Source organism: Panicum virgatum, chromosome 5K, assembly GCF_016808335.1.
Source record: "Panicum virgatum strain AP13 chromosome 5K, P.virgatum_v5, whole genome shotgun sequence".
Classification (NCBI taxonomy): Eukaryota; Viridiplantae; Streptophyta; class Magnoliopsida; order Poales; family Poaceae; genus Panicum; species Panicum virgatum.
Window position 1 is genome coordinate 8,909,732 of NC_053140.1, and position 54,786 is coordinate 8,964,517.

The following is a 54,786-nucleotide window of genomic DNA, read 5'->3' on the forward strand; positions in this document are numbered from 1 at the left end:
TGGTCCTTCTTCTGATTTGTGAAAGTGGCATAGGAGACTTGGACATTTGAGCTTCGATTTGTTGTCGAGACTTAGCTCACTTGGCCTAATCCGAGAATTGCCCAAATTGAAGTTTGAAAATGACCTTGTTTGCCATCCGTGTCGCCACGGGAAGATGATTGCTACTTCACATCCACCTGTTAATCAGGTGATGACCGCTCACCCTGGAGAGTTGCTACACATGGACACAGTTGGTCCTTCTAGGGTGATGTCTGTTGGTGGGAAGTGGTATGTTCTTGTGATCGTGGACGATTTTTCTCGCTATTCTTGGGTCTTTTTCATGAGAACCAAGGATGAGGCTTTCGAGTTTGTTCGAGACTTGATCTTGAGGTTGAAAAATGAGTTACCCCAGGCTATGCGAGCGATTCGCAATGATAATGGCACCGAATTCAAAAACGCTCGTTTTGACACCTTTTGCAATGATCAAGGGATTAAACACCAGTATTCTTCTCCCTACACTCCACAGCAGAATGGAGTTGTAGAGCGGAAGAATCGGACGCTGGTTGAGATGGCGAGGACGATGCTCGATGAGCATAGGACTCCTCGCAAATACTGGGCTGAAGCGGTTAACACCGCTTGTTACGTGTCCAACCGCATTTTCTTGCGTGCTTTCATGCACAGGACTTCTTATGAGTTGCGGTTTGGACGCCAGCCCCGTGTTGATCATCTCAGAGTTTTAGGTTGCCGGTGCTTTGTGCTGAAAGATGGAAATCTTGATAAATCTGAGTCTCGCTCGTCTGACGGTATTTTTCTCGGTTATGCTTCTCACTCCAGAGCTTACCGTGTGCTGATTATTGATACTAACATCGTCAGAGAGACTTGTGAAGTCACTTTCGATGAGACTGCACCATGCAATTCTTCTGTCTTTGAAGTTGCAGGAGATGATGAGCTCGGCAGCTCCATCTTTGAAGATGAGGAGGAAGAAGCTGCGGAGGGCGAGGCTGAGGCTACCACGCGTGCTGTGGACCCAGTTGCCTCCGCCACGAGCTCGGACGATGATGACGGCCCCGATCCGACTACGTCTACTTCACGGGGGCTGATCGAGGAGGTGACTTAGGCTTCACCAGCTGCATCTGAGGAGGCACCAGCTTTGGTTGAGGAGGAGGCGACTTCGACACGGGAAGCACTGCGACACATTCAGCGTCGCCATCCACCTCAACAGATGCTAGGTGATCTCAACGAGCGAGTCACCAGGTCCAAGGTAACAAGTATCGCTGGCTTTGCGCATTCAGCATTTGTTGCCTCTTTTGAGCCCAAAGATATTGGACACGCCCTTTCTGATTCTAATTGGGTCAATGCCATGCATGAGGAACTCGAAAATTTTGAAAGAAACCAAGTTTGGGTTTTAGTCGAGCCTCCACCTGCTTGTAATCCCATCGGAACGAAGTGGGTTTTCAAAAACAAGCAGGGTGAGGAGGGTTTGGTTGTTCGAAACAAGGCTCGTCTTGTTGCCCAGGGGTTTTGCCAAAAAGATGGTATTGATTTTGAGGAGACTTTTGCCCATGTTGCTCGTTTAGAAGCTATTTGAATCTTTCTTACATTTGCTGCTTCCAAGGGTTTTAAAGTTTTCCAAATGGATGTGAAATCTGCCTTCTTGAATGGTTTTATCGAAGAAGAGGTTTATGTGAAACAACCCCCTGGTTTCGAAAATCCCAAGTTTCCAAACCGTGTTTATAAACTTCAAAAAGCTCTTTACGGTTTAAAACAGCCACCTAGAGCTTGGTATGATAGATTGAAAACCTTTTTGCTGGCTCAGGGCTTTAAAATGGGATGTGTGGATAAAACTTTGTTCCTCATGCGGTCTGGCAATGACTTTCTATTAGTTCAGATATACGTGAATGATATTATCTTTGGTGGCTCTTCTCACGCTCTTGTCTCCAAGTTTTCTGAGCAGATGTCCAGGGAGTTCGAGATGAGCATGATGGGTGAGTTGCAGTTCTTCCTTGGGCTGCAGATCAAGCAAACTCCTCAGGGTACCTTTGTCCATCAAGCCAAGTACACTAGAGACTTGCTGCGGAAGTTCGACATGAGTGACTTATCTCCTCAGCCGACTCCGATCAGCACATCTACGGCGCTTGATGAGGACTTGGACGGCGAGGCGGTGGACCAGAAGTAGTACATGAGCATGATCGGCTCTCTCCTGTACCTGACGGCGACGTGACCGTACATCCAGTTCGGCCTCTGCCTCTGCGCACGGTATCAGGCTTCGCCGCGCACCTCCCATAGGCAGGTTGTGAAATGCATCTTCAGGTATCTGAAATTCACCCCTGAATTTGGTCTTTGGTACTCTGCGGATTCTTCTCTGGTTTTGGTGAGCTTTTCTGATGCCGATTTCGGTGGGTGTCGGTTGGATCTCAAGTCGACATCCGGCACTTGTCAATTTCTCGGTACATCTTTGGTGTCTTGGTCCTCTCGCAAGCAGGCTAGCGTAGCGCTTTCTTCCACAGAAGCTGAGTACGTTGCCGCTGCTAGCTGCTGCTCCCAGATCCTTTGGATGAAACAAACCTTGCAGGATTATGGATTGAGTTTTGGTAGGGTTCCCATCTTTGTAGACAACATGTCAGCCATTAGCATTGCAAAGAACCCTGTCCTACACTCCAGAACTAAACACATAGATATCAGGTTCCATTTCCTGCGAGATAACCATGATAGATGCCACATAGACTTGGTCCATGTCCCTTCAGAGAGGCAAACCGCAGATATTCTCACCAAACCGCTTGAGCAGGACACCTTTGCTCGCTTGCGAGGGGAGCTTGGGGTTTGTTACCCCTTTTGATCGCTGACTTTTCTTTGGTTAGCTTTGTAGGTTTTATTTGCTTCTCTTTGTTTTCTAGGTTTGGTAGTTGCATTGTGCATATGCATTGTACATGTTTCCATTTTGCATTGTCTCACTTGCACTAGCATTCTTGTATACATTGCTATGATCTTCTAGTGCCTGCTAGTGTGAGTTGATAAACTTGATCATGTATAGCTTGCTCCATTGTGTATATGACATCATCTGAGTTAAGCTATTTTGATTTGAAAATCTGAAAACATGATCACCCTGTCTTGGCTACTAGCATGTTAGGGCGTGTTGATATGCTTTGCTATCTTATTCATGCTAGTGTAGCTTTTCGTTCAGCAATTCATACTTGAAATGATTTAAAGTTGATAAAATTGCCTGAACTGTTCTTGAAATGGATTGAAAAGATACAGGTGGAATTGCTTGTCGCACTGATCGAGCTTTCGGGACGGCTCACTTTGCACTTGTGAGAACCCGGGCAAGGCTGTGCATGACTGAAACGAGTGCCTTAAGCTTCTGATTGTCTTTGACATAGGCTTGATCTCGTTGCTAAGTGAAGCATGACAAGCTTTCAGCCCCTGGCATTCAGAATTGCTTGATAAAAATTTGGTTGAAAAATAAATGTGTACAACATGCTTTGGCTGGTTTGGCTCACCTGTATGAGTATGAGTAGCACTGCTTTCCATTCCCTACTTGTTAGTGCTAGATCATGGGTGATGCTTTTATTTCTCCTGAACTGAACTTGCCTAGCTCTATACTGATTTGATATACACTGTTGAGCTAGATGCATGTCTTGTTTATGGATGCACACGTGCTTGTGACTAGATGTCGCTCATATCTTTGTATCCCTGAATGCTTTCACTTACACCTCCTGCATTGCATTCATTGCATAGCATCTGTTCAGGGGGAGTCTCAGCTTCAGGGGGAGCTTTATGTCTTTTTAGGCTTAATGTGTGCATGTGACAACAAGGGGGAGATTTTTGGGAGAAGTGATCGAACAAGGGGGAGACTTGTTTGATTTTTGAAAAACTTGTTGTGCACAGGGCTTTGTGAGTGCATCTATTTGGGAGAATTGCACTTGTGAGAGAGAGGGAAACACTTTGCTTGGGGAGTTTCTGCTTTTGCCTCCTGGTTTCCTCGTTTTCCCTCTGCTTCTTGCATGACTGCGTCGAGCGTTACCTCTGTATTTGAGGAGTCATGTTTTGGTTTTTGATCGATTGCGTCGAGCCGTTACTCTTGTCTTAGGGGATCGATCTTTGCTTGAGTAAGTGAATGTTTCTGCTTTTCTGAGCTTTGTGACACTTGCTTGAGTTCTTCACTTTCTTGCTTCTATTTTTATCACTTCTTTGCTTTCAGGTGGTGTGTTGACAATGCACTCATCTAGGGGGAGATTGAGGAACGAGAGTACTCTATCCTGCCTGTGATGAGTGAATTGTCAACCGTGCGGTGTGATCGTGCGCTTGGTCTTTGGATTGCAGGTACACGGGCGTCGAGTGTCGACGGAGAGTTGCCGTGGAGGAGCTCGGGCCGGGCGGCAGCTGTGGCGTCCATTCCTGGATCGAGGGCGCAAGCGGCGACTGAAGGCGGGTTTCTTGGTTTTCGCCACAAAACCAAGGAGGCATACGGCGGTTGAAGACGCCAAGTCGTGGAGGCACGGGCGTCGGTCTCGGGACTGGCGGAGGCGACGGCGTCTAGGGCCTCTCTGCGGGCGAGGAGGTGACGGGCGTCGGGCGGTGTCTAGGGCCGTCAGAAGGCCGAGGTGGGAACGGCGTCTAGGGCCACGGCGTGGAGGCGGGAATCTTCCCGCGCATGAGGTTTTGGCGGTTTTCTCAAAACCGGCCACCTACCCGGGTTTCGCGGACCCTCCAAAACCGCGGACCAGATCTTCATCAAGATGGCGGCATCATGGAGAAGATTTCGTTTCGAAGAAAGAACCTCAGTCGTCAGATGGGATCGTGTACAGGGGGATACTGCAGACCAACCGGTCTGACCGGTCTCCGCGGGTATAAATACCCCTTCACTTGTATTAGGTCGTGTGGCTTTTGTAACTCGTCCGTGAATTGCTCTTTCTCCCAGGCCGCCACCCCTGTGTCTCTCCCCCCCGTTCTTCCCTTTAGAGTAGAATTAGTCCATAGATTTGTGAGACTTTGTGTTGGATTTGATTGGGAAAGGAGGCCCTATCCTCCTCGTGCCCTCTGGGTTTTTTTGAATCAATCCAATCCCCTCGTTTTTGTGCCCTTGTGTGATGGATTTTGATTTCGTTTTTGGTGCACAAGATTGCGAGGATTCTACGAGCTCTTTGTTGTGATTCCCGTGCTTCTAGTTCTATCCCAAACCCTCTGGAATCACGAGCTCTTTCGAATTTGGATTTCTTGAGGTCTTGAGAAAACCCCACCCCTTTTGATCTCATCCCGAAATTCTCTTGCTATGAAGATCTTTAGGGTGAGATCCCTTGTGGATATGTTCACGGGGTAGGTACGAAGCTTTCCTCCAAGTTTCATCAAATTTGGACGTGATTTGCTCGAGATTCGTGGTTTGAAGACTTATTCACGAGTTTTTCTGGGTGCCGACCGGACAGCGAGACCGGTCAGACCGGTCTAGCCGTGTTCAGGCCCCGACCGGTCAGACCGGTCTGTTGCACCGGTCAGACCGGTCAGACCGGTCTGTTGCACCGGTCAGACCGGTCCAGGCAGACAGAGATCTGCTATTTTTCCAACTCGCTTCTGATTTGCTTCGTGGTTTCGCTCGCTCGTTCGAGGCCTTTTGTGTTGGTTTAGCTTTTCCATAGCTACTCCAAACTTTGGTAAGAACGCTTGAGGGTTTGGGCGATTTTCGGGATACAGGCCGACGATTTGAATTTCGGAAGAAATTTTGATTGGCTCACATTCACCCCCCCTCTGGTCGTCGGCTTCGGTCCCTCACTCTGTGTTCACATTGGAAGATAGATGGACCTCTTCCTGCCAAATTTATACCAGTTTCCTTTCATTTTTTTTATCGCTGATTTAGTTAATCATTTTTGATTTTTTTTCTATGTCCAAATCAAGATGATTGCGTAGATTTGGACTTAGTCGTGGACAGCCATGCATGCATGGTGTGGCGCAAAAGGGTTAATTGGATTGCCATGTAAACGTAGCTGCCACCGTGTAATGCCGCCCTGAAAACAGGCTTCAAGGGCAGATGCTAGTAATCTGGTATTGGAAAATCAGTGGGTCATGGAAACCAAACCAAGTTCTTGAGCAAAGTAGACAAAGCAGGGACCTTTTCACTGAAAATATCTCGGCTTCATCTCTAGTATTGTACTACTGTAAGTTTTCTCTTAGATTTTTTTTACCACACCTCCTTTACTTTCGTGCCATGCTAGATATATTTTTTACCACACTTCCTTTACTTTCGTGCCATGCGAGATATATGATTCTTCTCTTTCTCGTACTGTAGCACGTTCAACCGTTACATATTGTACAAACCCATGAACTCAACTAAAAAACACATACTATGCATGATTTAGTATTTTCGGCAAGCACGCACACCTTATTCTTTCCATAGCTAGGCATTTTGCACACCGTCTTTCCCTTTTTGGGTCAATTGCATAGGCAAATTAAAAGCATGTGAACAAGCACACACGAAATATTCGGTTTACCAACCAGTCGGTTTCTCGAGGAGAGCAAATTTCCAACTGAAAAGGCTAGCTGATTGTCATAATCTCTGCCGTAAAGGCGCGGCGATTTTTTTATATACAAAAACTCAAAAAGCTACTTTTGATCTCAGCCATCCCACAAACTATTTGGTTAGTAGTTGATACATGCCATATTTAATTTAAAAGCTATGCGCTTGAATCACCCAGGGTACAAATTATGATTTTTTTTGAATAATACAAATTATGATTTAGAAGGTAACTAAAATCATATGAATGATTTTGAAACAAAATATCTTTGAATATAAGTAAGCACATGAGGGAAACTCTTGTATTTATAAGCGATGCGCTAGAAAATCGTAGCAGCATTTTTTTGTGTACAGCATTAGGGTTTGTTCGTATGCTAAAATAAGATTCATAACACATGTCACTCTATTCTACTGGCAACCAGTAACAGTGCTTTTCTCTCACATCAAATCAGCACCAGCTAACCAATAATACTTTTCTCTCACAACAAATCAGCACCAGCCACCAGCTACAGCCAGCCGAACAGAGCGGCAAATGGGTTCATGTGAATGTTATAGGATTTTACGGCGTTGTGCTTTCAGTGGCAGGTGACGTTTCTGTCGACAGCGAAGTGCATGTGGTGATGTTCCTGGCTCAGACTTCGAAGATGCTCATAGAGGTAAGATTTGCGTATGTGTGTTCCTAGAGATGTGTGCGTGCATTGTGAGTGTCTGAGTTGTACCGTGTAATCTAAAAAAAATCCAAATGTGATTGGTCATGTAACCACCCTTTATTTTTATTTAGGCAATATATACGACAATAGATGCATAAACAACAATGTTTGTTGGTATTTCTATAAAATATATGTTATATATATATATATATATATATATATATATATATTGTACATACATATCTGTAGAGGGAACTATTGGCTTGTAATCTGTTCTTTCATTGGTGACGGAACCAATTTACACTTGATGGTTTAAGCCTTGTTTGGCTTACCACAATTTTTTTTCTAGCTTAATGAGCTATCGATCGCCTGTAAAAGTTCTTTGCCCAAGTAGTAGTGGAGGAAACATATCATTTGATCAGTTTCAGCGGCCGAATCATGGCGTTGTCCTCATGGTCCAAAATCTGCAGACAAAAACCAAACAATCAAGCACCTCACAATCAACAGCTAACAAATAATCAAACTACGGCACGCACGTGGCAGTGGTAGACGTATCCTGGCTCGGCCGTGGCGTCGAACGGGTACGTCCTGCCGGTCTCGACCATCAGGAACTTGACCACCACCGTCGTCATGAACCCCGGCGCGATCTTCACCACGTTCTTCCACGTCCGCTCGTGCTCCGGCACCGCCGCCTCCTCCCCCACGGCGTGCCGCCCCACGTCGCACCTGGTCGCATCGTTGAGCCTCTCCATGCACCGCCTGAACTCCTCCAGCCCGACGAGCCCCCGCGCGCGCACGGCCTGGAGCGTCGCCAGGTGGAGGTGCAGCGGGTGGTTGTCCTGCGTCAGGTTGATCACCTCCCACACCTCCGTCGTGCCGGCCCGCGGCGTCTCCGTCGCCGGGTCCTCCAGCCGCTTCCCGTTGATGTACAGGTGCGTCGGGCTCCCCGTCGCCGCGTCCTCGTACTCGTACAGCACGATGTACCGCCTCTGCGCCGCCGCCTCTTCCTCGGCGACCTCGACGTACTCCGGCAGCCGCGCCGGCACCCTGGAGCGGTCGTCCAGCACCGCCGCGGGCTCGACAGCGAACTTCATCACCTTGCCGGTGAGGCGGCTCGGCGCGTCGCCGTCGGGGTACGGGTACGGCGCCGTGTTGACGAGCTCCGCCTCCGGGGTCGCGGACTCGGAGAAGTCGACGACGACGTCGAAGGCCTCGGCCACGGCGACGAGGAGGTGCGTCACGGAGGCCGGCCGCGGCAGGTAGCTGGCGTCGGAGCCGACGACGTGGAACGGGAGGCCATTGGACAGCGAGAGGTTGAAGTAGCGCGCGTTGCTGGCGTTGATGATGCGGAAGCGGTAGCGGCGGCGCGCGACGGCGAGGAGCGGCCACGCCTTGCCGTTGACGGCGACGGCCTCGCCGAAGTACTCGGGCTGCCACTGCGGGTGGGCGCGGGGGTCGACGCCGGTGCAGTTCATGTAGATGGAGCCGTCGGCGAGGAAGCTGCGGTCGGCGAGCACGAGCACGCGGTCGAAGGCGTCGCCGCAGGGGAGCCCGAGCGGCGCCTCCGCGGCGGGGTTGCGGATGACGTAGGCGCCGAGGAGGCCGGCGAGGAGGTTGGCGCGGGTGAGGCCGAGCGCGTGGTCGTGGTACCAGAGCACGCCGGGGGACTGCGCGTTTGGGTACGCGTACGTGGGCGTCGACCAAGTGGGGCCCCTCTCGCGGAACCCCGCGGTGAACCAGGCGTTGGCGTGGCCGTCGGACCGCGGCGGGTGGACGCCGCCGTGGAGGTGGACGACGGTGGGCACGCCGCCGGCGCGGGGGATGGCGGTGGGGACCGTGGGGTCCCACGGCAGGATGTGGCGGTCGGGGAGGTGGTTCTCCCACGTCACCTGCAGCGGGACCCCCTGCAGGGCCTCGATGGTGGGGCCCGGGAAGGTGGCGGTCGCCGCCGACGTGCCGAACGCGAACACGGTGGTCGCCGGCAGGTCCCGGTGGAATTTCTGCGATCATGCGTATACACACGAAGATCGAGTGTGGAGCATCACGCCGGAGATCGGAGAGACGAAGCATGTTTGATCGAGGAAATGAAGCGCACGTACCCATTTCTTCTCGTACATCCCGATGGTGAGGTGCGTCGGTTCGGGGCGGCCGTACTTGAGCGAGTAGCCGAGGACCTTGGGCATCTGAGGGAGCTCGTCGACGTACATTTCCAGCGAGGCGGCCACCTTCTCGAGGGTATCCTTCGACACCGGCGGCCCAGTCCTGAACCCCGCGGCAACGCCGGCGGCGGCGACGAGGAGGAGAAGAGCGGCGGCGACCGCCTCTGCTCTGACGGGGACCATTTCGGCCGGCCTGGCTAGCTGTTGCTTGCTGCCTCGATCTGCATGCAGGGAGCCGAGACAGGAGCACACTAATATAGCATCAGGATGCCGTCCAAATGGAAGACGCACAACTGCATAGGGATTGAAGGATGATTAGTGCGCCGATCGGTGGTCGGGGAAATGGAAAACCTTTTGAGATGAGCACTAGCGCCTAGCGGCGATCTCGTACATGTTGGCGAGCATGCACGCGTGCGCAACCAAATTTGCAGATCAGGATCGTGGCCTCCTACTCCAAATGTCTGATGATGTGGAGCTGCCACTACGCTAGCTGACTAAGTAGTTAGTGGTAGTTGGGTGTTGCTTGCATGCAACAAATTGATGTTCGCACGCACTCACAAGCAAGCAGTACACAGCTAGTGTTATGGGCAGAAGAACTTGTTAATTGAGCCGTGCATGGATGAAGACATCTAATGGAGCAAGCATTATTTCTAGTATTGGTTGAAATGGCTTACTCTGGAAAGCAGATAAACAAGGGCGAACAAACAAGTACGCACACGCACACCACATTACCACAAGGTTTGGCGTCGATACACCTAAAACAACCTCAACAATCTAAATTTTGGTGACAGGCTGACATCACACTCCCTAGTAAAGTTGGGGGAAACTAGGTGAAAGCACAGGAGACATCTGCACATCGCATCAAATCTTTTGACCATCGATGAATACGCCGATGGCAGCTGGCTTACACATTTTTTTTTAGAAAAGCTTGATACTCCTTCTACCTACTCGGGGAGAAATAAAGCTGGACCGACCTAATAAATCTTCATGGCTAAGATACAAATTTTTCCGATGCATGCAAATGGGTGTCCAATGATATTTTCTAAGTCAGCTAATAAATTACGGTGGTATTATCAGTCTAGATACTTTTCCTCCTAAATTATTATTATTGCGGGATGCCATTTTAGATTATCAAGTTTTTGTCTCACCCAATGACCCACAATCTCTATATATGATTTCCACAACAGAAGCGGGCACCCGATAAAGCCACGTCACCCGCTAACTCTCTAGCCGTCGGATCAAGCTATCCAGCGACATGAACCATCTGATCGGGATCCTCGCGGGTCTCGCGCCCGTTAAGCCGAATCGGGCGCTCGCGAATGATCTGGAGCCCGGGCCACCTCTGCCTAGCGCGCCTCTCTCCATCCGTTGGCCGCTAGCCTCCGTCGTGCCCACCGGGCTCCGGCGCTCGAGTCGGCCGCACCATCTCTGCTCCGTTCCACCGCTCCCGTCGTCTGCGTCGCCCTTGCGCCACCACTGCTTGAGCCGGTCGTGCTGTCCCGGCTCCCCTCCGCCAGTCGGCCATGGAAGTAGTTGACGTTCTCGCGCACCAGGCAGATCCGACGCATCGTCTTCCTGAGCCACCTCGGCCCGTTCGCATCCTCCTCCCTCGCAATGCTCTGGTGATGGTGAAGCTCGGAGCAGCAAGGCGGCCGCCCCTTCGTGATGCTGTTCCAGGTTGGATTGTGGGAATGCAGGGTGCCGACGCGAATTCTTCAAGACGAAGGCCGTGCAACAGCTTCCCAGCAACCTCCGCCGCGTGCTCACCTACTCGTTCAGCCTCTCTCAGAGTAAAGTGCCTTCCTCTCACATCCTCCCTAATTTTGTCTCCGATTGAATCAAATGACTAAGATTCTGGGATTCCAATTCCTGTTTTGGAGGAATTCGTGCCATTCAGTTCAGTTGTGCATACGTACTTCTCCACCCCCGATGATTTCTAGGCGCACACCTGATTTCCCAAGTTGTACGTTCCTATTCCTTGTACGCTGCTCGCCTTGCGACAATGCTGCTTACCTAATGCTCGACAAAATGGTTGGGAGTGAGCTTCCGTTGAGTTTGCAATGCTATTTAAGGAGTTTGCAATGCTATTTAAGATTGAGTGATATTGATTTTAGTATCGGCAATGCATTTGAGATTCATGTTCTGCACCAATTCATAGTTTTGATCTTACCTTTTTAGAATTTCTCTGAATATGTTGTTTAATTAGATACTGAACATCTTTTCTGCAAATTTAAGTCCAGCACCGTTGAGGTCATCTAGACACCAATTAACAAATTATGTTTTCAATGAGAAGAATGCTAGAAATATGACATTTGACTATCGGTTTATAGTTTTAGAAGAATGGCAAAAAATGTAGAAACTGAAAGGACTTTTCCCCCACGTTGGCACTAAACCTTATAAAGAACTCATTGATATGTCCATGGAATACCTTTTGAAGAATAGATAAATAAACAACTCAACATCTTAATATAAAATTATAAACACAGGACAAATTGGGCTTGACAACAAGATATAGGATTATCAACTCAGTATCTCAACCATAGATCATTTTCCACTTCAATTTCTAATTTCTTCCTTTGTCTTGGATCTGGAGGGGGCGAGGGCTGCTGAGAAGCTCTGTCAGACTTATGCACATCTCTTTTAGGTTTAATTCCTCCACCTCTCCTGTTCCCGTTATCCTATTTTTTCACAATATTAGTACAATATCAGACTTCTGAATACTGAGTTTAGAAGGAATGCATCTACTACTACATAAGAATATAATAAAATTATCTACAAGACATTTTGCTTCAGTCCTTTTATTACCATTTTACATTCCTTCACAAACTTGAATAACCTCTATGTCCTTAAGTTATTGCAGTTAAGTATCAAAGAGAACCTATGCGAACTGCACCACTTCCTACATTTATAGATCTTTACAAGGTTAGTTCCTAAGCAAAAGTTGCAATTCATTATTCCTTATTCTTTAAGTAGAAGGTTGGCTCTTAATCAGAAGTTGGCTTCCTTCTTTATTTTAAGGATACAAATTTATTTGTTTATTTCATCACAGAAGTTCCTCTGCTAGCTAAAGTTGAATTTGGCAGCATGTTTACTTTATTGACCCTAGAGATGTTCAATTTATTATCTATCTAACTTCAACAAAGAGAAGTCCATCATCCCTTTATCTGTGAACCATAACTATCACTTGAACAATATGACTTGCATTTTTAGGGAGCACTGAATATATGTCCTATACAGCCATGGAGCATATGGGGGTTGTATTACAGTTTGTCATTCATCATCAGGTGTCACATTGTCCTATTTGTATCCCCTTTGCACTATCCCCCTTTCCAGGTTGTGCATGGGGAGTTCACATCATTTACAGGAGTACCAAATTCTGGCAAGAGCGAGTGGATTGTTGTGCTGTTGTGCAATATAAGAACACAATGTTGGTGGGAATTTGTCCTGTGCCCAATGGAAAATATTAAAAAGTCATGGTCTTCTCCAAAATTGTTTATCAAGAACCGCATATTGCCAAGTACTAATATAATTTACATTTCTCCTTAACTATGACTTGGTGATTAATCCAAAACATGCTAAACCCAATGCACGGCTCAAATAAGAGGGTCTTCTTCACTATGGCTAGGATTTGGATAAAATGTTTTACAACATCATTTCATTAAAAAGGCTATTAATAGTTTTGTTTATAAGGCATGTTCTAAAGCTTCTCAACGATTATGCCAGCCAAATTGCTACACTGAAACAACTGCATAACTCCATTGGACCAACCCAAGCTGGCGCGGCAACGACGCGCCCGAGCTTTTCTAGTAATTAATAAGACATGCATATCTCTACTCATATTACAACACAATATCGTTGACTATTTTGCAAGCCTACTAGGAGTTTTTTTTTTTGCGAAATGCAAGCCTGCTAGGAGATTTGAGGAAATTTACTGGAGAAGAACGTCCTCGAACTCACGCCGTACCTATTTACACCACGTGGACCTGGAATTCTCACAATGCATATCGTTGATCCTCGAATTGAACTAGAAAAATGCACTACTGGAGACGGAGAAGCTGAAGGCCATGGGACGGCGATCGGACGGCCCACATCGCATTGGCTGATCAGGCACCAATCGGAGAATAGGTCCTCCCTTTATAATAGCTGGTAACAAGCTTGAGCTCGCACTAGTTAGCCCGATTGATCAATCAATGGTGTCGTACTTAACAACCAAACTATATATATTATAATTCCATCTTGATTGGAACACAGCACCCTGATGTGCTCTGGAAAGCAAACAGATTAGCAAGAACCAACAACGACAATCTAATCAGGGGCACTACTACCTACGCGCACACACCGATCATCATATCAATCAAACGCCGGCCAATCTTTTCAGTTCGATAATTAACGCACCATGGCATCACATAGATGACCATGTACGATGTATAATGCACCGATCATTATTCGCCAGAAAAAGGTACAATGCATGCGCAGACGTGGCTACTACAAAATATGGAAGATCATGCATGATGCACTCATCATCTATGTGAGGAAATGAAATTAAAACTGCAAATACAATTGTAAGTACTCCCTTCCAAATTGCAGGTCCTTTTTGGCAAATATAGATACATAGATTTTTCTATATCTGTTTTTTAAAAAAAAATAGATTTTACTATGCACTTAAATATACAATTACGTCTAGGTACATAGCAAAATCTATATATTTAGATTTGCCAAAATGATCTATATATAATTTAGAACGGGGTAGATGAGTGGGTATAGGAACAAACCGGTGGTTAGATGTTTGATAGATCGATGATAGGGGTATGCTTGTCCGATCCGCAGAGGTAGCTAGAAGCTAGAAGCAGCCTGAGTAATAAGTTGGTTTGGCTGATCGGCCTGCAGCAATCATCTTATAAATAGCAGGGGCAACCATGCATGAGGATGCCAGGCACCAGCAAGCAAGTGTGCCGGATTGCGTGGCAGGTCCGGCAACCTCAGCTGCTGGTGTGTACTTGCATGTCACGTAGACTCATTGCCTAGCAGTAGCAGCCTGCTAGCAGCTTTGCTTGAGACTGAGACAGGGGAAAAAGAAATGAAGAAACGATGATGATTCCTAGCAATCAGGATTCACGTGCCATTAGCTAGGTGAACGGGTCATCTCTCGGTCGCTCCTTCCTCAAGCAAAAAAGAGATACTATATATATTGTTTGATTTAATCAGAAGATGTCTTTTATGGTTACTTCCTCCGTTCCAAATTATAGCTTGTTTGATTTTTTTTAATTTTAAATTTGACCACTCGTCCTATTAAAATATATATGCAAAATATCACTTCCTTTGTTGTGGCTTGCTTTATCAATATAAATTTTTCAAAAATAACTTAAGTTTAACTATGCTTGTATAAATTTTTTTGAGTAAGTCGAGTGATCAAACTTAGAAGTAAAAAAAAAATCAAACGACTTATAATTTAGAACGGGACTGGTGACGAGTGAGCTATGTAATTAGCTAACTAATGGAAGCAGCAATTAGCAGCTGCGTGCTTCGTTGAGCGCCATGCCATGTGCGTGCTCGAGCGCGCGGCGACGGCATCGATCAGGGGCCCGGTCGGTCAAATCAATGGGTTGATGGAGGGGCCGGCTCTGCGTGGCGTGGGTACCGTAACCCTTGTCGTGAAAGCGTGTGGCACGATGTTGCTTTGCTTGTGTGAGAAATCTTCGTACGTGCCGCCGGCTGGGATGAATTCTCTCTGTATTATTATTCGATTCATTCACCGAACTCATCCACTTGAATTCTGCACTTCAGTCCAATAATCCTCTCCTCTTCAGCTGGGATTGACAATAACACGATTTTCCATTTAGGGTCAGCGTCCCCAAAAAGAAACAGAAAAGCATTACGTGCTGAATTAACACGAAGCTGATCTAGCCTCCCCCACGATCAAAAAAAAAAAAATCTAGCCTCCCCCAGGCAGCATTTCTTGTGAACCAAGATCACACGATAGTCCAACACATATCGACTGAGCACGATTGATTCAATTCTTCGCCAAGTCACAAGGCGAACATCTCTACCTCAAGCATGAAACCTAAAATGTCTCAACCAAACGATAAAAAAAAATTACTCCTCGTCCAAACACGGCTCCTGAACCTGAAGCAATCTTCTCACTTGGATTTAGTCGAGTAAAACCTGCACTAGATTTTGTAATGCAGTAATCATGGAATCATACTTTTGAGCATTTCTCGTGTCCGTTCAGCAAGAGACTTGTTTTGCGCTTGAAAAAAAGTCTATATCACCCCCAACCTATGTGGGGTGGAATGCATAACCCCCAACCTTAGAAAAGATACATCAATTTCAACGGTGCAAATGGTTTTGTGATGTTTCGACAAAGCCTACAGCACTCTGAATACTGCAGTAACGGAAACTTCACAAGCTCTGCAAGTAGTTCTGACTCCCGCACCATAATACAACCATAAAAGCACATAAACAATTGCACTAACTGGAAACAGAAAATTTATACTGCTTGTAAGCCTTCCTATATCCACTATCTGCATTTCTGTAACCAAATCACATGGCAGCTTCAGATCCAGTTAAGCAGTGTCATGCCTTGTTTCTCTAGAACCGTATATCTGTCTCCACTTTCTCCATTGGTTGCAGTTAAGATAACAAAGAATAAAGTCAGAATTCCGCGGTTTAACACCTTCCATGGGGAATACGGGACTATTGACAATGCAGAAAGAGTATATGTATCACATAAAAATGCCAATAACTAGATTAATTGAAAAGAACAGTTCTTTATATAGGTACGGCTATATATAGTTAGCTATTTTTTGCAAACTAGCAATACCATCCTGACAATTTGCCATTATCAATGGTGCACTATCTCAGTAAACCAAGCTAATGCTGTTGATTTTTTTTCAATATTACAGTACATTGTAGTTACATATCACACGTTTCTCGTGTTTGTGTTTCCTAGATCATGGATCTACACATTTAGGACTGCAGGCAACTATTGAAATGTGTCATGTAGTATTTTAGAGGCAAGAATCCTTCATTGCTGCATATAAAATTGCAATCAAATCATAGTGATCTCGAAAATTAGGGGAGGGAGGTTTTATCAGAAATTAGGACTCCCTTGCTGTTCGGAAGAAAATTGTAAGATCTACGAATCAATTTGGTTTGATATACAATTTGGACAAGTATTGACAGATGCATTTGACAGACTATTGTGAGCGTCGGTGCATCACTCTTGCTATTGTCCAGAGAGCATGTCGTGAAGCATGAGAAGAAGGCCTGAAGACTGGTTGAACCGAGCATCGGTCAATGATAGCTATTGACAGACTAAATCTGTCAATTGACAGACTAAATTTGTCAATGCTCACTGTTGGTGCATTCGACTATGTATTGCCTTGTCCAGAGAGCATGTTGGATAACAAATGACCAAGTGTTCAGCACAGTTAAACCGACACCTGTCGGTGCAATGCGTCGGTGCATCCACGTCAGTAGCAAAGCGAGCCAGGAAGGCCAACGGCTAGTTGCAAGCCGTGTGTGACCGGTTGAACAGACGGTCCCTCACCGGTTAAACCGACGCTTTACGCAGAAAAGCCCAAACGGTTATAAACGGCTACTTCAAATTTGTGGGCTATATATATGCCTTCACCCGGCCATTTTGGACACTGTTGGAGAATGGTACATTGGTACCAGCACGTTAGTGCCGGTCAAATAGAAGCCGGCACTAACGTGCATGAACCGTACAAAGCGGGCACGTTAGTGCCGGCTAGAAACTCCAGCCGGCACTAACGTGCCATCCCCCAACGGTCAGCCCGTTTGCCACAACGGTCAAAAGACACGTTAGTGCCGGCTGGGAATGCTAGCCGGCACTAACTTGGTCAATTGCATGTTAGTACCGGCTGTTAGTTCTAGCCGGCACTAAACGTCCACACTTAGTGCCGGCTAAAGCCACCAACCGGCACTAACTTGCCCCGTATAAGCCAGGCACTCCTTCTTCCCCAGCCCGACCATTTCATTTGGCCGAGCTCCTCCTCTCTCTCATGGCGTGTTAGAGGGGAGGTGCTGCCCATTTCCCCCCAAATTTGTGAGGATTTCACCCATCCAAGTGCACCAAAGGTTAGTAGCTTCTTCCACTCTTCTTTCACGGTGTTTATTCTTTGTTTCATGCTTTCTAGATAAAGAAAATAGTGATTTTAAGGTTGAGGAAAAAATGAGCATAATTTTCCAATTTATTCATTAATTTGAGTAAAATAGAATCGATTTGTTACTTTTTAGAGAAGGTTTTCTAGATAGTTTGACTATGACACATTTAGAGTAATTTTTTTGAATTATTTCACGGGGACATGTGTATATGTTATTATGCAAAATTTTAAGTATTTTAAGGATGAGGAAAAATGAGCATGATTTATTAATTTGTTCATTAAATTGAGCAAGGTAGAATTGATTTGTTGCTTTTTAGAGAATGATTACTATATAGTTTGACTATCACACATTTAGAATGAGTTTTTTTGAATTATTTCATGGTGACATGTGTATATGTTATTGTGCCAATTTATTTTGCTATTTAGTTTAAATTTACTAGATAGGTGGTCTATGACACATTTACATTTTTTTGAATTACATCATAGTAACCTGTTTTTAGGGATAATGAGCATGATTTTTTTTAATTTGTACAGATGGACCGGCAATGGATGCACGGAAGCCGGAGCACCTCGGCGTGGATTCAGGGTTTAGATTCTTTTCTCAAGGCGGCAATGGCAAATAGGTCGCCAAAGGGTTTAATGTGTTGTCCATGCAGTGTTTGCGAAAATAAAAAGGAATTCCGAAAAAGAGATACTCTATGGAATCACCTGGCCTTGAATGGTTTCATGAGTAACTATAGCCTTTGGACTAAGCACGGCGAAGTTGGAGTTATGATGGAAGATAATGAAGAAGATGACGATGGTGATAACAATCTTCCAGATTGGGCATGGGTTCATGAAGCAGGTGGCTTTCAAGATGAACCAATGGACGAGGGTGAAGCAAATGTTGCACAAGAGGAGCCACCTGACGAGCTAGGTCAGGCATTGCTTGATGCACAGAAAGACAGTGAGACTGTGAAGGAGGCATTAAAGTTCGAGAAGATGTTGGAGGATCACAAAAGGCCGTTGTTCCCTAATTGCAAACCGGAGCAAAAGAAGTTGGGTACCACGCTGGAGATGCTGAAATGGAAGGCAACTAATGGTGTAACCGATAAGGGATTTGGTGAGCTATTAAAGATTGTAAAGAACATGCTTCCTGAGGGTAATGAACTACCATCAACAACATACGAAGCTAAAAAGATGGTTTGCCCTCTTGGATTGGACGTGCAGAAGATTCACGCATGTCCTAACGACTGCATCCTGTATCGCGGCGAATACGAGAACTTGGAAGCTTGTCCTGTTTGCAGCGCATTGCGGTATAAGATCAGGCGAGATGATCCAGGTGATGTTGATGGGCAGCCGGTAAAGAAGAGAGTTCCCGCAAAGTTGGTGTGGTACTTCCCTATAATACCACGTCTGAAGCGCTTTTTCAAAAACAAGGATAACGCCAAGTTGATGCGGTGGCACAAAGAAGACCGTAAGGAGGATCACATGATCAGACACCCAGCAGATGGGTCCCAGTGGAGAAACCTGAACCGAGAGTATCCTCAATTTGACAACGACCCAAGGAATATAAGATTTGCTCTAAGTGCGGATGGAATGAATCCGTACGGTGAGTTTGGCAGCGCTCATAGTACATGGCCCGTGACCCTATGTATGTTCAACCTTCCTCCTTGGTTGTGCCTGAAGCATAAGCTCATCATGATGCCGGTGCTTATAGAAGGGCCAAAAGAACCTGGCAACGATATTGATGTGTTCCTGCAACCCTTGATGGATGATCTCTTACTGCTCTGGAAAGAAGAAGGTGTACGTGTGTGGGATGAGTATAAACAGGAGTCCTTCAACCTCCGAGCTTTACTTTTTGTATGCATCAATGATTGGCCTGCGCTTGCAAAACTTTCGGGACAGTCGAACATGGGATACATGGCCTGCACCCACTGTTATGATGAAACCGATAGCATTTATTTGAAACACTGTAAGAAGTGCGTGTACATGGGCCATCGCCGATTCCTTCCTACCGATCACCCCTTAAGAACCGAAGGGAAGCATTTCAAAGGAGAGCCGGAAACTCGTCCTAAGCCTCTGTTCCGTAACGGAAAGCGTGTGCTCTCGATGATCAAGGATGTGAAGGTAGTATTTGGAAAGGGTCCCGGTAGCCAACCTGTTCCCAAGGATGACCAGGGACATGTTCCAATGTGGAAGAAAAAGTCTATATTGTGGAACCTACCTTATTGGCAAGTCTTACAGGTTCGCAACGCAATTGATGTGATGCATCTGTCGAAAAATCTTTGCGTGAACGTATTAGGCTTCTTGGGAGTGTATGGTAAGTCAAAAGACACATTGGAAGCAAGGCGCGACATGCAGCAGCTAGCTGGACGACAAGGCTTGCAACCCGAGAAGAGAGACAAAGGACGCCACTATTTAAAACCTGCCAGCTATAATCTGAGCAAAGAGGAGAAGGAAAGTATGTTCGATTGCTTGAACAGTATCAAGGTCCCGTCTGGGTACTCCTCAAATATACAGGGCATAATAAATGTGAAAGAGAAGAAAATCCAAAACTTGAAGTCCCATGACTGCCACGTCCTGATGACACAATTACTTCCGGTTATACTGAGGGGTGTTCTACCAGAAATGTGAGATTAGCAGTTGTAAAACTTTGTGCGTTCATGAATGAAATTTCGCAGAAAGCAATTAACCCAAATAATCTAATAAAGCTGCAGAAAGATATTGTCGAATGTCTTGTCAGCTTCGAGATGGTCTTCCCACCTTCCTTCTTCAACATTATGACACACCTTCTAGTTCATATTGTGACAGAAATAACTATCCTGGGTCCTGTTTTTCTACACAATATGTTCCCTTTCGAGAGGTTCATGGCAGTATTGAAGAAGTACGTGCGTAAACGTTCTCGTCCAGAAGGATGCATTGCTAAGGGCTATGGAACAGAGGAGGTCATTGAGTTTTGCGTTGACTATCTTCCTGATCTCAATCCGATTGGGCTCCCCGTGTCACACCATGAGGGGCGACTAAAAGGAAAAGGCACACTAGGAAAGAAATGTAATGTGAACATCCCTTGTAGTGAATTCAGCCAAGCAAACTTCACGGTTCTTCAGAATTCATCCAAGGTGGCTCCATATATTGACGAGCACATGAATATTATACGGTCCGAAAATCCACAGAATAATCTTGCTTGGATTACACGCCAACATATAAAAAATTTTGACGGCTGGTTCAGACAAAAATTATTGGGCAACAACACAGTTGATCAGGAACTTCAATGGCTGGCTAGGGGACCATCAATCACGTCCAGCAATACCAAGGTTACGAAATTAATGGGTATACATTTTACACGAGAGCTCAAGACAAAAAAAGCACCAACCAAAACAGTGGTGTCCGTATGTGTATAGTAAACAGTAATGGAGAAAAGAACAACTACTATGGTGTCATAGAGGAGATATGGGAACTTGAATATGGACCCATAGTTGTCCCTCTGTTTCGTTGCGAATGGGTGGCTGGAGGAGGCGTAACGAAGGACCGGTATGGGATGACCATAGTCGATTTTAAAAAGATTGGATATAAAGATGAACCATTCGTTCTAGCCAAAGATGTGACACAAGTGTTCTATGTCAAGGACATGTCGAGCAAACCGAAGAAGAAGTCGGATAAGACGCCTGAAGCAGACAAGGCTGGAAATGAGCCGAAACGGCACATAGTTCTTCCAGGAAAAAGAAAAGTTGTTGGAGTTGATGATATTTCGGACAATTCGGAAGATTATGACCAGATTGATGACCTTCCTCCATTCTCAGTTGACATTGACCCTAGCATCCTCTTATCCAAAGAGGACACACCTTATTTACGCTGTGATCACGCTCAAGGCACTTTCGTCAAAAAAAAGATTATCAATGTACCAGTAGATAATGATAATGAGTAGTAGTTTTATATAAGTTATATATTAATTGAATTCTCTGAATCAGTGATGTAATGTAACGCACCGCATCGTATTTATCTCAATTCTCGATACTATTTGTCCAATTATGACACAATATCATGTTCATATAATATTATATTTTTGCATGGTAGAAATATTTTTTACGCTACCTAATTTTGCATTACTAGAAAAATTGAAACATTAAATTACAAACAAATAATCAAGTAATATGCGAATTGATTAAATCATTGTATAGGCTACTATTGAAAAGCTTTTTGAATATTTTTGCATGGATCAAAATGAAATTTTTTCGATTTATTACGAATTAAAGAAACATATTCACATATAAACCTATAAGCTACACATAATTGATAATGGTTGCATATTTGTTAAATTACTTCGATTACTATTATTAGTGTGTAGATATAATTAACAATATGCTAAAAAATTAAAGATATAAATTTTTGTTATATTATTGTAATTATTAAGCCTATTATGAATAGGTTTTTGTTATATTATTGTAAATATTAAAAAATTAGGGTAAAATGGAATCGGCGCGGGCAATTTTGGTTTGGCGGCAGATTGGAACATGTTAGTGCCGGCTGGTAAATCTAGCCGGCACTAACTGCAGCACGTTAGTGCCTGCTGATATTTCCAGCCGGCACTAAACTACACCATCTGACGTCACGGGGTCAGGTTAGTGCCGGCTGGAAATGTCAGCCGGCACTAACGTGCTGCTCTGCCCCCAAAACAGAGGTCCGGCACCCACACTTTGTTATTTCTTCAGATCGACGTGGAGCGCCGCCGCCGCCCTCGGCTCGTCCTCGCCGCCGCCCCGGCCGCTTCCCCGACCTCGTGTGCCGTCGTCCTCGTCCTTGCGCGCCCGCGCCGCCCCGGTTCCTCGCGTCCCGGCACCTCGTCCCCGGCGGCCTCCCCGACCCGACGCCTGCCCCCGCCGCCCCGGCTCCGCGAGGTCGTCCTCGCGCCCCCCCTCCGCGCCGGCACCCCGGCCTCGTCGCCACCGTGCCCGGCAGCCCAGTTGCCCCCGCGCCGCCGCGCACCTCGTCGTCGTCCAGGCCCTGCGGCCACGCGCCTCCTCGACCTCGTCCAGTCCGCGCTGCCGCCCCTCCTCGTCCCCGTCGACGTCCCGGCCAAGGTCCCCTCCTTATCTGAATAATAGTCCGATCCCAATCAAGTGTTCAATGGCTCGATGTGTCACCTCCCTTTAAATTCAAAAGTGACATCTATAGCTTTCTGCAAACCAAATTCTGATCCTTTCCCAAAGCACTGAACAATTAACGATAACACAAGTTAAATTTTTGCCCTGGTACTGATCCTTTCTTCTTACCTGGTTTGTGGTTGGGGAGCATAACTATTGTGTCCACTAAATATTTAGGGAAAATAGTCAATTCACATATTTATACTTGCATGATCACACGTGTAGTTTTAACTGAAACTTGTGTGAAATTAAATCCATATGTTATTAAAAATAATCTCAATTTATTTGAACATATTCATACTTAGTGTATTAGCAATTTAGCATCTTCTAGCAGAGGCTATGCAGAGCTGTACTTCTCTCTTTCCAATAGTTCAAAGTATCTACCTTACTGCTGTGTACTGGAATGCTGTCTTTGTTATTGAAGTACACTCACTGATTGTGGAAACTATGGTGCATATCAGCTCACTCAGACTTCAACCTGGGAATGGTTCGGTCCAAAACCAGTTTGCAAACATATTGTCAACAATTGCTAAATGTATGAGCATAAGCTGATATTTTCTTAGCACAATGTCATGATGACGCCTACTCATTGATTTGTGTAGAGAAACTTCTTTAGCAGCGGTGCTTGCAAGTCATAGCAGTATGGAAATTTGTTGGTGTGGTGCCCATCAATTGGCACAGGGAGACCACATTACCAATGTTTTAGGCAGCCATGGGCTTTGATTAGAGGTTCTGTGTTTATGTAGTACTCTATAGTAGCTCCTTGACAATATCTTGCAAGTCATAGCAGTATGGAAATTTGTTATTGAAGTACACTCACTGATTGTGGAAACTATGGTCAGTGTTTTACTGAAGGACTGAGAAATGTTTTAGATGATTTTTTTTCTGGTCAGCAAACAATATCTTGCACATAAGCCACACTATAACATTAAAGAATGCTAGTTTAATTGTGCAGGAGGCCTTGTGATATTTTTTTCTCCGAAATTACAGACTCTGTCATTTTAGTTTATGGCTTACAGCTATGTGCAAAATAATATTTATCACAGGTATCAAAGAGTACTAGTACTAGTTGAGTCCGACCAATCGACAAACGTGGCCTGGCTGCTATATATGCTCCACGCTAGCACTGGCTTGCAGGCACTAGTTATTCAAAATCACCTAAACTATTATTAGTTGATTACATGGTGTGCGACGTCTGTCGAAAAAAACATACCTATTTCTAGTTGTTATTTTAATTTAAACTTGAAATGAAGCTCAGATCTGTTGGTAGCTTTGTACGGTATGGAATAAGATGCTTTCACATTTGCAAACCTAAAGGACAAAAAACAAGAGGAAAAATTCATGACCTGAACCTTGAAAATTAAGATGTGCAAATATACAAATACTGCTTGACTGAATTGAATCTAACTATCTGAGTGTTTTCTCTCTTATCTCTTCTATAATACAACACGACTATTCATTATATTATTTACTTGCTTTATGCTTAGTTTACTAAAATAGGAATCAAAAGGAAGAAACAGGATAACCTTTGATTCATTATATTATTTACTTGCTGTATTTTTATTATTTCAGTTACTGGAAATGGATCCTACGGACAACCAAGACGAGTTAATGCACGACCTCATTCGTGATAGTACTGCGTACGAAGCTCCAGAGTTTGATGAGGACGAGAACGATGGCAGCCAATTTTTAAACTTGCATTATCATGGCGACGAGGACCAAGATATTAGTGGGGAGGAAGAAAAAAATGTCGAGGAAGCCGAGGTATAAAAGTTTAGTGATTCTTTCAGGCATCAGGATAAACGTTTTCTCAATATATATGTTAGGAGCAAGATATTGTTTGTGACACATGCGGCCCAGCTGCAAACTATTTGTGTTATGTTGCTAGCTTTGTTGATGATTTCAGCCTTTGTGTAAGCAGTCGTGCTCCAGCTAAAAATTCTTATGAATGTTTCAGTCAATAAGTTACCTAATATCATGATAATTTTCGATCTGGAACCCTTGCTTGCGGGTTATGCTTTTTACCCATACCTGCCGCGACGTCCACTAGTTGCTAGCAACCCGCTTGATAAATTTGCGATTCTTTCAGGCATCAGGATCGACGAAGCCTAAACGAAAACGTGGCTCCAAGAGGAAGATGGTAGGATGTACGACCATCACGGAGATCAACGAAGCAACCGGCGAGCCACTAGCCCCTGGTCAAATTAAGACGACATTTGTAAATCAATTGGGATATCTTGTTAGGGAATCCGTCCCCATAAAGTACAAGCTTTGGAAGAGAAATAAAGTCTCTGATCGACCTGAAGATATCGTGCCAGATTCAGAGAAAGATTTGTTATGGAAAGAGGTATTGTTGCACTTCAACTTTCCCCCAGGCAAAGCTGACAAAGTAAAGGGATGGGCATTTAAGAAGATGGCAACTCAGTTCGGCTCGTTCAAGAAAAAATTGGTGGCAAACTTTGTCAACAAGGGCCTCACACCAGATTTTGATAAAGTCTGGAAGAAGCAACGAGAGTGGTGGAATGAATTCGTGAATTACAAGCACAGTGCTGATAGCATGGCAGCCTCGATTCAAGGCAAAATGAATGCTAGCAAAAAGAAAAACTTCCATAGACTTGGGCTTGGAGGTTATAAGGTTGCTATTCCGAAATGGGAAAAGATGGAAAATAATTTAATTGTAAAAGGAATTGTACCGCAGACCTTGAGTTGGCCCAAACGAGCAAGGTATTACTTCTATGCTCATGGAGGCACACTAGACCCCGACATTGGAATGTTTGTGACTAGCAACATACTAAGAGAGGCTGCCCAAAGACTCGAGGACGCAATGAGGCGTACCGAAGAAGGAACCTTCCAGCCCAACAGAGAGAATGACGAGCTGACTTACGCTCTTGGGAATGCGGAACACACTGGACGGACCCGAGGCGTGGGCGTAGTTCCATGGAAATATGGCTTTTCCGGAGATCTCGAAACCTACCGAAGCCGATGCAGAAGCAAGGCAGTAGTGGCAGAGAAGATCCATAGCCTAGAAAACAGGATAATGTCACTTGAGGCAGCAGTTGGGCAACGCTCGGACCAACCAGCTGCCAATGTGGAGATCAGCCCCCCTTCTCAGCATCGTAGCAGTGTTGCTTCCACGGAGCACCCTAATTTGGGTGCCGACAGGCCGAGGGACCCCATTGACGACATCACCGTTAGGACCCAATGTGAGCTTCTGGTTCTTTATGGGAAAAAGCTCAAAGTTTGTGCTGAGGGTTATGCGGAAGTCCAAGAAGAGGGCGGGACAATACATTGCCAGCCGATTCCTGAAGGATTCGCCAGAGTCTTTGTTGACCGAATTACTGAAGAACGCTGGGAAGACATGGACCTCCCGATCCCTATAAGTCCTGAAGAAACAGAACTACAACATGCCGTACACACATGGATCGCGTGGCCAAAGTGCGACATAAGATTGGTGCAAGCAGACACAGATTCCGCTCGGTGCTCAAGGCAAAGATCACCAACGCCAGCTGACAGGAATCCTAGTGTTGGCCCACCTTCTCCACCGCCTGCACGGGACCCCAGCATGGATCCGCCATCACCAGCCGCACAAAGCGAGCCAATTCCGGCATCATCACCAGCCGCACAACAGAATCAGAGTCAGCGATAGAAGGCTTACACGGTACCTTCGGTCCAGCCATCTCAAAAGCAGCAAAGAAAGAAGAAAAAGAAGCTCCAGAAGAGGAAGAGGCAGAAGAATCGTTTCAAACCTTCTTGCTGAAGCGCAAGCTACTGAGGGAGGCTGCGAACAAGAAGCCAGAAATAGATCCGGTTGCAAAGGCACACTTTGTTAAACACTTCATTAAAGATCCCACCAAGGAGAAAGAAAGAGAGTCGGATTATGATCGGCAGATCAGAAAGTGCTACAGCAACTCCAAGAATCGCCTGATTAATGCAAAGACCGTTCCCCAGCTCGGAGAGCAGTCCAAACAATCGATCTCTCCATTGATAGTGCCGCATGAAGACTGTCCCGATGAATCAAGAGATCCGTTGACCATGGCTGGGATGATATTGCAAACTGATCTAACAAGGGCTCAATTGCTTGGGGAGGCCCTACAGAATGCCCGCGGCAGGAAAAAGTTTGTACTTGGTGAACCTTTGATATGGCCAGAGTTGCTACCATTCCTACCAACGAGAATGGCCGAGTTACACAAATGGTATGCCGTGCAATCTAAAGCTAGTAAATTAGAGATGTTCCTAGCTCGGATTAAAGATGAGCATTTCTGGCGGGGGGCAGATGATGTATATATCGAGTTTGCATCACTCTACGATTTATACCATCAAGATGCCCTTCACAAGTTCCTCGTCAGTGTATGGTGCATGTAAGTATTGTCTCTCGTTTCATTATTTTAGCCTTGTGTGTTGACTGATCCCCGTTTTTCTTGTGTCCCGTAGGTCAAAAATTCAAATTTGCCGAAAGAAGAACTTCCATAACGTCGGGTTCTTCGACCCCGATGTTATACACGAGAAATCGGTAGCGCTAAATCCTGGAGACATAGTCAATGTTATATACAGGGGGTTGCGTAAGAATAGCATGTGTCCCTTCATTCTCTTGCCATACAACCATCAGTGAGTCGTTCTTTGTTAGCCTTTTTTTCAATCCCTTTGTATTAATAATACTGTTTAATAACTATTATAATCAACATTAATTGGTTATGCGTATGTATATGCACAGCTTTCATTGGATATTGCTTTGTATTCGGATTGAGGAGCACAAGGTCTTGGTGTACGACTCGTTAAGGCAAGATAAATCAAAGTACCAAGATATCATCGAGGTGGTAAATACTGCATGGAGTCGCTACCTCCACAAACACATAGGCTTGCCCATAGGTGAAATCGAGCCTCTTCATTGGGTGACTGATTTTCCGGTATGAATATACTCTCGCTACTAATTTCATTCGCAATAAACATCAGAAAAATTCTATATCGTAACTCACATTTGTTCATAGTGTTGGAGACAGGGACAAGGAAACAACTTATGTGGATACTACATATGCGAGTGGATCAACTCTTTTGCAAGTGAAAAAGGGCAAATGACAGTGGAGGCATTCAATGTACGTGAGCACAATCACATCTGCTCATTATTTTAATTCATTATTTTTTATTCTCATGTTTTTATCGAAAAATGTGACAGCGTTGGCGGATGAAAGAAGAACTCATTGAAATCGCTCGGATCAGGGCAATTCAAGAAGCTATATGCGGATTTCTACTCGATGAAGTCATAAATCCTAAGGGCGAATTTCATGGCGATCTCCGTATAAGCGTCGCCCAAGAAGATCCGACGACGAGGAAGCTGATACGTTACTATAGTTGATGTGCTTAATAATTTGTAATATCTTATGTACTTTTGAACTCCTAAGTGTTCCATACATGACAAATATATATATATATAATATTAGTGTAATATGTTGTTCTAATAATACTGTGCAATGCAAATAGTACGACTATGTAGTCACATACGGTAGAAATACGCATAGCCATACGTATAAAAACAAAAAGAAAAGAAACATAAAGAAGAAAAAACATTTAGTGCCGGCTAGTAATACCAGCCGGCACTAACCTTGCTGTCAGGACTCGGGCGGGGTCGGGCACGTTAGTGCCGGCTGGTATTACGGACCGGCACTAACATACGCACGTTAGTGCCGGTCAGAGTAGCCGGCACTAACGTCTGTCACGTTAGTGACGGCCATTTAGTGCCGGCCACAGGGACCGGCACTAAGCCGTCCTGTGACCGGCACTGATGTGCCTTTCTCCAGCAGTGGGAGTTGCTGAAGTTCCTAGAAGTCACACCCATATCCAATAACGTCTCCAAGCCATCCAAGTGCTTAGTGATCAAATTTTTAGTCCTTAGCACACATTTGAGAGTGTTAGTGCTAGGTTAGCTCTTGAGAGAGTGAGAGAGCAAGGTGTTGTGCCTTGTGAGCTGGTTCTCAAGTGAACCATATTGTATCTTGGTGCACCGGCCATCCTTGGAGTCTTGGTGACTCGCCGGCACGTCTTCGACCCTCCGGTTTTTGGTGTGGAGCGGCGTCGACGACATTGTGCGGGAGACATGGAGACTCCATCCTTTTGTGGTAAAGCTCCTTAGTGGAAAGCAGGATCAAGGTGACCGCGGTGACTTGACAAGCCTCGGTGGCGAGTCAAGAAGAGTCCCGAAAGATACTTGATGGCCGAAAAGCGATACTCTTGATTGAGTGGTTCAACAACCACTAGTAGAGAAAGTCACAAAGATGATGAAACATATTTGTCATAGTAGGTGGGTGGGGCCCTTGGTCACAGATTCTCAACCTAAATAGCGTATATGATTTGTGTCAATCCTATTCATTGTTTTGTAATGCCGGTGGTGGTTTCGTCATAATCTTTTGTGTGTTGGTCTCCGTCACCGAAGAACTATGACGAATCCCTAAAATTCGTCACTAATAAAGCATGTTTTGTGACAAAAATTCTAAATGTCACTAGGTAATTGTCATTGATATGCACATTTCTACTAATGAACGTGGATGTAGGGGCGACTTAGTGTCAAACCGAACTACAGGATAAATTCTCGTGTCGAGTCCTTTACGTTTCCGCACTTCATACTAGCAATCTTTGTGTGCCTTTACTTTCATAGAGTAGTATCTTGATATATATAGGTTGCTAAACTCTTTTGGGATGGGAGTTTCATACTAGAAGAATCATAGTTGCACATCTATAGATAGCATGTTTTGGATTATGTTTTTGTGCAAACTAGTTGGAGCCATAGGTTAGAGTTTTATATTGCCTAATTCACCCCCTCCCCCTCTTAGGCTAAAGCACCCGATCACTTTTACTCTGCCCTCCTTTATATATCTATATATCCTCAGGGGGCGGATTACTAGCTGATTGCAAGATAGAAGTTCTAATAAAATTATCGAGAAATCTTTAACTTCTTCTTTGGTTGCGGCTAGTGCTGACAGTAGGCTTTACAAATTTTAATCAATGTTAAAAATAGCTGGCTAAGATGTTTAGCAGTAGAGGTTAAGAGAATGTTATAGCGAGATATAGCTTCCGCTAACCTTATTTATTTAGCGGTTTTTGCAAATTGAGTAATTAAGTTCAAAATTTATATATTCAAAGCATCAAATCAAATAGATACAGGTCACAAAGTTCATTACATCATGCACTAAAATACATATCGCGAAAATCATGCACTGAAATACGTCTAGTTTCATTCCCTCGTTACTAATGAAATACTAAGTTTTGTAAATAATGAAGTTCAATTCTGTTGAAAATAGCAATGCATACTTGTGAGAAGTTTCTAAAAGATTAAAGAGTATGCATGAACCATGATTGTCATGCTTCATGGTAAAATATAGAATACTTTAGAAACTAGATATTTGTTTAATTAGATAAGCATAAGAAAAATTCTAGAATTAGATATTTTATAGAAAGTGTGTAGAATATGAACACATGGGGAAACCATATGAGTCATGAAGTCCTATTAATAGGGGTGCTCCCCCCCCCTCTTGCCATACTTTAGCATATAAGGTCTTAAGTAGAAGATGATATGATTGTCATGTAAAGTAGTAGTGTTATGGTAGGATGTCACATAAAGAGTGTAAGAGTCTTGTGTTGTACTAAGTTATGATGAATAAAGATTTGAGTCTCCAAATAGAGTTGGTATCTCATATTGGTGTCTAGGTGAAGGTCTTCTTGGTATATAGTGTGCGTATAGGGTCCGCGGAAGAAGTGTATCACACTACTTTGTTACCACTTCTCGGAAATCGGTGTAAATTAGAGGCAATGATTTCTCAATAAATACTAAACTAACAATAAACAAAACCAATTATATGGTTTAGCTGGCTAAATAGCCCTTAATTTAGCGGCTATAGCGGGACATAGCGGACTATTAGAGGATTTTGCCTTTTAGGGCTAAAAGATAGATATTCTAGTCTTCTCCTCTTCCAAAGGCTATAGCGGGCTATTTAGCGGCTATAGCAGGATATATCACACTATTAGAGGATTTAGCCTTTCAGGGCTAAAAGATAGATATCCTAGCCTTCTCCTCTCCCAAAGGCTACAACGGGCTATAACGGTGACTATAGCCGGCTATTTTGAACATTGATTTTAACCAAACCGGATGGACGATCGGGTTGGACTGCTCAGCGCCAGCGAGCAAGCGAGGCCACATTCCAGAATCGATAGAGATAGACACCTGGTTATGATGCTTTTTGTCGTTACCCGCACTTGAACCAGAGTTTCATGCAGCGCAGCAGGGGATCGGGGGAGAAAGATGGTAAACAGCTTGTTGCTTTTCTCATGGGCTATTGACGGATCAAAAAAACAAATTAAAACATTTTGTTGTCTCTTTTTCTCTGGTTCCTTTCGCTGGGCACGTCGCGAGTCCTCTGACGCCGATGGCCGATCACAGCGACGCCTCCTCGGCCGCCTCTGCTGCCCCCGCCCCCGCCCCTCCCGGTGTGGTGACGGAGGACGATGTGAGGTGTGTGCCTCCGTCGCCTAATCCCCATCCCGCATCCCATACCACAATTGTTTGCATTTTTTTGGCTAGCCAGCGACTCGGCTTTGTCGATGAATGCGTTTGGATTCCTTTGCCTGACTACTCTTAAGCCAGCGACTCGGCGTTGTTGATCGATGCATTTGGATTCCTTTGCCTGACTGCTCTTAGTTGATGTGATCCTTCTATGGATATAATATGTTGTGTGTATACGTTCTTCTACTGCTCGATGTGACTGATTTTAGACTCTGATCTATCCCAATCATTGTATTGTCAACTATGAGAATAGCTAGGTCCATATCATTATCTAGCTAGTATATCTGATTTTGGACTCTGATCTATCCCAATCATTGTATTGTCTGCTGAGCTCCATCTATATATGTCGGTTTGCATTGTCTGTTTGTCACTAATGATCGACCGATCAAGTTTGTTTTCTCCATGTGGGTGATCCTTTGAGTTAGCAGCTGATCTTAGACCTTGAAGATTTATAGTCATATTTGCACTGCTATTATTATAGGCCATCCGGATTAATTGCATGTGTAGTCGACTTAATCCATTTCGGAGGCACTGTAGTAATCTGTGTGAAATATGCTTTGCTCACCTTGCGTGAAAGAGGATTCACATTTATGCACGCTTGAATGAATATGCACTTTAATCCACTTCTATCTACTCAAATCATCGCATCCAGTATACCTTTGTTTCGGTCTCTAGTTTCACGCGTGCTCTCACTAGTAAAATTGAATGTGCCCTGTTACTCTGTTACTTCTTCGTTGGTGTGTGTGCCGGGGGTGCTTGCTACCCCTTGGGTGCATGGTGCTGTTTGTGGCGGTGTTGGAGGGAACACATGTGTGTTTACTGCACTGTGGACTCCAGAGGTGTTTTTTCTTGGTTCTACGAATGAACAACATTGTATTTAGGTCAATTGGAACATGAGAGGGCTTAATGGAAAGGCAAGGAGGAAAGTCATGAAGGACTTGGTGCTAGACTTGAGAGGCACAATTGTGTGCCTGCAGGAAACGAAATTGGGGGCACTAACTGATCAAGTGGTTATGGAAACCGTGGGGACAGCCTTCGCAAGCAATTTTGCATACCTGCCTGCACAAAACACAAGAGGAGGAGTACTGATAGGTGATAACATCATAGCAGCACATGAAGATTACTACAAGGTGGTCCACAGTGTGCCTTGAAGCTATGAATAAGCCGGTGCAATGGTGGATAACTTCAGTATATGGGCCTCAAGATGATGCTGACAAGATGAAATTCCTGAACGAGATCAATCAGAAGCATTAATCAATTGATAGTTGACAAGCGGTTACTCATTGGTGATTTCAACATGTTTTTGCAAGCTGTTGATAAAAAGCGACAGTAATCTCACTGATCGAAGGCTGATGGGGGCATTTAGGACAGCTATAGAAGAAGAATTGGAATTGAAAGAAATTCAGCTTAGGGCCTCAACGGAAGGAAATATACTTGGACCAACAATGTTACACACACCAGGATTGACAGGGCTTTTTGTATAACTGAATAAGAGTTAATGTAACTGAATGAGAGCTAATGTTACCAATCTGCTTATTGATAGCTGTCTCCTCATCACTTGCATCTGATCACTGTCCTATGCCGCTAACAAGGGAAACAAACATGAAGAAGTACAGAGGATTCAGATTTGAATCTTTCTGACCTAAAGTGAGAGGTTTTCAGGAAGAAGTGGCACAAGTTGGGAGTAGACCTGTCAACCTGCATAGTCCTTTTCTCAGGCTTCACACTAAGCCGAAATGCACAGAAAAGAGATTGAGAGCTTGGGCTAGAGGAAAAAATAGGAACAACAAGCTGCTACTCATGGAAGCTACATAGCTGATATGGATCTTTGATGTATTGCAGGAATTTAGACCTTTGAGTCCACAAGAGCTGTTGCTTAAAAGAGATCTGAAGAACAGGTTTCTAGCAATGTCTGCAATTGAAAAACTCTGAGCTAGACAACAATCTAGGCTAACCTACATTAGAGCAGAAGATGCATAGTCCAAATTATTCTTTCCGGGAGTAAATGGTAGAAGGAGAAAAAACTTTGATGTAGGAAAGAGAGATGCTGAAACACTCAAAGCTATTAGATTTATTGGTAAATATGCAAAGTCATAATTTACAGTAGCACTAGATTGAATGAAATGTAAATTAACAGATTTATGAATGTATGGGATTAATTAATTTATTCGTGCATGACTTAACTGTTCAGCTAATTCTAACAATGCAAGCATACATTACCCACTGGTGCAGGTTGCTCTTCGCTGAGGAGAAAGGATGGTCAGCAGGTTACTGCGCCTTACATGATAGGCGCGGAAGACAATCCTGAGTAAGTTAGTCTAGCTGATATATATACTAGTGCAATTGAGCTCTCCGTCGTCGTCTGCCAAGGAGGAACTGCCCGCCGCGGCCGCAGCCGCAGCAGCAGGCAGCCGCCGCCGCCGCCGACCCCGACCCCCAGCGGGAGGCAGCTGATGATGAGCATGCCGCACCACATTAGTTCTGCCTGCTATTAGGAGTTTATACCCACGTGCGTGTGAACCTACAGTGATCATGGCGCTCCCCACTTAAGGCGTACATACATACAGTCGGTCAGATTTGCTGGAGATCGATCGACCTTGGCGAGAGGACCATTCATCATGTGATTTTTGTTACTCTTAGTACTGGATGGTGCTAGAAATATAGCACTACATACATAGAGAGAGTACTATCCCTGTATGGATAGATAGTGAGGATTAGTGTATGAACATGACCTGTTAAAAGCATCGAAGTAACAGCAGTTAAGACTCCTAATGTTGAACCATGCTGTGGGGTTGTTGTTCATCACTTCACTACTCCCATCTATTTGACATCAAGACATGAACTGATCAAGACGGTCAGACGCAGGTCTACGACAAAACGCACGCGGACAATTACCGATGCAGATTGGTCTTACTGATGACACTCAGATGGCAGCCTCGCGTGCGGCGCCGATCGAAGCGGCGAGATACAGATACCTCCACCGCCTGCAGCAGCGCGGCCTCTAGCGCTTCGACTGCACCTGCCCACGTCGCGCAGCGCGTCCCCAGCGCGAGCTCGATCGGGCGTCCTGGAGCTTGCACAGGGAGAGGGGCGGCGCCGTCGCAGCCCAGGTCGCCGATGGACAGCACAGCAGTCAGCAGTGGGCACAGCAGTCAGCAGTGGGCACAGCTCTGACGAGCTCGACCGCACCCATCCAGGCCGTCGGTCAATGCAAGCCGCCCTCCGCGGCGGCCTTTCGAATCGCCGCGCTGGATATACCACGAACCAGAGACATCACAAGTAGTAACAAATGGATCGGAAATACCCAATCGTCTTCCACCGTTCCACGCCCCGTTCCATCACACGTCGCAACGCACACCATGGCCGCCGGCCGGCCGGCACACGCGCAGTTCCTGGGGGGAGAGGGAGGGAGGGCCGGGAGAGCTCGACGCCGACGGAGCAGTACGCTCCAGGCCTCCAGGGGGGCAAAGACACCGGTCGGCGCGCTACTGCGGGCGTGTGGAAGGAGACCGCGCCGAGCGAGGCCGTCCGGCCACCACGCCGGCGGGGCGATGTGGAGGCTGCGCTCCCCCATGACGGACCTCGCGGTGGTGTTGCGAGTCTTCTCGGCGCTCAACAGGAGGCGCCACCCGGAGTCCCCCCCCCCGCGCGCCCAGGGTGGCGTGGGTAGGGATGCGGGTGCGGGTTTGGCGAAAACCCACCCGCAAGCAAACCCGCGGGGCTGGGAAAAATCCGTCCACAGGCAGACCCGTGGGTGTATTTCTGCACCTGCACCCGTCGGGTTTCGGGCGGGTTTCGGGTATCCGCGGATTTGACAACAGCTATAAGCCTATAATAAGAATCACAATTCAGCATAGTAATAAAATAAAGCTAACAATAAATCCATAAGTTCAAGGTCACAAATTACAATTCAGCATAGTAGTAGCACCACAAATCAACAATTAAGTGTTACAATACATTGAACAATCAACATAGCCACATAGGGATAACTAGTACAGTCATTTTATTTTAAGTTCACAAGTAATTCAGCAGCACCATGACAACACTCCCAGCAGGTCAGCATGCAGCACCACCACATCAGATTGCTCCCATGGGCGAGCATCAATCAATAATGTCCGACTCAGGTGCATCCTAATAGGAAAAATAGTAGAGAAATTAAACAAAGCAAGAAGAAGGATGAACAAATTAGAAGAGGTAAAGTGGCAGTACCATTTCTTCTTCTTCATCATCAAGACATGTCAGCAATGCATTCATAACAGGAGACTCAGGCCCTAAATCAAACAAGATTAACAAGTTAGTGTTATCATGTATGAGAGAAAATAATGCTACCATAAATGTAAAGCAAAAACCCAGCATATATACCTAACATTTCAGCAGGTGACCAAGCTTGCATACACATTAATGCTTCCACCATTTTTGGAGCAAGTCTGTTGCGACTCTGGCTTATAATTCTCCCACTAGTGCTAAAAACTGATTCTGAAGCAACTGTTGTTACAGGAATAGCCAAGATATCTTGAGCAATCTTTCGCAAAGTAGGATATTTCATCCCTGCATACTGCCACCAATGAATAATGTTTAGATCTGTTGTTCTTGGCCACAATGGCTCCTCCAAGTACAAATCCAATTCTGTGCGCACATAATTAGTTGAGACTATTGGTTGGGAAGACAAATATCTATCAAATATATGAACTACTGCTTTATCTCCACTGTTGTTATTGCTACTGCTACTGTTATTGCTAGAAGTACCAACACCATCTGTTGTGCCAACACCTTCCATAGAACCTTGGTATTCCAACACCAAATCATACAACAAATCCCTAACTTTCTTCACTTCATTGAACCATGTATGCCCATAAATTTGTTCAAACATAGCATTCAGGAATTGCATTTTGTACCAAGGATCTAGAACAGTAGCAATTGTCATAAGACCATGAGTGTCTTTCCAGTACTTTAGAAATTTTTCTTTCATCAGTGCTGACATCTCTTCTACTTTGGGGATATTACTAGTTTGCCATTTGCTAATAGCTAAATAAATTCCACAAACTTTTGGAAAGAAAATGTTTGTTGTAACATATTTAGTGCCTGACAACAATTCTGTTATATCATAAAACATCTCCAACCTATCACAAAGCTGCCTAGCAAACTTCCAATCATCTGCAGATGGTCGAAAAGGAGCACAAACAAAGTTTTTCACGAGTTGCAAGACGGTCAAAAACAGGTATATATTCTAGTGCAGTACTCAACATGAGATATGTGGAATTCCATCTTGTTTTCACATCAAGAGCTATCTTTTGTCATATTTAAGGTTCTCCTAAGCAACAGCCTTTTCAAAACGCTCATGTCTTTTAGGTGTGGCAGTCCAAAACATAACACTTTCACGGACTCTATCAATGCCCTCTACCATGACAGACAATCCATCTTTCACAATTAGATTGATGATATGTGCAGCACAACGCATATGCATGAGTCTACCATTTAACATAAGAGTGGAAAGAGGCATCTTATCTTGCATTTTCTCCATAAGATTGTCATTGGTCGTGCAATTATCAAGAGTCACCGTTGAAACCTTCCTTTCAATCCTCCAATCCAAAAGTACATCATGCAACACATCACTTATAACTTCAGCAGTATGTGGGTGTGGCACATATATGAACCTGTATGTGGCAGAACCGCCTAAATTATCCCGGCTCAAGTGCGTAAACCATCACCATAAAGGCAACATTAGCTTAAACGCACTTCAAACGGAACAATTTTTGGTCTGTCGGGTAACGTCCCGATACAACCACCGATTCTCGGATCGAACAAGCATACCCCGCACGAAGGCGAGTCCAGAGATATTACAACCACAATTTTACAACACAGGCATATTAAAGATTACAAACCAGTTCAAAAGATTATTACAAAACCAACTTAAGTAAAACAGTTATACAAAACATAAGTGTAGAATCAGAGTTTAAAACAGCGGAAGATAAAACACGACGGCTACAACACGTCGCAAAAGGATACCAGGCTAGCCCAGGCATGGTATCACTCGTCATAGTCATTGCCGGCCGAAGACGTATCCCATTCTACGGACCAGCCAGGAGGCAATGTGCAAGGATAGGTTAAGCTAGCGATCTGATCCTCAAAAGTCATACCTGAAAAAGGGTTTCAACAGCAAGGCTGAGTATTCTAATACTCAGCAAGGCTTAACCGACAACGGGAATAAGTAGCCCACTTTAACTAGACTATGCAAGGCTTTGTGAGGCTCTGGTTTTCCTTTTTGCTGAAAAGCAATAAAGAGTATGTCCTTACTTTCAAGTTTTAGCTTCAAGATTCTAGTTGATTAACCATTCTATGTAAGCATCTACTATCCAATCATGGTGGAACTTATAAGCAAACATCGAGATTAATAAGAATATTGTTGCTCTTTTACCGTTCCTATAAGCTTAGCAGATAGTCGAACTCAGGTCTAGTGTTCAGTACATAGGTTCCTAGGATCATGCATCTAGGGTTTCAATTCAAATCCTAAGAACTGTAAATGCACAAGTAAGTAATAACAGTAAATGATAATAATTTGAAATATAGGTTATGTCCGGGGCTTGCCTTCTCGGTAATTGCTAACTATTTCAGCGCTAGGCTCTTCCGAACTTTGGTTCGGGGCTTCAGTTAGTTCCGCAGTGTTCACTTGAGCTTCGAGAACACCTCCGTCAGACTCCGGAATCAACTCGTACGTCCCGTCTGACAAAGTAGTCGTATCTATATGTAATGCAAGAACAATATTATAAACAAACATGGGCAATCGTTTATAGAGTAGTTAAATAACAAATTTAACTACACAAGGCATCATGATCAACAGCACAAAAGAAGTTGGCTAACTTCATAAACAAGTGGGGGTGATTTCCTATACAATTAAGTCATGGTTTACAAATAAATCAACAACTCAGAGTACAAATAGAAATAAATTACACCAAAATTACACTAAACAGAACATGAACATACTAAGCTATCCTGCAAAAATCATATGAAGACATGTAACCATCTAATCACAATAAATCATTTATGCAGGCAACACCTAGTACAAGCCTGAATTATACAGATCAAAATAGATCAAAACAGAAGCTCAAAATTTAACAGGAGATATTCACAGGGATGATCTAGCTACTGTGAATTTTTCATGATTTTATATACACGGAATTAATTAAGATAAATTAAACAAAACAGACACCAGTTTAACAAGATTCAATTTTAACTCCTATTCTAGCCATGAACTGAAGCTTAAACTTCCTGGGCAAGCTAATCTACTCAAAAAGAACATGCCAAAATAAAATCATGATTTATTACAAACAAAAACTATTTACCATAAATAAAGTGTACTAAACAAAGATTAAAACAAATAAATAGCTACACAAGGGAAATGACCATGAAATTTTTATAGCAAAGCTAGTGGTACAATAGTAAACTACCCCAAAAATTTCAGAGCAAAACAAGCTTTTAAGCATCAGATAAGAAAAAGATTAAAGAACAAGTATTTATATACCTATTAACACAAAACCATTTATACAGCAAAAGTTTGCAACTAAAGCCTAACATATTATGGATCTACTGCATAGAGCTCTTCAAGAGGATTCCAAAACATCAAGATTTGCTATTTTACGAATTTTCTACGAATTGATCTAGAATTTCAAAGTTCACTGAAAAAAATTACAAAGCAGTCCTTAGTGCACTATTCACATGAGTCTAGGTCTATTCAAATAACACCCTGAAGTTTTGTTTCTTCCACCCCGAGGTCCTTGGGCCGGGTCAGAGAGAGGGGGCGGCGGTTGACCGGCGATTTCCCGGCGAGGGGCTCACCGGCGGCGAGAGTGGAGGGGTGCGTGAGCTTCACGGGTGCAAGGCGCACCTCTGGGCGGCCTAGGGTCGCGGGGAGAGGCTCGGAAGCGGCGGCTCGGCGGAGCAGGGCGGGTCGGCGGCGGAGGCGAGCAACGGCGAGGGTGCTCCGGTGAGGTTTGGGCGAGGGGAAATGGCCTGGGAGCTGCGCGAGGTCGAGGCGGTGCTAAGGGTGGGGGCTGTAGGGGTGGAGCGAGTCTGGGGTGGCGGCTCCGCGGCGGGGTGGAGCTCGCCGGGGTTCAAGCAGGGCGGCGGCGGCGTTCTGCGGCGGGGGAGCGATGAGAGAGCGAAAGGAAGCACGAAATCGAGTTCTGGGGCTCTTGTAGTGCTCGGGCGCTCGCTAGAATAGAGCGGCGGGCTCTGCAGGGGACGCTCCACGGCGGCGTCGCGGTGGCGGCCGTCGGGGAGGTTCTGGGCGCGGCGGGAGTGCGTGGCGAGGGGTGGAGGCTCCAGCGCGAGGCAACAGGAGGGGGAGGAGCTCGCCGGCGACGCGTGGGAGCCAGCGCACGGCGAAATAATGGCCGGGAAAGCCGGGAAGGCGTCGGCGGGCGGCGCTGTCGGTGGCCGGCGGCGAGAAGCAGAGCAGGGAGGGGGAGATGGTCATAAGGGCGATTTTGCAATTTCCAAAAGTTCCAGGGACCTTTCTGTAAACAAGCAATAACTTTTGAACTAAAGCTCAAATGAAAAAGTGCCCAACATGAAAGTTGTTCAACTTTTCAAGATCTACAACTTTGATGTTGTGCAAAAATTTATTTGACCAAAGATTCAAGAGCTAAAATTAAAATCATTGAAGGGATTTTGAAATCTAGGAAATTTGTCTTTTTCAACGTAAATTCACTACAAACATAGACTTACAAGCAAAATTGGTTGCCATGCAATAAATGCACTGAAATTTTGCACAAACACCCTCCATAAAAGCTATAAACACAATTAACTATATGAAGGACCTTGCATAAAATCATAATTACACATATAACCTTTCATAATTACAAAAAGATCTTTTTTAAGTAAATCAAGCACAAGATGCATAGCAAACCTACACCATTACTGTGCAGGCACCTAATTAAAATACTGTGTAAACACCCGGGGTGTTACACTGTACAACAATAGAATGAGAATATAAGACAAGCAGTAAGCATAACAATGTACAAAGGAGCAGTTTCAGTTATTACCTTAGGAGGAAACTTTTCAACTTCCAATCATCATCAATAAAATGTACTGTTACTGCCATATACCCTTTCTTTTGGTGATTGGTTGTCCACAAATCAGTAGTGACTGCAATTCGAGCTTGAATTTTTTGAAAGAATTTTACCATGGAGATCTTTTGCACTTCATGCATATCCAATATATCCTTTCTAATTGTGTTTCTTGACACTACTTTAAACAAAGGTTGCATAGCAGCACAAAACCTTCGAAACCCAGCATGGTCAACAATGGATAATGGGTACTCATGCACACATATCATCAAAGCTAGCTCCTTCCTACAAAGATCTTGATCAAAGACATACTTATCAACAACAACAGAACCATCAGTTTTTGCAGATAACTTCAAAGTAGATTGTTTTAGGCCTTTCTTAATGTTTCTTATTTCACAAATTTTTAGATGACCATGCAAGTGACTTGCGCCATTCCTTGTCTCAGCTGAAAGCAATTTGTGGCACCAATCGCATTCAGCTTTAGGCTTTCCTCCTACTGTTTTTTCAATAAATTCATCCCAAATCTTAGATTTCTTCTTCTTATTCCCAACTTTTCCATCACCATCATCTTCTATTTCTACCACATCAGTAGTATTAGTACCTTGTGTTGCTGTTTCCTCTAATGCAGCACCATTTCCGCCACCTGAAGATGGAGTCGGTGGTCTACTCCCAGATCGACGAGGACGTTTAGATCCTTGCACTCCACTACCATTAGTTCCTTGAGTAGACATGCTAGATCAAATAGATGAACTAAATCAGTACATAAGACTATCTGAATTAATCAATCAAGTTAATAATCAGTTAACCACCACTACCACCTAAGACTATACCTGACCGAAGTGGCGAGGGAGGGGGAGGGTCTCTGGTGAGGGCGGGAGGCACCACCTTCTTGCTGTCTGCTGCCTGCGCGCCTGCCGAGGGCCGCCTGACCTCCTGGGCGCCGGCCTAGTGCGGAGTGCCGCGGTGCCGCCTGGGCGCTTGCCTCCTGGAGCCTTGGCGCCTACCGAGAGCGCCGCCTGGACCACCGGCGGCCGGCCGCCAGGACCAGGAGCCGGGATGGGGAGGGGGCGGGGCGGCGGGCGGCTATAAGCAGCAGGCCAGCGGCTGCGGCCGTGCGCGGTGCGCCCGTGCGGCCTGCCTGCCTGCCTGGCGGCTGAGATGGGTGGGGGTCGGGGCCTCGGGGGAATGGGGGATTGGACTGGGAGCTAGGGTTACAACCAACTATATATGTGTTGGATAAATGGGCTGGGCCTAAAGGTTATCTGGGCCAGAATTTATGTATGGTGCGGGTGCGGGTTCATCCGCGGGTGAAATTCTAAACCCGCACCCGCATATTGCGGGTGCGGGTACGGGTGCACCCGCGGGTTGAATTTGAAACCCGCACCCGCATCCACCGGGTCTGAAATCCGCGGGTACCCGCATCCACGGGTCCAATTGCCATCCCTAGGCGTGGGCGGTCGCAGGCCGACCAGCTCGCGCGCCACGCAGCGGCCGAGGTCAACAGTCACCACTCACCATGGCGCTCGATGCGGTCTGCTGGCGCCACAGGACACGGCAGATCCGGCGCAAAAAAAACAAAATCAGCGGCGTGGAGGAACACATATCTGACGTAGGCATGGAGGAGCGGGCCAGCTGGGCGAGGCGGACATATGTGTCTTTATTTCTAGATAAGGAAAATGTGCAGGTACACATACAAATACAGAGACGTACAAGAAGGATACAGGAACAGCTGTCTCAGCCAAACTACGCTAAGGACCCGAAAGAAAATAAAAATTACACTAAAGCCCCTGGATCCCGAGCAAGCCGAAGACCCTCGTCGTCCTCGTCGCCGGCCGCCGCCGCCGCCGCCGAAGAAGACGCATGGCATCACCTTAAGCAGGACGAGTCCCATCGCCCACAGGCTTTGAAAAGAGCCGAAGTAGACACCCGTCACGAGAGACGGGATGAAGCCATTGGCGGTCGGCCATCGGCCGGGACCGCGCCCCGACCCGTCCCACTCCTGGATCTGAGCTCGCCGTTGATGGACCCCGCCGCCGAGGGAAGACCGAGGCAGATCCAGCCGGCCTCCATCCACAACACCCACAGCACATCTCGCATCCTTGAAGCAAAAGGGCAGGAGCAACATCACCTGTAGAGCGACGAAGATCCAAGTCCGAACTCCTGTGCAACGGCTCCCAAACTCGCCGGTGGCACCGGAGTAGAGCACCATGGGGGCGAGGAGTTGGAGCATTATTCCTCGCGACGCCGCCGCCTTCGCCTCGTCAACGCCGCCCTGGAACGCAAGCTGCAAAGGAACATTCCCCCAGCTAAACCTAGCTCCGCCGACGACCACCGCCAGCGAGCAAACCCTAGACCTAACTACTCTATGTACATCCGCACGGCGCTTCTACAGGCCTCCACCCTCTCCGACGCCTCCCCGGCCACCAGAGAAGGAGGCCGGCGGCACCCTCTCCGACGCCTCCCCGGCCACCAGAGAAGGAGGCCGGCGGAACCGCCGCCGGAAACGGCTGTCGCTCCCTTTTCGCCTCTCAACTGTAGCAGAGGGCGGAAGGGTCGAGAGTCAGAGGGACTCGTTAAAAAGGCGTATTTCTAGGCTGCTCTCTAGCGGGAATTCTAGGCCATGTTTAAGGGGCAGTATTGTGTCCGGGCTGCTCATCCAGCGCATTACTATTATGGAGCACTACTGGGCTGCAGGTGTGCGTCCACAGCACACCGGGTGCCGCCGAGTCTGGCCTTTTATTCATCTCACTCTGCGCATTTGGGCAGCAAGGGATAACAAGGTATCCTACTGTTTATTTCCAAAAAAAACAGCATTTGTATATTTTTCACATCAAAGAACACAAGGAACTGCATGACAAATTTCTTGAACAGGTGTGAATTCGTGAAACCAAAAACAACACCTCTATCCAGGAGCGTCTACTCCTGGTTTTCCATCATAAGGCTACCCTGATCTTTGAAAGAACCCTGTAAGCTTAACAAAAACATCAACTGTACAGGGTAGCTCAGTCCCACGTACTGAATAACTCATTTGGAGCTACATTTTCCAAATGTACGAATTGAAACAAATGTTGAATGTACATTTATACGGAAACAGACCCAGTGGGTGGTGGAGAGTGGGGACACCATCTTTCTGAAACCAAAAAAGAAAAAAAGAAAAGAAAAGAAAAAACAAGTAGAAGCCTCTATGGCGCTATGCGTGAGATCAGCTATCTCTAACAGTTTCTGTTTTCCCAAGGTGCTCGTATTGGTCACAGTCGGCTCCAGTTTCCTTCAGGGCTGCGATGAACCGTGGTAAAATCTTTGCCAATGCGAGCTTGAAGCCAACAGAGCTAGAGTGCTCCTTGCTTCTGTCGGTGGTGCAGGCATCGTCAGTGAGCGTGCCAACCACATTCCCTTGCAAATAGGCCTCGCAAGCTTTAAGGATGTAGTGGCCACGCTTCCGGAAATGGCTCTTCACAAAATCCTCAAAATGCTGCAGTGATCATCATGCATTAAACAATCAGAACATATATAAGTATCAAGTAGGTAATTTTGTATGGTATAATGCGACAAGAAAATGGCCAGTATATAAAACATGGCAATTTTCATGATTTGATTACATGCTTAAGACTGTGAGAGAATTACACAATATAAACTTAGCAATTGCTAGACAAGGAATGCACAGGCAAACTGGATTATTATAACTACGTAATAGCACAGATGCACTATAATTCTCAAGAGGGGAAGTTGCATTACCATAGGAGGTCGTCTCATGATATATAGCATGGATTTCAAGCTCAGCAAGTACGTGTTCTCATTATAGGGCACTGCATTCTTCTCCCCTTCAACAGTACCAACTTGCTTCTCATACCCAGCCTCATTAAAATAGGGCTTTTCATTGAGAACCAATCCCTGAAGTGAAACTAGTACTTGGAGAATACTTGATGATGATGGATCCCAAACTTCGTTCCCTCTGCCCGTCCAAGTATTTAAGAGGCTTAAGCAAACCTTCCCGTCCACGTACAGGTTTGGGTTTACACGCAAACCACCAGAATGATAGTATGCTGACTGCACAATTGACAACACAGATGAAAAATGCAGCAATGCCAGCAAAATCAGATAAATGGGTTCACTTACAGCTTTTATATGTAAACCAAGACAAAGCATAGCAGGATGACATAATTATATTGCAATTACCGGAGGAACTTGCGGGTACTCAGGTGGAATGTGGAAATCAAAGAAGAACAGACCATCTTGGTAGGGTGTTCCACTTGCTCCAATAATCACGGCTCTTATGAGATCCATGCGATCTTCAAATACCCTGACATAAATATAGTCTGCAATTGCAGTGAAAGGAACATCAGCAAACCATAAAATTATTGTCCTTAGCCATTTTTAGTGTTTGTATATTGAGTAACAATAGACCTGGTAGGTTCTTCTCAAGTATGCCCCATTCCTGCTGTATTTTTTTGACCCATTTTCTTCCCCCCGTACCCTGCCAGAACATTGTTTAGGCAAGCAATAAACCTCACAGAAATATATTTGAATACAGCAGTGAAATAACAATAAAAGCTGCCAAAAATTTGGCCACTATTCCTTGTTCTAATATATTTAAAAGATATCGCAAAAGTACTATTCTTCAAGACAAGTCTACTTATCACTTTCAAATGTTAATTTTCGATATACAAAGACATTCCAACGGTCAAAATTTATTTACTTTGGCTGCATGCAACCAAAGAAGCCATCTATTTATGACCAAGGATTTAACAATGAAAAAAGATAGAATAATTGCCTTCACAATCAGAAAAACAAGTATACACCAAGTATCACAGCAGTATAAAAGAATTCACCTGTGCTGTGCTTTCAAGGTAGTGATGGTCTGGAGGACATTGCAGAACATCAAAGTGTTGTTTGAAGCATTCCAAATCTGTAGGACTCTCAGCCATAATCACATCTACAGTCTTGTCAGCAGAAGAATCATTTGCTGTATCTGTGGTATGCTCGGCCATTTCGACATGATGCTCCTTATCAATGTCATCACCAGTTTCTAAAACCTCATCAGACTGATGAGACTCAACTTCATCCATAGCATCTGAGTTTGATCCGTCTAAATGCCTTCTACCACGAGCAAAAAGATCACTCGCCAATCGGGTCACAAAGCCAAAAGCAACAGATAGGGGACCCGTTGCAACAGAACTACCATCCTGGGAACTGAATGAACCGTTTTCCCTTTCAATACTATTCTCAGGTACATTTTGTGAATCATCCTGAGAGGGGGTACATGAATCATTAAATAGAATAAAAGGAAACTAAAAGGTGCTTCCGAGATAACCAATCAGAATAATAAACAATAATGACGCTCAAGCAGTAGAAAATACCTTCGCAGAATCATCAAGTAAATCCATTTCATTGTCATCAACAGTCTCCCAGCTAGCACCGTCAGAGGCAGTTCCATCATCTAGTGAGCCACCATCATCATCGCGACCAACAACATATATTTCATGAGGTCCGACCTGAAATAACAGGAGATCATCAAGATTAGATAGTGCATGAATAGTTAGGTGAGGCTAAGGTGAGGTGGTATAAGGAAATGTTGCAAGCCTCCAGCTCCAGATTGACCAAACAAAAAAGATGTTGACAAACATCCAGCAGCAGTTGATCCAAGCAAGAAACTCCTAATGTGAAAGTTCACATAAATGCGTGTTTCGTGCAATTGACAGCTGTGAAATACCTTAGAAGTTGACCCATCACCCCAAATGACTTCAATCTCACCATCTTGAAAGCCAACTATATTTCCAGCCCATGAAAGGCTTGTAAACTGCGAACAGGATTCCTTCTGTGAAACTTGATCATCAGCACTAGCATCAGGGGGTGCCACATTTGAAGCAGCCAATCCTTCTGATGAATCTAACTTCTTATCCAGTTCCATTTTGTCCTCACTATTGGTTGATTCAATCAGTGGTGAAACAGATGGCAAGCGGACAACAACATCTCCATAGCAATAATCATAATCTGGATGGATATCCAGTTCATATGCACTCACAATTTCATGAGACTGAATCTCCTTTGGCTCCTCTGGGTGTAGCGAAGGCTTAAACCATGATACGGATGCAGTTCGATCCTTGGCATTAACACTTCTAACAAGACCCACACGCTTTGGTTCGGCCGAATCATCGACATCATGAGTGACCTTGTCGACAACATACTGCTCTGGGAAGAACTCATGGTCATTTGGACTGTGGATAGGAATCAGTGATGTTGAGGTTACTCCACATTCCTTTGTCCCATCCTGCCAGATTACATCAACTTTGGTATATGTATTTGCTATGAGTAGAGCTCGCTCGAAGCTCTCATCTCTTCTTTTTGTTCTTTTGTCTTTTTTAAGAAACACTTTCCTAAACTTTTTTCTATAGTCCTGTGAGCTCTCCTTTGGGATGGCTGATACACTAGTTCCTGATTCGGATTCTTTGGCTACACAAGAATTATCCCCATCTGACATGCTCAATCCATCAGCAGAAGAATCAACATCTGTCTGCCTACAATTTGCATCTGTATCAGTCCTTTGACCTTGTTCAGTCTTACAATCAGCTTGAGATTCAGGAATATCAGATAGTAGAGCTGAGATTTCTGAGCATGTACACTTGTTTCCTGTATGCTCATCCGAGTTTAACTCTTTTGTCTCTGAGTTTTCAGCTATAGCACCATCAGTACATGAAGTGTGTCGGTAGTAGGGAAGGCACCATTCAGTTAATTGCCAGTTTGCGTATGAGAAACAAGACAAATGAGTCAGGTCTTTTGGGTTCTGCTCCTCCGGAGGAACAGATTGCTGTTCTGCAAAGTGTGCAGATGCAATCCAGTAGACTATAACAGCAACACTCTCCACTTTTGTAACCGTACCTTCAAGACGACTTGCTTTCCACAATCCATTAAGCCACCTTGATGTTTTGAAAACAGATGATGACACTGCCTTCACACGCTGTCCTGGATAGAAGGGGCAAGCTGTATCCGGGTGAATTGGGCTTGACACTGGCTTTAGGCGCATAGGATCTGCCTTGTTCACCTTACAGACAGAGCCATCGTCAAACAACACATTAACATTATCTAGCACTTCATCAACTCGACCAAGCCATGGACCAGAGACAACATAATCACCCACATTGAATTCCCTGATTCGTCTCAAATCCTTTGAGGATACACCCTTTATCAGACTTCCATTGGCAGCTTGTACATCAACCACAAGATTGACATCCACAACAAGCCCCATCTGACCAGTTGGGTCCGAAGCAGAAGCAACTAAGTCTCCATGAAGGAAACTTCTGTCAACTACAACTACATCGTCAATATCTTCTGTCTTTTCACTACCATCTATCCATAACACGCGAACTTTGTTATCAGGCAAAGAACTCTGGCTGTCAACTTCAGCTCCATTACTGGCATTATCACCATCAGCACCACTGTTTTCAGCCCCACGAGTAGCCTTATGTTCACGCTCCTCAGTATGTGCATCATCATCGTCAGTGATGCTACCTTCAGAATCATATTCCCCAGCAACCTCCAACACTAATCCATGGGCATCCTCCTTGGACTTCAAGCTGACAACATCTTCTCTGTAAACAAAAACATCTGGAACTCCTTCAGGCTCACTAGCATCCATGGACTTCTCGTTTTCCTGGTTATGCTCAGCAGCATTTGCTGAGCCATTTGGTAGGTTTTCCATGCTTGGAGACAACTGTAAAAGTAGATTCCCAACAACCAAGCAGACTATTCAACTGAAACACATAAAACATGATTCAGATACGAACAGCAGGCCAAGCATGAAACATCAAAAGAAAAAATATATTAAAAATCATAGCATATGGCATATGCAACCCCCTGCCCATTGATGATTGGCTGCCATTAAATTATATAAAAGCATGCGGATCGTCACTACCTAGTTTACTAGAAAAACACTGTGCTTTTCCTCAGCACAAGGAAAAGGAACAGTATCACCAGTGGAATGCATGTAATAAGCAAGGACCCGGCTCCCATAATACACAAATCCATTAAATCAAAGTATATAGACAGAGTGGAGTTAAGTGAATAATTCAGTGGCAAATAGGATATTTTACTTTATTGGTTTTAAATTATCCTAATTCCTAATTGTCAAAGAACTTTTGAACTTCAAACATGTGAATAACTTAATTCACATGAAGATAAATCACATTTACAGACAGGGAAATAGTAAGGGATAGGGTATTCTTGATTCAGAAACTGAAGCTCAAATTATAGTGTTAGTCATGTAAATAGCCAGTGTTATAACTATAATTGGTGAACTGGACAATTGCTGATGCAGAGTTGTATAGAGAGGAAGGATGGCGTATTTCAGCAAGAACCAGATAGAAGTAAGTTGAAGACTTGGAACCATAAATATTGCTTATAATTCAACAATATGCATTAAAAGCACGAACTGCGACTAGCAACCTAACAAAAAGGAGGATAGACCCCTCCCCCCCTACTAGCAAGGTGCCCATACTGGACGAGCTCAGAGGTTCATATATCTCGTGCTTATTCTTTTTGACAATCCTAATCAAAAGAACGATCCATAAACGCGGTAGGCCATTGGCCTTGCCGCGATTATAATCCAAGTATTAGGGAACTTTGCACGCAACGAATATGCTGGAATCCAGAGGACAAACAAGCAACCGCCCATCTAGTTCCCGACGAAACCCCAATCCGGCCCCCAGGGACAAGCCGCCCACCCATCGTGACGCAGCCAATCTGCGCCGGAGGCGACAGTCCCATTGGCCATCCATCCAGCTCCGGCGACCGCCGCACTCGCCGGAAACCGAATCGGGACGCGGGTATAAACCTCGTCGGCCGGCGTGTGCCCTCCTCGCCGAGTGTAGGATTGCCCACCCGCGAACCAGCACGCGAAGATCAGGGGCGGCGGCGGGAGCGCCGGGGAACCCCGGGAAGCCGGAAGCGATCGATGAGGAGGGGGCGAGGGGGGGAGGCAGCTTGGGAGGGGATTGGACTGACCTCGGGCGATCGGAGCGGCGGGGATCGACGGCGGCCGGATCGGCTGCGGCGGCGGCGAGACGGCGCGCGTGCCCTAGGTGAGAGGAGATGAGACGGGGGCGGGCGAGGGAGAGGAGGTCGAAGCGGAGGCGAGGCGAGCTGCGCAGGAGGCGGAAAAAAAGGAAACCGTATAATAATTAAAAAAAAAAATTGGGAAAGCACAGCTGCACAAAACACGATACGGGAGGAGAGGAAAACGGGCGGAGAAAGGTCTGGAGACTGTAGTCCGGGCCGAGTACCAAGATCCACGAAACGGTTCGGCGCTCGCTGTTGGCTAGCTCCGGTTCGCACTTTTATTTTTTCGAAACTTCCGGTTCGCACCTTGACGTGTTCTTTTCGTGCTCTTAATTGTAAAACGGGTCTGATATCTATATAATCTATATAGATGCGCGCACTAAAAGTCATTAATTATATTTCTCTCAACATGTAAGCTCTCCACGTCATATAGGAACCCACTACATGAAACGCTATGTCACCATCCACTAAAATCATCTATTTTTTCTTACATCGATTTTCTGTGGCTAATAGCATCCATGCTTACAACTTATTAGTCTTTCGAGTACCACGCTACAAAATTTCTACACGGAGGATCAATCATTTAAGAGCCGTTCTCAACAAAATGAACAAGTTTTCATATATAATGTCATTAGCAAAAAAAATGTTGCCATACAATCATCTTAATATTTCTATTTTTAAATTTCAACTTAAAATTCTATTTAAAAAATTCATGTAGCAACGCATGGGTATCACCTAGTTATAAAAAAACTCGACCAGGGTACAATGACGGGGTATAACAGCCCTGCCATTTTTATTAAAATGAAGGACTTCGGCTTCCCGATCGAGAAAATCCCCCGAGCCGTGGCTTCTCTAGCCAGTGAGGGTTTTTTTAAAAAAAAATCTCAGTCTGAAATTCGCTTCCACCGGATCCAATACAAATCGATTGTGCTCGAATCGTAATTTTGCTTCATACTAGTGCATTGGGTATATTTTAAATCCAGATGCGACCTGCGTGATAATTATAATTTTTTGTGGTGCGGAAAAATGAGCAGACAATTTTAGCGGCTAGTATTGTACAAATACAGGGATCACTCATCCTTTAACACACAAATTTATGGTGATCTAATGCATAATTGATCTTTATAGCTATTTTGTTGCATACGTAAGAGAATTTACCGTACATTCAAATGGGACCCGCACTCGCTTCTTCTTCCCCAAATCAAACCTTCCGCAAGCTCATCTCCCAATCTCTCTGTTTAATCCAAGCACAGCACAAGCTCATCCAAACAAGCAGCACGGCCGGCGGGTGCCTCACATCCCTGCGAGCACGAGACGAGCACGAGACTACGAGAGGAAGAGGACAGGACACCGGATCGAAGATGCTAGGGAATAAGGATCTCATGTAGCCTCCGCAAGCAAGCCATGGCCGACTAGCGTCCGCAATCAAGCCATGCCAGAGCAGGCGCGCAGCATTGCCGCCAAGGGCAAAATCCCTCACGCACGAGTGCCTGCGCGCATAAGATCCATGCCGCCGTCGACCTTTGGGAGCTAGTCATACAACGCGCGCCGGACTCGTCGTCTCGCAGCGGACCACGCGCACTAGTGTGACAGAACCGCTAAGTTAAAAGGTTTAATTAAGCGTAATGACTATCATTCCAACACATCAGGTGCATTAGTTTAATTAAGTATAACTTGACAGCCTGTTTTCAACACACGGCCCGATCGAAACACATCAGTAGTCTCGCACGACGGCGAGCGCAGACGGTACCAGCATAATAAAATTTTACAAAATAATAATAAAAATATTAAGATATTTACAAAATGACTTTTACAAATTAAAGTTCATATAATAGATAACAGCAGCGGTAGAGAGAGTCTAACCTAAGGAAGATTTTCATTAGAAACCAACTGAAATAAATTGAAATAAAACGATAACCACGGAGACGTGAGGACGTCATATCGAGCCCACCGATGTGAATCTGGGTTAGCTCCTATACCTGAAACAGGGTAAACAACAAACCCTGAGTATACTAATACTCAGCAAGACTTACCTGACTATGGGTATACATAGCCCATTACCTAGACATGCAAGGCTTTTTTGGCTGTGGATTATTTGCAGAAAAGCGTCTAAGGGTGGATCCTTACTTTCAATATTTTAGCTCACATTCTATATAAATTAATATCCTCTAGGTATTTGCAGAATCCTTTCTAAAACAAACATAATAGAAGATCAATTAGTAATCTCAACATTTCCTTCAACATATACATTAATATTCCATCTCATTACTACGATGCGGTGCTACGATCAAGGTGCTCATATCCGAGAGTGACTGACGGCGAATCGATCCGCTTTAACCTTGCAAGGTGGACCTAACCAACACGGCACGCAAAAGCCCCGTCGGACCCCACGCACCAACCTTTCCCCACCCTGTCTCGAACTACAGAACCGCCCCACCTGCATATAGTCAGCCGAGCCCTACGAGAGACCACCAAAAGTAAACATATGCATCCCAATTCTTCGCGGCCACTCGACTTGCCCTAAGGGGTGGGTAGAAGTTCTGTACTTTCGAAGCAAACCAGTACTCGGCTTACCGGTTTTAACTATCTCCTACTCCCGGCATGCGGCTAGTACAATTCAAACTCGATCACAGGTCCAGACAACGAACGGTCCTTAACCGACACAGACGGGGCTAGCCTTTCTCCGCCCGGTCTCCAATTTCTTTTCCTTCTCCAACCTATTCCAATATTCCATATACTCAAAATAACGAGATATCCTATATCTCGCGAGTGACCAGAAATCACTCGACTTCTACCGAGATCTTATTAAGCATAGTATTTCTATCATCCTATACATACTAGTATAACTCCAGGGAACCTAGGGATCATGCACTAGAGTTCCAAACAATTCCTAAACCTAATGCATAAGTAATAAATACATATATAGGTGTCATAATTTAAAAATAATAGAATGTGCATCGGGCCTTGCCTGGGATTAACACTAAGTCAGTGTTAGTTAGATGATACTCGCTTGGCGAGCATCTTCCTTTGGTCATGTACATCGGGTTCCATCCATCCGTCTTCGGGATATGTCCACCAACATCGTCTTCGGGTTCGGCTCCAGTAGCACGTCCTTCATATGGTTCATCTATCGTACCTAAATGAGATGCGACAATGCATATGTATGAATGCATGGAAGTGCAACACGCAAGGCATTCATACAAGTACAACATATTAGCATAAGCACCTAGAGCTATTTAACTTAACTATCACTCAAGCATCTCATAGAAGATGACAAGCACATCAAGCATGCCACACAAATTAACTTAAATTAAACCACTGCAAGCATCTACCATTCAGGAAATTAGCCAAACCTTCTAGCCAACAAAATTTAACATGATTCACCCAAAAATGACATACTTGATGTATCAAACCATGCAGAAAAGAATGGCTTAGCAATACTTTTGGAAAGTGAAGGATATAACTAGAAACTAAACAAATGCAAAAACTTAACTTGAGGACATGATCTAGCAATCAAAATTTACCAGCATGATGAGCTATTGATAAAGCATGCAACAATATTTTGCCAACATTTATTGACAACAGAAAATATTTAATTTAGCCATAGCAAAACAAACAGAAAAAATAGATTTACAAACATGCACATAGCTTCTGGTTCTGAAATTTTTACAGTAAACTAAAAATGCAAAGAGTAAGCTACTGCATAAATTTCATAATTTTTGAACATCCAAAACTGCAGATATTAAATAGACAAGCGTAAACAAGCATTAACCATGATTAAATCAATACATCATGAAAAAATTAAACAAACAGAAGGTTAAATATTTTTCCTAAGTTCTACATGCCAAATCAAAGCTAATCCAACTGGTTTTACATTTTTACCATTTTTCTACTATTTACTATGCATTTTCAAAGCTTGCAACCACTTAAACTAACATTTAAACTAGAGCAAAAAAATATTTAGAAACTGAAGATCAACCTGTAAGGAAAGTTGTAGACCTTAGGACAGGTAATCCAACAAATTTTAGTTTGTATTTTTCTGATTTTTCTATGATTTACTATGATTTTTCAAAGTTTCAGCCAATTATTGCAAAACAACCCTTCGCAGCACTATTCACCTAAGTCATGGACTTTGCAGAAAGGCCCCTGCACTTCTTTCTATTGTTGCCTGGGTCCCTAACCGCGATTTTTGGAACAGAGGAGGCTCACGGAGCTCGGTTCCGGCGAGCTCACTCACCGGCGGTGAGAGCTAGGTGGGGGAGGAGCAATAAGAGGTCACGGGCTACCTTGGGGTGGTATTAGCGCGGCGGAGGGCGGCCGGAGGCGTGCTGCCCACGGGAGCAGTGCACGGCGGTGGTCGACGACGGCGTGTGGCGACGCTCCGGTGAGTGGCTGGCGACGGGGCGGCCATGAGAGGATTCAGCAAGGCTAGGTGGAGTGGGGGCGCTCGGCGGCACGGCACAGAGGCACGTGCGCGTGGCTTGCGGCGAGCAGCAGCATGCCGGCAGCGGCATGGCTCGGGAACGAGCGCGGAAACTCGCGGAACGCGCAAGAACGAGGAGAGCACGAGCATTAGTGCCTCACCTAGCTTCGATTTGAGCCGTTGGACGAAGAAAACGGTGGCCGAACGATGGAGTTCGACGTCGAGGTGGGGCTCGATGGCCATGGATGGCCGGTGGCCAGAGGATCCGCGATTCCCGGCTATACGGCGGTTGGTGCTCAGTTCCAAGGGGCTGGGGAGGGAGCTAGGGAGGTGAGGGAGCTTCCGGTGCGAGTGATTTGAAGCTGGTGGAGCGGAGGCCAGGGATTTGGCCGGCGGGACGTGAGCTGCTCGAGCTCGTTCGAGCTCTGCTCGAGGAAGAAGAAGGGGAGAGGAAGGAGAGGGCGCTGGGCAGGATAAGGCCGTGGGAGGTGTGGGAGGTACATGACGAGGCAACGACGGCGTTGATGTCGGGGATGGCCGACGCGTGCCGCCGCACGCGAGAGAGGCGATGGAGGGGGAGAGAGGGGCAGCGGCAAGCAGCAGCGTGAGACGCGCGGCGTGTGCAGCGCTCTGGGGGTGCCGTGGCCAATTTGGCTTTGGTGACTCCGGGCAAAATATCAGGGCGTTACAAGTAGACGAACGAGACGCCGGGTCGGCCATAGTCACAGGCTGTTGGGGGCCTTCATGCAAAATTGCCGTGCATGTCAACGGATGTCAATAGCTACAGCCCGTTGTACGTGCCCTAAGTGTTCCCGCAACTCCAAAATGTAGATCATCTCAAGCTTATAGTAAGTCAAACAGTTTTAACTTTAATTAAATCTATGAAAAAATCATTTTAACATCGACAATACCAAATAAATGTACTAACCTAGATATATTTTATGAGGATTTAATCATGCTGATTTGATGTTGAAGATATCAGTGATTTTTTTTATAAACTTAGTCAAGTTTGGCCTAGAACATAACTATACAGCCTCCAATTTGCAACGGTAGTGCCCTACAAGCAAGACGAGACGCGTTCGTTGGATCGAGGAGTGGTGAGTTGTAACAATACAATGTCATGACACATAAAGAGGTCCACGTCTCTGTGCAACGAAGGT

At 45.2% G+C, this 54,786-nt stretch overlaps 2 protein-coding genes across 3 annotated transcripts; both read right to left on the reverse strand.

The window, feature by feature from the left end:
- Positions 1 to 7,387: 7,387 nt before the first annotated feature.
- LOC120706138 (multicopper oxidase LPR1 homolog 1-like) lies at positions 7,388 to 14,156 on the reverse strand. Of its 2 annotated transcripts, XM_039990711.1 has the most exons (5): positions 14,063 to 14,155; positions 9,642 to 11,968; positions 9,231 to 9,511; positions 7,668 to 9,131; positions 7,388 to 7,595 (listed from the first exon to the last, which is right to left on the reverse strand). In XM_039990711.1, exons 3-5 carry the CDS (start codon positions 9,471 to 9,473, stop codon positions 7,542 to 7,544), a joined length of 1,761 nt encoding a protein of 586 aa, XP_039846645.1. In that variant the 5' UTR covers positions 9,474 to 9,511; positions 9,642 to 11,968; positions 14,063 to 14,155; the 3' UTR covers positions 7,388 to 7,541. The 2 variants fall into 2 exon arrangements, with proteins under 2 accessions (XP_039846645.1, XP_039846646.1); XM_039990712.1 differs by lacking the exon at positions 9,642 to 11,968 and having other exon boundaries at positions 14,063 to 14,156.
- Positions 14,157 to 43,099: 28,943 nt separating this feature from the next.
- On the reverse strand, positions 43,100 to 49,402 carry LOC120706139 (probable ubiquitin-conjugating enzyme E2 23). The gene is made up of 8 exons (XM_039990713.1): positions 49,150 to 49,402; positions 45,863 to 47,900; positions 45,510 to 45,644; positions 44,982 to 45,398; positions 44,557 to 44,626; positions 44,329 to 44,468; positions 43,888 to 44,199; positions 43,100 to 43,624 (listed from the first exon to the last, which is right to left on the reverse strand). Exons 2-8 carry the CDS (start codon positions 47,846 to 47,848, stop codon positions 43,355 to 43,357), a joined length of 3,330 nt encoding a protein of 1,109 aa, XP_039846647.1. The 5' UTR covers positions 47,849 to 47,900; positions 49,150 to 49,402; the 3' UTR covers positions 43,100 to 43,354.
- Positions 49,403 to 54,786: the final 5,384 nt, after the last annotated feature.

Excerpts from the sequence above, each read along its gene's own strand:
- LOC120706138 (XM_039990712.1), bottom strand. The coding sequence starts at position 9,473 with ATGGTCCCCGTCAGAGCAGAGGCGGTCGCCGCCGCTCTTCTCCTCCTC. Across the intron at positions 9,132-9,230 it reads GGATGTACGAGAAGAAATGG|AAATTCCACCGGGACCTGCC; the intron begins GTACGTGCGCTT and ends GCATGATCGCAG. Across the intron at positions 7,596-7,667 it reads GATACGTCTACCACTGCCAC|ATTTTGGACCATGAGGACAA; the intron begins GTGCGTGCCGTA and ends TTTTGTCTGCAG.
- LOC120706139 (XM_039990713.1), bottom strand. The coding sequence starts at position 47,848 with ATGGAAAACCTACCAAATGGCTCAGCAAATGCTGCTGAGCATAACCAG. Across the intron at positions 45,399-45,509 it reads TACTTGATGATTCTGCGAAG|GATGATTCACAAAATGTACC; the intron begins GTATTTTCTACT and ends ACCCCCTCTCAG. Across the intron at positions 44,627-44,981 it reads ACCTTGAAAGCACAGCACAG|GGTACGGGGGGAAGAAAATG; the intron begins GTGAATTCTTTT and ends ATGTTCTGGCAG.